Raw genomic sequence first — 72,089 nt, forward strand, 5'->3', positions numbered from 1 at the left:
AAAAGCTCTAGCGAAACGAACTACACGATCTTTGTGCTATGCTTAGGATTGGGTCTTGTCCATCACATCATTCTCCTAATGATGTGATCCCGTTATCAATGACATCCAATGTCCATCGTCAGGAAACCATGAATATCTGTTGATCAACGAGCTAGTCAACTAGAGGCTCACTAGGGACTTGTTGTGGTCTATGTATTCACACTTGTATTACGATTTCCGGATAATACAATTATAGCATGAACAATAGACAATTATCATGAACAAAAAATATAATAATAACCATTTTATTATTGCCTCTAGGGCATATTTCCAACAATTTCAGCCATGTGTGAGCCACCAAGCCTCCTTGTTTGCCCTTCGCTGACCTCCCACGTTCCATGCTCTCCTTCACCCCCGGTACCTGAGTCGTCCATTTCGCTGAGTCAGGCCTCATGTCATCTTCCCATACTTTGCCATGTGTTGTCGCCTCCATCCCTACATTGTTGTATATGCTTTCGAGCCGCCATGCTTGTATGCGCCACTATGTTGCACTGGCCGCCACGTAGCTCCACCCTTCCCTGCCCCGTGATCACGTTGTCGCCTCACTTCTCTCCTCTAAGCCAAGACAGTCGTGTCCCTCCTCTCTCGCCCGCTCCTCCATGCACCTTTGCACTCGCCTCCGGTGTCCGCCACTAGCCGCACCTCCCCATCCCTCATCTACCGCCACCTGTCGGACCTGACCTCCTTCTAGCTTGCTAGCCCAAGGTAAGTTTCTTCCTCCTTTTTTAAAACATATGCTACGATGTATACATGAATTTGTATGTGTTTTTCCATACGAAATCTACAATATCAATTTGTATGCAATGTGACTTTGCAATGTCAATATGCATTGTCAAATTTGTGATGTCAATTTTTATATGGGTACATTTTCAGTGTTTTGTTGGCGGTAAATTTTGAAATGATGATGATGATGTGCTAGATAAGTGGTGGGAGGTACAAGTGCAGTCCAATGATGATGATTGGTACGCTGCGTCTAAGAAATGTTGTGGTTCACTCCTAAGGCGTCGGATAGTTTCAACGGATATGTTTGCTGGTAATTTGTGCCTTTTGGCTGATTACTTCGCATATCTTCTAGCCTACCCTCAGAATTCTTTTAGAAGAACATTTTTGGTTAAAGAAGGAGCTATTCTTGCGCATATCTATATCTATACCTATTTTTTTTATATCTTTACCTAATAATAAAGACAATTGGGTTTCCGTCCGTACGTCATAAAAAATACCCTCAAAGTTGGCAAAAATTACCCACAAATGCCACCCGTAAGTGGCAAAAAAATGGTTCACGCATCGTGATGTTGGTTCTGGTTTATATATGCCGAGATCCCCTTATATGACACGAAGATATGCTGAGCGCAGTGGCCAGCGCTGCACGTCTCCACCACAAAGACCAGGTTCGATCCCCAGCCTGCCCACCTTTTTTCTCTCGCAAGCGCGTCTACTCCTCCCACACACGGTAATGGGCCGGTCCATTTGCAGGTTGCAACGCCCCTGTTTTCTATTTCATTTTTTGCCTTTCACGTTCTCATTTCTGTTTTAGTTATTTCTTCTTTCAGTTTATTCGCGATTTCCAGGAAAACAATATTTCAAAAAAATTCTTGAAAAATTATAAACTGTTTGTGAATTAAAAAAACATTCGGAAAATCATAAAATGATCATGATTTCAAAAAATTGTTCACGTATTATAAAAAACTATCATGATTTCAAATAAATTTTCAGGAAATAAAAATGTTTCATGATTTTCTAAAAATATCCAATATTCGAAACATATTAGGGAATTTTAAAAATGTCCATTAAAGTTTGGAATATGTTCACAAAAATTAAAACAGATCCATAAATAATGAACATAACGAACCGTCGCAGGAGATCTGTAGGGGTCGCTTCATGATTGTATTCAGTCCCTCGATTTGGATAAACTAAGTTTTCCATGTCTTGAAAAATTATAAACTGTTTGTGAATTAAAAAAACATTCGGAAAATCATAAAATGATCATGATTTCAAAAAATTGTTCACGTATTATAAAAAACTATCATGATTTGAAATAAATTTTCAGGAAATAAAAAATGTTCATGATTTTTTAAACATATCCAGTATTCAAAACATATTAGGGAACTTTAAAAATGTCCATTAAAGTTTGGAATATGTTCACAAAAATTAAAACAGATCCATAAATAATGAACATAACGAACCGTCGCAGGAGATCTGTAGGGGTCGCTTCATGATTGTATTCAGTCCCTCGATTTGGATAAAAAAAGTTTTCCATGTCTTGTACAACGCTGAGCCCTCAAAAACTGACACAACTTTCTATGGGTTAATTTTTATAAGCTATATAAAAATGACTAAATTTCTATTTTGCCTTATTTTTTTGGTACCACATTACTGATTATTATAAACACCGCTACGCTAGGTCAAGGCGAGGCACTCACTCATCAGTCTAGCTCATGCAGTGTCCATCAATGCAGTTTGATCACCGACATTTTTTTCATTATGACACGTTAGAAAATCAAGTCGTGATGAGACCATCACATTTTTTTATTTTTAAATGACTTTTTAAAAGTCCCTTATCTCGTCATGACATCACCCAGACATACTTTATGAAATTACATTCTAAAAGTCCTTATCTCATCCTGGCATTTGGTTCAGAATTCTTTTATATCTATCGCACGTGCATCTAATAGCTTTTCTCCCGTTGCAACACACGGGCATATTTGCTAGTAATCTTTTTACCTAATAATAATAAAGCAAATTGGGTTTTGATCGTCCGTCATTATAATTACCCTCTAAATTGGTAAAAATTACCTATCAATGCCATCCGTAAGTGAAAAAACGATTCGATTTTCGGACCACAAATCATCGATCCATTGGTTGCTTAATAGGGCCGCGACGAATAGAAGTCATGGAACGATGGGCAGTAGAGTGGTTGGGCGATCGCATGTCTAGCGACGAGACCGGGGTTTGATCCCCAGCTTTCTCATCTTTTATTTATCATTCTGCGGGCTTCACTTTTTTTTTTCATTTTACTTTTTTGTCTGTTCTTTTCTCATTCTGTTTTCTTTCTTCTTTAAATTAATTTGGGATTTCAATATTCTAAAGTTGCGAATTTCCGAAAAAAAGTTTGAGAAAATCATAAAAAAATATGTGAATTCAAAAAATGTTTAGAAAATCATAAAAAATTACAGATTCAAAAAATGTTGGTGGTTTGGCAAAAATGTGCGCAAAATTGTAAAAAATAACCACAATTTGGAAAAAATTGTCGGGCAATAAAATCATGTTCATGATTTTGAAAAAATTACCTTGTATTGGAAACATATTCGGGAATCCGAAAAAAATGTACATGACATTTTAGAAAATGTTCACAAAAATAAAAATAAATATTTGTTTTTAAAAATTTGTTCCCCAATTTTTTTAAAAAGTTCATCGACTCAAAAATTGTTTGTTGAGTCAAAAAATGTTAATGAATTCGAAACTGGTTCATGCATTTAATTTTTTTTTGTAAACAAAACCAATGTTCATGATTTTTTTGAGAAAATAAAAAATTTCAAAAGAAAATGTTTGTCGATTCGGAAAGCTGTTCACTGATTCAAAAGTATTTTATATCTAGGATTTAATTAGTTTTTCAAAAGTCTTTATATGTCTTGGCGTTGGGAGTAGTTCGTGATCAACGAGATTTGTTTTTAAAGTTGTAAATATTCCCTTGCGCAACATACTGACAAGTGTGGCATGCACTGGCAAACTCATAGTCTTGGGATTTACCACGTCGAATGCATTGTGACCACGTGGACATCAAGACCATCATCTGCTACAGTGAGAAAAAATGGCAACATGATGATCCACTGTGTTGAAATAGAGTATGCTCATATATTAGTATATTGAGTCATACTTATTTGGTTAGCCATAATTTTTTGTCTTCCGTTGCAACGCACGGGCATATTTGCTAGTAAAATAAAGAGGCTATCGCTTCTTATTACCACAGTAATTTGATCAGTTTTTTCGTACATGTACGTTTTCGTCCGTCATCGTTCGTTCGTAAGACTTACCGTTTCTTCCTAGGTTCGTAGGCTGGATGTGTTTTTGCACGTCACTTAGCTGGGCCCTGCATATTGGCCCGACGAAAGAAGCCCATAAATTAAACGTAAAATCTGAAGGCAGCCTATCACTTCGCTGGGCACACGAGGCAAAAGTATAAATGGTCTGAACGAGATCGAACTACGGCGATTCCAATACGGCGCGCAGGTCGCCAGCTATCGACATAGCGCGCACCCCCCATCGAGCGTTGGAATTCCTACGGGCCGGCCCATTAAATTCGGGATTCACCCCCAACCGTTTTTGGGAAGGTTCTACGACCTTCCTTGAACCGGATTTGTTTTCTGGTTTTCTTTTTCATCTTTTGGTTTTTCATTTCATTTCCTTTTTCTGTTTTCCTTTCGTTTTTCCTTTTCTTTTTTTGTTTTTCCTTCCTATTTTCCTTTTCTTTTTTTACGAATTATCTTCTCAAATCCATGAACATTTTTTTGTTTATCGAATTGAAAAAATGTTCACTCAATTTAAATTCTGTTTGTCAAACTCAAAAAATATTCATTGATTTCCAAATATGTTTATCATATTAAAAAAAATCATCAAATTCGAAATTTTTTCATCATTGAAAAAAATGTTCATCAAATTTTTGTTCACTGATTTCAAAAAATGTTAACAAAATTCAAAATTTATTCATCAAATTAAAATTTATTCACCATGTTTTTTCAAAAAAAAAACATCTAACTGAAAAAATGTTCATCATATTCAAAATTTGAATACTCTTTTTTGTGAATTTCCTTTTTCAAATCTACGAACATTTTTTGTTCATCGAATTCAAAAAATGTTCATCAAATTTAATATTTTTTCATCATTTAAAAAGTGTTCTTCAAATTTGAAATTTGTTCACCGATTTCGAAAAATGTTCATCAAATTCAATTTTTGTTCACCATTTTTTCAGAAAAATCAGCTAACTGAAAAATGTTTATCATATGGAAAAATTGTTCACAATAATGTTTAAAATGTTCAGCAAATTAAAAAAATGTTCATCAGTACACAAATTCTGTAGCATTCCTTGAAATAAGGAAAACAAATTGAAATCATGTACATTTTTCAAATTTGTGAAAATTATTCGGATCCACTGACATTTTTTGGCTCCGTGAACTGTTTTCAAATTCACATTTTTTGAATTTTCGATAGTTTTTGAAATTCGGAATTATTCACCTTTTTTTGAGTAACTCGGTATTATTTGCTAAAGAGAAAAAAACGATACAAGAGAAAAAAATGGGCGTGCGGGGGCTTCCCGCTGCCGCTCATAGGCCGGCCCAAAATGCGCGCGGGTACAACAGGGGGTGCGTGTGCGTCCGTACCCTGGCGCATGCTGCGCCGTATAGGCACTCCCTCGAACTACCCCGACCAAGCGGAAAATCCTATTCACCGCTCGCTGCGGCAAACTGTCGAGCGATCGCACAGGGGCAGCGCAGCGAGCGACAGAAATGGGCCGGCCCAGTCCAAACCGGTTTTGGGAACCTTCCAGAAGGTTCCCTAAACCGGGTTTTTTTTCCTGTATCATTTTTTCCTGGTTCTTTTTCGGCTTTCTATCGTTTTTTTATTTCTCTTTTTTTCGTTTCTGTTTCTTTTTCATTTTTTCGTTTTTTGTTTCTTGTTTCACTTTCTTTTTCAAGTTTATTTTTCTTTTTCAGAATATGTTCATAGTTTTTACAAAATTTTTATGATTTTCTTTTTTATTTCCTTTTCTTTTCTTCTCTTCATTTAAAAAAAATAAAAAATTTAAATTTTGTTCGTGTTACCAAAAAATGTTCTCAAAATTCAAAATTTGTTCTCGTTACACAACAAAGTACAAAACTTCTGAAATTCAGAAAATGTACTGAATTTCAATTTTTTGTTCACATATTCAAAAAATGTTCGCGCTTCCAAATTTGTTTGGGATTTTTCAAAATTTCTCTCGGTTTCAAAATATGTTCTCAAGATTCAAAAAATGTTCGTGCTTTAGAAAATTGTTCGGACTTCCAAATTTGTTCGAAATTTTTCAAAATTTCTCTCCGTTTCAAAATATGTTCGTGCTTTAAAAAATTGTTCGTGCTTCAAAATTTGTTCAGGATTTTGTAAAACTGTTCACCATTTCAAAATTTGTTCTCAAGATTCAATTTTTTTGGGAATTAAAAATTGTTCGCCTATTTTTTAAAGAATATTCGCATTTCGCAAACAAGAATTTCATAAAATATTCATAAATTAAAAATGTCAGTGTTTTAGCAATTTTGTTCCTGTTTTTTTAAAAATGTTCGCATTTTGAAAAAGTTGTTCATAATTTTGAAAAATTGTTCACGCTTCCAAATTTGTTCGGGATTTTTCAAAATTGTTCTCTATTTCAAAATTTGTTCTGAAGATTAAAAAAATGTTCGTGATTTAAAAAATTGTTCTCTCTTCCAAATTTGTTCGGTATTTTTCAAAATTGTTCTCTATTTCAAAATTTGGTCTGAAGATTAAAACAATTTGTGCTTTAAAAAATTGTTCTCGCTTCCAAATTTGTTCTCTGTTTCAACATTTGTTCTCAAGATTCAAAAAATATTTTGTGCTTCCAGATTTGTTCTCCGTTTCAAAATTTGTTCTCAAGATTGAAAACATGTTCGACTTTAAAGAAATGTCACAAATTCAAAAAATGTTTGGGAAATTCAAAATTTGTTCGTTTGCAGAAAATTTGTTTGCGTAATCGTACGTTCAAAATGTTTTGGGAAATTCAAAAATGTTTCGGCTTTCTAAATATATATACTTTTATGAAAAAGAAACAACGTTTGAAATTTCAAAAGAACTTCATTTTCTTTTTCCACATATAGTTTATATTAACTGAGCTAGCATTTTTAGACAAGCAAGCAAATGAATAGAGTGGCTACGCGGTTCACTAGGTTCAGGTCGTGTGCTCAATCCGCCAGACGCATGTTTTTGGGAATGTTTTGCAGGCTGTTCTTTTAGTTTTGGCGTACCAGTTCGTTCTTTATATACCACATTGCCAATTTGGCACTCGAGTTAGCATGGCGCACTGGCTAGATGCGCAGTCAACTGTATTGCTGGTCGTTCGTTCGTAAGACTTACCATTTCTTCCTGGCCCAAAGAAAGAAGCCCGTAAATTAACCGTAAAATCTGGAGGCAGCCCACCACTGCTGTGCACACGAGGCAAAAGTATAATGGTCTGAACGAGGGATCAAACTACCCTGACCAAGCCAGGACGAACCTTGCTTCCTCTTGCTCGCATGCATAAGCGCTCCCTTATATCCCTTTTCATCTGTTCATTAACGCGTGTGATGTGAAATCATTAAGCTGCCTCGAGAATCAATACTGACCAGGAAGGGAAAACAGAGATTTATGCTGATAATAAATAATTGAACGGAAAAGGCACACGGGTGAAACAAGGCTAGAAGGAGGATGGACATGAGGGATCGTAAGTGGCACATGTTAGATGATATTGTATAGAGATAGGAGAGGTGTTTTAAACTTGTATCTTTCTATCTCTTCTTCTGTTGTAACCTCCTTGATCTCCTGTACCGATCGATCACGATCTCTCTCGATCCCTTGTAAGCCACGGCACACATGTGATATAAATAGAGATGCGGCCCGAGCAAAGGGTTCAACGCTTCCACCAAAGTTTACATGGTAACAGAGCCTCTTCCTCGATAGATTGGATAGAGACCGCATCTAGCTACCCAGGCGACCACAACCATGTCCACCACCACCGCCGCCATGACGGCTAGCACCATGGTTGCGCTCACCACCGACACCTCCTCCACTTTTGCGTCATCGTCCACCTCCACCTCCACCAACTCCTTCCTCGGATCACCGCCGCAAGAGAAGCTGACGAGGGGAACTTCCTGCTCTGGAAGGCCATCGTCCTACCCCAGATCAAGGGCGCGTAGATGGAACATCATCTCGATGCGAAGAGTCCGGCACCGCCGGCCACCCTCACCATTACCAAGGAAGACAAAGAAGAACATGTACTGAACTTTGCGCGATCCCTTTGATTTGCACAACAGCAACTGAAGGAAATATGCCCTAGAGGCAATAATAAAGTTATTATTTATTTCTTTATTTCATGATAAATGTTTATTATTCATGCTAGAATTGCATTAACCGGAAACATGATACATGTGTGAATACACAGACAAACATATAGTCACTAGTATGCCTCTACTTGACTAGCTCATTAATCAAAGATGGTTATGTTTCCTAACCATAGACATGTGTTGTCATTTGATTAATGGGATCACATCATTAGGAGAATGATGTGATTGACATGACCCATTCCGTTAGCCTAGCATACTATGTTGCTATTGCGTTCTTCATGACTTATACATGTTTCTGTAACTATGAGATTATGCAACTCCCGTTTACCGGAGGAACACTTTGGGTGCTACCAAACGTCACAACGTAACTGGGTGATTATAAAGGAGTACTACAGGTGTCTCCAAAGGTACATGTTGGGTTGGCGTATTTCGAGATTAGGTTTTGTCACTCCGATTGTCGGAGAGGTATCTCTGGGCCCTCTCGGTAATGCACATCACTATAAGCCTTGCAAGCAATGTGATTAATGAGTTAGTTGCGGGATGATGCATTATGTAACGAGTAAAGAGACTTGCCGGCAACGAGATTGAACTAGGTATTGGATACCGACGATCGAATCTCGGGCAAGTAACATGCCGATGACAAAGGGAACAACGTATGTTGTTATGCGGTTTGACCGATAAAGATCTTCGTAGAATATGTAGGAGCCAATATGGGCATCCAGGTTCCGGTATTGGTTATTGACCAAGAATAGTTCTAGGTCATGTCTACATAGTTCTCGAACCCGTAGGGTCCGCACACTTAAGGTTTCGATGACAGTTATATTATGAGTTTATGAGTTTTGATGTACCAAAGGAGTTCGGAGTCCCGGATGAGATCGGGGACATGACGAGGAGTCTCGAAATGGTTGAGACGTAAAGATCGATATATTGGACGACTATATTCGGAGTTCGGAAAGGTTCCGAGTGATTCGGGTATTTTTCAGAGTACCGGAGAGTTACGGGAATTCGCCGGGGAGTATATGGGCCTTATTGAGCCATACGGGAATAGAGGAGAGAGGCCGAAAGGAAGGAGGCGCGCAGCCCCCCTCTGGTCCGAATTGGACAAGGGGTGCGGCCCCCCTTTCCTTCCTCCTCTCCCCCTCTTTCCCCCCTTCTCCTACTCCAACAAGGAAGGAGGGAGTCCTACTCCCGGTGGGAGTAGGACTCCCCTTGGCGCGCCCCTCCTAGGCCGGCCGCCTCCTCCCCCCTTGCTCCTTTATATACAGGGGCAGGGGGGCACCTCTAGGCACGACAACACAAGTTGATCTACGATCGTTCCTTAGCCGTGTGCGGTGCCCCCCCTGTAACGCCCCGAGACCGATGCTTCAGAAGACTTACAGCTATTCCGAGTTTCGCCGTGTGTTTCTTTTTTGCTTGCTCTTTTATTTTTGCATTGCATCATGTCATCATGCCATCATGCCATTTAATTTTCAAAAACTCAACTAAATAAATTGTATGGATTGTTTGATCCATTTAAATCGAGGGATTCACATGGTGATTTCTCTTTAAAACATATTCAAAGTCTCCTCCAATATTAGGGAGCTATATTAAATATTTCTTTATTTCGGAAATCACCAAAACACACTTGCAAAATAATTCCCCATGCCTTTGACCTCAAACGTTGTCCAATAAATTATTTCGTCATTTTCCGGAACTCCCCAAAAATCCAAACATTTTTGGACCTTCCTTTCATCAAGTCCTAGTTCAAACCCATTTGAATTAAATTCAAATGAGTTTGAATTTACATATTTCAATCATGGTCTTTCTATTTTTCTCGAAACAAACTCATTTTTGTGAGTCCGGGAAAATTATCCCCTTGCGCTTTTATCTTTCCCTAACCCTCACTTTCTTTTTCTTCTCTTTAATTGTTTTCTGCTAAAGAAAATATAAGAGAGAGGGAGAAGAGAGCTAAAGCCAGCCACTAGGCCAGCCCATCTAACCTCCTAAAGCCCAACCGGCCTCTCAAGGCCCAGCCCACCTAACTCCCTCCTAACCCTAGCCCAGTCCCCTCTCCATCGATCTCCCCTCGTTCCCCTGTGCGCCGCCACCTTCGTTCAGCGATCCCCATCGCACGCAGCCTCGCATCGCCAGGGAGCGCCGCCAGTGCTCGACCCCACTCCCTCCTCTCGATCCCCATCTCCCTCTCGCCTCTCACCTCGCGACGCCTCCCTTTCTCGAGCGCCCTGCCGGCCTCGGCCTCCCGCGGCTGCCGCTGCTGGCCCCGCTGCTGAGCTCTCCACCGCGCCCGAACCCTCCTCTCGCTCGTCGCCCCGCCTCCAGGGTCCTCCCCTTGCTCCCGCGCTCCGCCCTCGCCGGAGAAGAGAGCCAGGCCGGAGCCCCGTCGGCCTCCTCGCCTCCGTCGCGTCCCGTTCCATCAGCCCCACGCCCGGCCTCCGCAACTCCACCGGGACGGCCAACTCCGGCGGCCCTCCGTCGCCCTCAAGCTCGTTCAGCGGCCCCCTGTCTTCTCCTCGTGCCCGCCGCCATCTTCGTCTGCGCCCGGAGGAGTCCGCAGCCTCCCTGCCTTCTGCTCGACCTCGTCCTCGGCCCCGAGATTCTGCTGCCATGGCGTCCCGAGCTCCGCCACACCTCTGCTCCTGCTTCCCCTTCATGCACCTGCCGACCACCACCGCACCGAGTCTTTTGCCTTGCTTCGTTTTGGTTTGGAGACTGAGACGAGACCGCCAAGATGCACCCTGGTTTCGCCAAGGCCCTCTGTTTGACTCCGTGTACAACTACACGGTGAGACGCCAAGTACCACGACGACCATCGCTTGCCAAGTTCGACTACATGGTGACGCGTCAAGTACCTCTACCGCGTCTACGGGATCGCCAAGAACGCGTACCTCGACGACCCGCCAAGTACCCCTTCGGATCGCCAAGTTCATCTACCACGTGTACCACTACCGTCGACCCTCGAAGACCCCGTGGACCCCGAACATCCACGGGACATGAACAACTACTTCCACTACGATATGTATCACTACCGTCGCCACGTGAACAACTACTTCCCTCGACGACTCGTTCCGTCCGGAAACGCTCACTTCAAAGGTATAACCCGAGACGACCGCGATGAGATGCCCTTGCATGTATGAGATGTACGATATGTTTGCACCGTGTCCGAATTGTCACTCGTTTCCATGCCACTAACCCGTGGGAACCCGGTAGCCGGGATCACCCCACCATCTTGCATGACTCGCTCACGTCACACTTCTCGTTTGCATCGGTATCTCACTCGAGTTATCGGGACCGGAATGTTGCCGTGGCACCATTTTCGTTATCGTTGCCGTGGCACCATTTTCGTTATCGTTGCCGTGGCACCCCTTTTGTTCCGCCATGGTGACCAGATGCTCCCTATCATGCTCATGTCAACATTTTCATAAAAATTGCATAAAACTTGTATATCTCATCTGCATCATGATAACAACATTTAAATGCTTAAAATTGTTGTTTGCTTTAATTGCTAAATGACATATGGGGATTTTCCGGAATTGTTGTTTGTTGTTTCCGGCCTCATTTAAACTTGCCTAAATATGTAGTTCAATTATGCTTCACCCCTTGCCATGTTTAATAACATTTAATATTGTTGGTTAGCCTAAACGAGAGAGAACTAAATAATTGTTGTGGTGTTTCGTCAATATGCAACTCGTTGCATATTGAGCTCCACTTAAATTTGTAGTGTTGTTTGCTTCACCTTGCCATGCCATGCCTCTTTAATCCGGACATGCATCATACTTGGTTGTGCATCATGCCATGACTATGCTTGTGTGTTTACCATGTTGTTTGCTTCTTTCCGGTTGCTTCTCTCGTTAGCTTCGGTTTCGTTCCGGAGTTGTGAGGACTCGTTCGACTACGTCCGTTTGTCTTCTTCATGGACTCGTTCTTCTTCCTATCGGGATCTCAGGCAAGATGACCTTTACCCTCGATATCACTTCTATCTTTGCTTGCTAGTTGCTTCGTTCTATCGCTATGATGCGCTGCCTATCCCTTGTTTACCATGTCTCCCATATTGCCATGTCAGCCTCTAACCTTTTCACCCTTCCTAGCAAACCGTTGCTTGGCTATGTTACCGCTTTGCTCAGCCCTCTTATAGCGTTGCTAGTTGCAGGTGAAGTTGAAGATTGCTCCATGATGGACAGGATTATGATTGGGATATCACAATATCTCTTATTTAATTAATACATCTATATACTTGGTAAAGGGTGGAAGACTCGGCCTTATGCCTGGTGTTTTGTTCCACTCTTGCCGCCCTAGTTTCCGTCATACCGGTGTTATGTTCCCGGATTTTACGTTCCTTACGCGGTTGGGTGATTTATGGGACCCCCTTGACAGTTCGCTTTGAATAAAACTCCTCCAGCAAGGCCCAACCTTGGTTTTACCATTTGCCTACCTAAGCCTTTTTCCCTTGGGTTCTGCAGACTCAAGGGTCATCTTTATTTTACCCCCCCGGGCCAGTGCTCGTTGTGAGTGTTGGTCCAACCTGTCAGCCGCCGGTGGCCACCAGGGGCAACTCTGGGCTGGCCTACCGGAAGTTTGGACAATCCGGTGTGCCCTGAGAACGAGATATGTGCAGCTCCTATCGGAATTTGTCGGCACAGCGGGAGGCTTTGCTGGTCTTGTTTTACCATTGTTGAAATGTCTTGTAAATCGGGATTCCGAGTCTGATTGGGTCTTCCTGGGAGAAGGTCTATTCCTTCGTTGATCGCGAGAGCTTGTCATGGGCTAAGTTGGGACACCCCTGCAGGGTATATAATCTTTCAAAAGCCGTGCCTGCGGTTATAGGCAGATGGGAATTTGTTAATGTCCGGTTGTAGATAACTTGACACCTGATCCGAATTAAAACGCATCAACCGCGTGTGTAGCCGTGATGGTCTCTTTTCGGCGGAGTCCGGGAAGTGAACATGGTTTTGGGTTATGTTTGACGTAAGTAGGAGTTCAGGATCACTTCTTGATCATTGCTAGCTTCATGACCGTTCCATTTGCTCTCTTCTCGCTCTTATTTGCGTATGTTAGCCACCATATATGCTTAGTCGCTGCTGCAGCCTCACCACTTTACCACTTCCTACCTATAAGCTTAAATAGTCTTGATCTCGCGGGTTTTGAGATTGCTGAGTCCTCGTGACTCACCAGATACTATCACAACAGTTGCAGGTGCCGATGAAACCAGTGCAGGTGATGCAACCGAGCTCAGATGAGAGCTCAATGAAGACCTTGGTCGTTGCTATGTTTCGTTTCTTGTTGATCAGTAGTGGAGCCCAGTCGGGACGATCGGGGATCTAGCAGTTGGGTTATCTTCTTTTCTTTTGGCTTCGTCCGTAGTCGGACCATGTGTGTACTCTGAATGATGTATGATTTATTATATGTTCATTGGGTGAATTGGCGATTGTAAGCCAACTCTTTATCCCATTCTTGTTCATTACATGGGATTGTGTGAAGATGACCCTTCTTGTGACAAAACCGCAATGCGGTTATGCCTCTAAGTCATGCTTCGACACGTGGGAGATATAGCCGCATCGTGGGTGTTACAAGTTGGTAATCAGAGCCATCCCCGACTTAGGAGCCCCCTGCTTGATTGTTTGCTGGCGTTGTTGAGTCTAGAACAAAAATGTTTTGAGTCTTAGGATTATATATATCGGAGAGTAGGATTCTTTTTACTCCTCAGTCCCTTCGTCGCTCTGGTGAGGTCTCCTGACGTAGATGTTTTGACTTTCCTCTCCTCAAATTTCACTAAATTTTTTTAGGATCACGCGGGTATCTTGGAATCGTTCCGATGGTTTTGTGACGAGAACATTGTTCTTGGTGCCTCCTGGCTATTATGTGGCATTGACCCGGGGAGTTGAGCTCCGAGGTGTTGTCGTCACAAATTTATCGTTGCAGTTCTGGAATACCTGAGTTTTGCTGACATCGAAAATCTCTTTTATTCAGTTGTTGGTGAGATAACCTCGATAACCCAGTACTGGGGCGAGCTCGAGAGTATTGCCATAGCTTGTATAACGGATGCTTTTCGAAGGTTGAGGTACACGATTTCCGAAGGTTTCTTGGTTATGTGTTGACGGATGGATACAACTGGATGTAGGAATTGTTAGTTTTGGGTGAGATATATATTGCTTCCCCTGTATCCCCAACACCAGATTGCATAACCAGAAAGTTTCGGGAGTTTTATAGGTGGGAATTCAAGTAGCTCCTAGAATATCTTTTCGACAGATGCATGATATGAGATTGGGGTTTGACGTCTAGTGGTCCGCCTTTCCACGGTCATTTTTACAGTGGTCTCGTTGTGTCTTAAAGAACCCTTGGCTATGCTGGTTCGGGGACACTTCGTATGTCATGTGCACTGTCTTGTACATGATGGTGCTGTACACTCGAGCCCGTGTGGGCCCCACCACGAAAACTTCGGACAAAATCTCTATCATATGTTTGTTCCGGCTTATTCTGCAAGCCAAATCCCTGGTTTTGTTTCATTTGTGGTATTCGAGTTGCTTCGAAGTCAAATGTTGAATCCATACCTTTCCTAAACGGTGTTCTCATATTTCTATATGAATGCTAATCCTTCTTAATCATTGATGTTGTCATGTTAATTCTTTTCCTACCGGTGTGCTTCTCTTCGAGATGATCCCATCATTCTCCCATCCGCAAGATCAATTCTAAGTTTTCTCAACGGTGTTTCTTCCATCCATCCCAAGTTGTCTTTGTTTTCCCCACCCTCCCACCCTTTTCTTCAAGGACTCATATATGTTAATCAAGTATCCATTTATTCATGTGAAGCCTCTTCACTCCTTGCAATCAATGTTCTTACCCGGTGATTTTCATGAAGTTGGCCAGGAGTTTCAAGTTCATCATTCTTCATTCTCGTATTCTTCTCCGGTGGATTTACCTCAAGCTTTTGGTGTTGATCATATCCTTATCCTCGTTCAAATGCTATCCCATGCCGGTGTATCCCTTAATCATTCAATTCTCGCTATTCCTTCGTTCTCAAGTGTTGAATATATCTCAGAAGGCCCGTCTGTCCATTCTCAATCCGTCCAAATTATTTCGAGGTTGTTACCTTATTCAAGCCATTTAATTCAACCGGTGCAATCCCCCCTTTTCAATCAATCATTCAACGGTGTTTTCCTTTTGAGTGGGCCCTAACCCACAGGTCTTTTCCCAGGATCTTACCTGACTCTTCTAATTTTCCCGGAGCTATTCCCAAATTCTTTTCGAAGTTTGACGTAAGAATGAATTATCATCAGTCAAATGTCTTTCTCCAAGATCTTTCAAATTCTTTCGTCGTTGGTTCAACCTTTCTAATTTTCATCCCGGAGTATCCCAACAATTCATGGTGGTGTTTCTCGTCGTCATTCTCGAATTTTGAAGACCGAAGAAGGATTTCTCCTAAATCTTGTCCTTTCTCTTGAAGATTCATGGTTCTAGCTTTATACCATCCTCTCATATTTGTTTTCGATTGTGAGAATTATTTTCAACCATCCGACGCATTTCAGGAGTTGCTTCCTTTCTTGATAATCATTTCTGAATATTACTCATTCTCAACCTTCAACCCTTGTTCTCCAAATCTTACCCGTGCATCGTTCAAATACCCTCTAATCAGTTCACGATCTCTTCGTTCTCATGTATCTAAATCCCCTCAAGTATCTTCATTCATTTTCCAATTCTTCCCGGTGAATTGTGCCATTGCTACTTTCATTTTCAATTCTTACGGTGGTTCGTTCAAGATTTCTCTTCCTTCGTTATCGTATCAATTCATTCGTTGTTTCCAAATCCCACCGGTGGTTCCATCAATACCTTCTGAAGTTTGCGCTATATCTCTCTTAATCCTTTCTACGGGAATAAGTAGTATGCCAAATCCATTGCTTGTCATCAATTTAATTTGATGAAGGATAAACATACAATAAATCTTATTCTTATTTCCTCGAGGTGATTCAATTCTTTTCTTTTGGAGATTGTTCATGATGAAGTAATTCTCGACTCTAGTGCTTCATCTTTTCCTTTTCTGGAGTTCCAAGTTTTCTCGGTTATATCATCGCGAAGCTTCATCTAAATCATCGCAAGGCTTCACCTTGTGTTTTCAACTTCCCTTTCTTTTTATCATCCTTTTATTACCGGAGTTCTCCATGGAGGCTTGACATGATGGTTCATCAAGGATTTAATTCCTTCTCGAAGTGTTCTTAGAGATTCTTTTCAGAGGAGTTCAAGCATTCTTCATCTTGCATTCCGAAGTGCAATTCTTTCTACCTTATCTTTTGAGATGGTGTTATATCATTCTTGACAATTTCCATTCTTGTTTCGCGTTTCACATGTTGTCAAGAATGAGGTATTTTAAATCCATTAATCTCTTCGTTGGAGTTATCTTGGTATAGATTTTACCTAAAGCCTTCCCTAAGGAATGTTGCTATTTGTGGTGCTTATCAATGATCCAAGTTTTCTCCTATCCTCTCGGCAAAAGCAGTTTTCATCTCTTCATTGATCTCAAGCAAGCAATTGTTTCCGTTAGTGGCCGGTTGTGACCTCATAATTTTGCGATGTTTGCCATAAGCCCACAACAAGCTTGTGCTTTTCGTTGTTGATTTTCCAACAACTCCGTTCAATTCTTCTTTGCAAGGATGCTTTCCAAGCTCATTTGTGGCAGAAGTTGGCATTTTCTTCTCCATTCTGTTATTCCAATGATCTATCTTCTATTATTTTTTCCGGAGGCATTGTGATGTTGCTCTTTTCACTCATCATCTCGAATTGTGAGGATCGTGTTCTTTTCGTGCTTATCCATTTAACCGGAATGTTGTGTCATCTCTTCAAGTTCTTTTCATCTTATCAAGTCTTGCATCTCTTTTCAATCGGAGTGTTGTCCGAATTTGATCTTCCTTGTTCCTTGTTTATCTTGTTTCAACGAGAGTGGTTTCGAATTCCTTCTTGTCCATTGTACTCGTCATTCATTGCTTTGCATCCTTCAAGGTTCACATGGTGTTCCTTGTTTCTATTTTCTACCGCAGTGCTCTCTATTGTGTTCAACTCCGTTGTGTTCTTTCTTTCAAGTTTTCAACCTCTCAAGGTTCTTTCTTTCAAGTTTTCAACCTCTCAAGGTTCTTTTACCCCCTCTCTTGCTCTTCCGCTTCCCTCCGGTGCCATCCTAGATCTCGGGACGAGATCCTCTTGTAGTGCTGGAGTGTTGTAACGCCCCAAGACCGATGCTTCAGAAGACTTACAGCTATTCCGAGTTTCGCCGTGTGTTTCTTTTTTGCTTGCTCTTTTATTTTTGCATTGCATCATGTCATCATGCCATCATGCCATTTAATTTTTAAAAACTCAACTAAATAAATTGTATGGATTTTTTGATCCATTTAAATCGAGGGATTCACATGGTGATTTCTCTTTAAAACATATTCAAAGTCTCCTCCAATATTAGGGAGCTATATTAAATATTTCTTTATTTCGGAAATCACCAAAACACACTTGCAAAATAATTCCCCATGCCTTTGACCTCAAATGTTGTCCAATAAATTATTTCGTCATTTCCCGGCACTCCCCAAAAATCCGCACATTTTTGGACCTTCCTTTCATCAAGTCCTAGTTCAAACCCATTTGAATTAAATGTTTGAATTTACATCTTTCAATCATGGTCTTTCTATTTTTCTCGGAACAAACTCATTTTTGTGAGTCCGGGAAAATTATCCCCTTGCGCTTTTATCTTTCCCTAACCCTCTCTTTCTTTTTCTTCTCTTTAATTGTTTTCTGCTAAAGAAAATATAAGAGAGAGGGAGAAGAGAGCTGCAGCCAGCCCACTAGGCCAGCCCATCTAACCTCCTAAAGCCCAACCGGCCTCTCAAGGCCCAGCCCACCTAACTCCCTCCTAACCCTAGCCCAGTCCCCTCTCCATCGATCTCCCCTCGTTCCCCTGTGCGCCGCCACCTTCATTCAGCGATCCCCATCGCACGCAGCCCCGCATCGCCAGGGAGCTGCGCCAGCGCTCGACCCCACTCCCTCCTCTCGATCCCCATCTCCCTCTCGCCTCTCACCTCGCGCACGACCCCGCCGCTGAACCATCTCCACCTCGCGACGCCTCCCTTTCTCGAGCGCCCCCGCGCCCTGCCGGCCTCGGCCTCCCGCGGCTGCCGCTGCTGGCCCCGCTGCCGAGCTCTCCACCGCGCCCGAACCCTCCTCTCGCTCGTCGCCCCGCCTCCAGGGTCCTCCCCTTGCTCCCGCGCTCTGCCCTCGCCGGAGAAGAGAGCCAGGCCGGAGCCCCGTCGGCCTCCTCGCCTCCATCGCGTCCCGTTCCATCAGCCCCACGCCCGGCCTCCGCAACTCCACCGGGACGGCCAACTCCGGCGGCCCTCCGTCGCCCTCAAGCTCGTTCAGCGCCCCCCTGCCTTCTCCTCGTGCCCGCCATCGTCTTCGTCTGCGCCCGGAGGAGCCCGCAGCCTCCCTGCCTTCTGCTCGACCTCGTCCTCGGCCCCGAGATTCTGCTGCCATGGTGTCCCGAGCTCCGCCACACCTCTGCTCCTGCTTCCCCTTCATGCACCTGCTGACCACCACCGCTCCGAGTCTTTTGCCTTGCTTCGTTTTGGTTTGGAGACTGAGACGAGACCGCCAAGATGCACCCTGGTTTCGCCAAGGCCCTCTGTTCGACTCCGTGTACAACTACACGGTGAGACGCCAAGTACCACGACGACCATCGCTTGCCAAGTTCGACTACATGGTGACGCGTCAAGTACCTCTACCGCGTCTATGGGATCGCCAAGAACGCGTACCTCGACGACCCGCCAAGTACCCCTTCGGATCGCCAAGTTCATCTACCATGTGTACCACTACCGTCGACCCTCAAAGACCCCGTGGACCCCGAACATCCACGGGACATGAACAACTACTTCCACTACGATATGTACCACTACCGTCGCCACGTGAACAACTACTTCCCTCGATGACTCGTTCCGTCCGGAAACGCTCGCTTCAAAGGTATAACCCGAGACGACCGCGATGAGATGCCCTTGCATGTATGAGATGTACGATATGTTTGCACCGTGTCCGAATTGTCACTCGTTTCCATGCCACTAACCCGTGGGAACCCGGTAGCCGGGATCACCATCTTGCATGACTCGCTCACGTCACACTTCTCGTTTGCATCGGTATCTCACTCGAGTTATCGGGACCGGAATGTTGCCGTGGCACCATTTTCGTTATCGTTGCCGTGGCACCCCTTTTGTTCCGCCATGGTGACCAGATGCTCCCTATCATGCTCATGTCAACATTTTCATAAAAATTGCATAAAACTTGTATATCTCATCTGCATCATGATAACAACATTTAAATGCTTAAAATTGTTGTTTGCTTTAATTGCTAAATGACATATGGGGATTTTCCGGAATTGTTGTTTGTTGTTTCCGGCCTCATTTAAACTTGCCTAAATATGTAGTTCAATTATGCTTCACCCCTTGCCATGTTTAATAACATTTAATATTGTTGGTTAGCCTAAACGAGAGAGAACTAAATAATTGTTGTGGTGTTTCGTCAATATGCAACTCGTTGCATATTGAGCTCCACTTAAATTTGTAGTGTTGTTTGCTTCACCTTGCCATGCCATGCCTCTTTAATCCGGACATGCATCATACTTGGTTGTGCATCATGCCATGACTATGCTTGTGTGTTTACCATGTTGTTTGCTTCTTTCCGGTTGCTTCTCTCGTTAGCTTCGGTTTCGTTCCGGAGTTGTGAGGACTCGTTCGACTACGTTCGTTTGTCTTCTTCATGGACTCGTTCTTCTTCCTATCGGGATCTCAGGCAAGATGACATTTACCCTCGATATCACTTCTATCTTGCTTGCTAGTTGCTTCGTTCTATCGCTATGATGCGCTGCCTATCCCTTGTTTACCATGTCTCCCATATTGCCATGTCAGCCTCTAACCTTTTCACCCTTCCTAGCAAACCGTTGCTTGGCTATGTTACCGCTTTGCTCAGCCCTCTTATAGCGTTGCTAGTTGCAGGTGAAGTTGAAGATTGCTCCATGATGGACAGGATTATGATTGGGATATCACAATATCTCTTATTTAATTAATGCATCTATATACTTGGTAAAGGGTGGAAGACTCGGCCTTATGCCTGGTGTTTTGTTCCACTCTTGCCGCCCTAGTTTCCGTCATACCGGTGTTATGTTCCCGGATTTTATGTTCCTTACGCGGTTGGGTGATTTATGGGACCCCCTTGACAGTTCGCTTTGAATAAAACTCCTCCAGCCCTGAGAACGAGATATGTGCAGCTCCTATCGGAATTTGTCGGCACAGCGGGAGGCTTTGCTGGTCTTGTTTTACCATTGTCGAAATGTCTTGTAAATCGGGATTCCGAGTCTGATTGGGTCTTCCTGGGAGAAGGTCTATTCCTTCGTTGATCGCGAGAGCTTGTCATGGGCTAAGTTGGGACACCCCTGCAGGGTATATAATCTTTCAAAAGCCGTGCCTGCGGTTATAGGCAGATGGGAATTTGTTAATGTCCGGTTGTAGATAACTTGACACCTGATCCGAATTAAAACGCATCAACCGCGTGTGTAGCCGTGATGGTCTCTTTTCGGCGGAGTCCGGGAAGTGAACATGGTTTTGGGTTATGTTTGACGTAAGTAGGAGTTCAGGATCACTTCTTGATCATTGCTAGCTTCATGACCGTTCCATTTGCTCTCTTCTCGCTCTTATTTGCGTATGTTAGCCACCATATATGCTTAGTCGCTGCTGCAGCCTCACCACTTTACCACTTCCTACCTATAAGCTTAAATAGTCTTGATCTCGCGGGTTTTGAGATTGCTGAGTCCTCGTGACTCACCAGATACTATCACAACAGTTGCAGGTGCCGATGAAACCAGTGCAGGTGATGCAACCGAGCTCAGATGAGAGCTCAACGAAGACCTTGGTCGTTGCTATGTTTCATTTCTTGTTGATCAGTAGTGGAGCCCAGTCGGGACGATCGGGGATCTAGCAGTTGGGTTATCTTCTTTTCTTTTGGCTTCGTCCGTAGTCGGACCATGTGTGTACTCTGAATGATGTATGATTTATTATATGTTCATTGGGTGAAGTGGCGATTGTAAGCCAACTCTTTATCCCATTCTTGTTCATTACATGGGATTGTGTGAAGATGACCCTTCTTGCAACAAAACCGCAATGCGGTTATGCCTCTAAGTCGTGCTTCGACACGTGGGAGATATAGCCGCATCGTGGGTGTTACACCCCCCTCCACCATATTCCACCTCAGTCATATCGTCGCGGAGTTTAGGCGAAGCCCTGCGCCGGTAGAACATCATCATCGTCACCACGCCGTCGTGCTGACGGAACTCATCCCTGAAGCTTTGCTGGATCGGAGCCCGGGGATCGTCATCGAGCTGAACGTGTGTTGAACTCGAGGTGCCGTACGTTCGGTGCTTGGATCGGTCGGATCATGAAGACGTACGACTACATCAACCGCGTTGTCATAACGCTTCCGCTTACGGTCTACGAGGGTACGTGGACAACACTCTCCCCTCTCGTTGCTATGTCATCACCATGATCTTGCGTGTACATAGGAAAATTCTTGAAATTACTACGTTCCCCAACGGTGGCATCCGAGCCTAGATTTTATGTGTTGATGTTATATGCACGAGTAGAACACAACTGAGTTGTGGGCGATACAAGTCATACTGCTTACCAGCATGTCATACTTTGGTTCGGCGGTATTGTTGGATGAAGCGGCCCGGACCGACATTACGCGTATGCTTACGCGAGACTGGTTTTACCGCCGTGCTTTGCACACAGGTGACTAGCAGGTGTCAGTTTCTCCAACTTTAGTTGAACCGAGTGTGGCTACGCCCGGTCCTTGAGAAGGTTAAAACAACACCAACTTGACGAACTATCGTTGTGGTTTTGATGCGTAGGTAAGAACGGTTCTTGCTCAGCCCGTAGCAGCCACGTAAAACTTGCAACAACAAAGTAGAGGATGTCTAACTTGTTTTTGCAGGGCATGTTGTGATGTGATATGGTCAAGACGTGATGAGATATAAGTTGTTGTATGAGATGATCATGTTTTGTTGAAGTTATCGGCAACTGGCAGAAGCTCTATGGTTGTCTCTTTGTTGCATAAGATGCAAGTGCCAAATAATTGCTTTACTTTATCGCTATGCGATAGCAATAGTTGCAAGAGCAATAGTTGGCGAGACGACCATGTGACGACACATTGATATAGATCAAGATGATGAAGATCATGGTGTCGTGCCGGTGACGATAGAGATCATGACAGTACTTTGGAGATGGAGATCAAAGGCGCAAGATGATCATGGCCATATCATGTCACATATTTTGATTGCATATGATGTTTACCTGTTATACGTCTTATTCTGTTTTGTTTGATGGTAGCATTATAAGATGATCTCTCACTAATTATCAAGAAGTGTTCTCCCTGAGTATGCACCGTTGCCAAAGTTCGTCGTGCCCAGACACCACGTGATGATCGGGTGTGATAAGCTCTACGTCCATCTACAACGGGTGCAAGCCAGTTTTGCACACGCGGAATACTCAGGTTAAACTTGACGAGCCTAGCATATGCAGATATGGCCTCGGAACACAGAGACCGAAAGGTCGAGCGTGAATCATATAGTAGATATGATCAACATAATGATGTTCACCATTGAAAGCTACTCCATTTCACGTGATGATCGGTTATGGTTTAGTTGATTTGGATCACGTGATCACTTAGAGGATTAGAGGGATGTCTTTCTAAGTGGGAGTTCTTAAGTAATATGATTAATTGGACTTAAATTTATCATGAACTTAGTCCTGGTAGTATTTTGCAAATTATGTTGTAGATCAATAGCTTGCATTGTTGCTTTCATATGTTTATTTTGATATGTTCCTAGAGAAAATTGTGTTGAAAAATGTTAGTAGCAATGATGCGGATTGGATCCGTGATCTAAGGTTTATCCTCATTGCTGCGCAGAAGAATTATGTCCTTGATGCACCGCTAGGTGACAAACCTATTGCAGGAGCAGATGCAGACGTTATGAACGTTTGGCTAGCTCAATATGATGACTACTTGATAGTTTAGAGCACCATGCTTAACGGCTTAGAATCGGGACTTCAAAGACGTTTTGAACGTCATGGACCATATGAGATGTTCCAGGAATTGAAGTTAATATTTCAAGCAAATACCCGAGTTGAGAGATATGAAGTCTCCAACAAGTTCTATGGCTAAAAGATGGAGGAGAATCGCTCAACTAGTGAGCATGTGCTCAGATTGTCTAGGTACTACAATCGCTTGAATCAAGTGGGAGTTAATCTTCCAGATAAGATAGTGATTGATAGAGTTCTCTAGTCACCATCACCAAGTTAGTAAAACTTTTTGATGAACTACAGTATGCAAGGGATGACGAAAACGGTTCCCGAGCTCTTCGTGATGTTGAAATCGACGAAGGTAGAAATCATGAAAGAGCATCAAGTGTTGATAATTGACAAGACCACTAGTTTCAAGAAAAGGGCAAAGGGATAGAAAGGGAACTTCAAGTAGAATGACAAGCAAGTTGTCACTCCCGCGAAGAAGCTCACAGCTGGACCAAAGCCTGAAACTGAGTGCTTACACTGCAAAGGAAATGGTCACTGGAAGCGGAAATGCCCTGAATATTTGGTGGATAAGAAGGATGGCGAAGTGAACAAGGGTATATTTGATATACAGGTTATTGATGTGTGCCTTACTAGTGTTTATAGTAGCCCCTGAGTATTTGATACTTCTTCAGTTGCTAAGATTAGTAACTCGAAACAGGAGTTATATAAACAGAGACTGGTTGAAGTGGGAAGTGACGATGAGTGTTGGAAGTGGTTCCAAGATTGATATGATCATCATCGCACACTCCCTATACTTTTGGGATTAGTGTTGAACCTAAATAAATGTTATTTGGCGTTTGCGTTGAGCATGGTTTGTTGGATCTCGATCGTAGTGATACACATATTCATAATATTGATGCCAAAAGATGCAAAGTTGATAATGATAGTGCAACTTATTTGTGGCACTGCCGTTTGGGTCATATCGGTGTAAAGCGCATGAAGAAACTCCATAAAGATGGATTTTCGGAATCACTTGGTTATGAATCATTTGATGCTTGCGAACCATACCTTTTGGGCAAGATGACTAAAACTCCGTTCTCTGGAACAATGGAACGAGCTACTGACTTATTGGAAACAATACATACCGATGTATGCGGTCCAATGAGTGTTGATGCTCGTGGCGGGTATCGTTATTTTCTGACCTTCACAAGATAAATTGAGCAGATATGAGTATATCTACTTGATGAAACATAAGTCTGAAATAATTGAAAGGTTCAAAGAATTTCAGAGTGAAGTGGAAAAATCATCGTAACAAGAAAATAAAGTTTCTACGATCTGATCGCGGAGACGAATATTTGAGTTACGAGTTTGGTCTTCAATTAAAACAATGTGGAATAGTTTCACAGCTCACGCCACCTGGAACACCACAACGTTATGGTGTGTCCGAACGTCGTAACTGCACTTTATTGGATATGGTGCGATCTATGATGTCTCTTATCGGTTTTACCACTATCGTTTTGGGGTTGTGCATTAGAGATAGCTGCATTCACGTTTAAAAGGGCACCATCTAAATCCGTTGAGACGACACCGTATGAACTATGATTTAGAAGTAAACCTAAGCTGTCGTTTCTTAAAGTTTGGAGTTGCGATGCTTATATGAAAAAGTTTCAACCTGATAAGCTCGAACCCAAATCGGAGAAGTGCGTCTTCATAGAATACCCAAAGGAAACTGTTGGGTACTCCTTCTATCACAAATCCAAAGGCAAAACATTCGTTGCTAAGAATGGATCCTTTCTAGAGAAGGAGTTTCTCTCGAAAGAAGTGAGTGGGAGGAAAGTTGAACTTGATGAGGTAATTGTACCTGCTCCCTTATTTGAAAGTAGTTCATCACAGAAATCTGTTCCTATGACTACTACACCAATTAGTGAGGAAGTTAATGATGATGATCATGAAACTTCAGATTAAGTTACTACAGAACCTCGTAGGTCTTCCAGAGTAAGATCCACACTAGAGTGGTACGGTAATCCTGTTCTGGAAGTTATGTTACTAGACCATGACGAACCTACGAACTATGAAGAAGCGATGGTGAGCCCAGATTCCGCAAAATGGCTTGAGGCCATGAGATCTGAGATAAGATCCATGTATGAAAACAAAGTATGGACTTTGATTGACTTGCCCAATGATCGGCGAGACATTGAGATTAAATGGATCTTCAAGAGGAAGACGGACACTGATAGTAGTGTTACTATCTACTAAGATCGACTTGTTGCGAATGGTTTTCGACAAGTTCAAGGTGTTGAATACGATGAGATTTTCTCACTCGTATCGATACTTAAGTCTGTCTGAATCATGTTAGCAATTGCTACATTTTATGAAATCTGGCAAATGGATGTCAAAACTACATTCCTTAATGGATTTTTTAAAGAAGAGTTGTATATGATGCAACCAGAAGGTTTTGCTAATCCTAAAGGTGCTAACAAAATATGCAAGCTCCAGCGATCCATCAATGGACTGGTGCAAGCATCTCGGAGTTGGAATATACGCTTTGATAAGTTGATCAAAGCATATAGTCAGACTTGTGGTGAAGCCTGTATTTACAAGAAAGTGAGTGGGAGCACTACAACATTTCTGATAAATATATGTGAATGACATATTGTTGATCAGAAATAATGTAGAATTTTTCTAGAAAGCATAAAGGAGTGTTTGAAAGGAGTTTTTCAAAGAAAGACCTTGGTGAAGCTGCTTACACATTGAGCATCAAGATCTATAGAGATAGATCAAGACGCTTGATAAGATTTTTCAAAGAGTACATACCTTGACAAGATTTTGAAATAGTTCAAAATGGAACAGTCAAAGAAGGAGTTCTTGCCTGTGTTACAAGGTGTGAAGTTGAGTAAGACTCAAGACCCGACCTTTGCAGAAAATAGAAAGAGAATGAAAAGTCATTCCCTATGCCTCAGTCGTAGGTTCTATAAAGTATGCTATGCTGTGAACCAGACCTATTGTATACCTTGCTCTGTGTTTGGCAAAGGAATACAATTTTTAGATCACTGGACATGGGTCAAGAATATCCTTAGTGAGGACTAAGGAGATGTTTCTCGATTATGGAGGTGATAAAAGAGCCCGTCGTAAAAGTTACAACGATGCAAGCTTTTACACCAATCCAGATGACTCTAAGTCTCAATCTGGATACATATTGAAAGTGGGAGCAATTAGCTAGAGTAGCTCCGTGTAGAGCATTGTGGACATAGAATATTTGCGAAATACATACGGCTCTGAATATGACAAACCCATTGACTAGGCTTCTCTTACGAGCAAAACATGATCATACCTTAGTACTCTTTTGGGTGTTAATCACATAGCGATGTGAACTAGATTATCGACTCTAGTAAACCCTTTGGGTGTTGATCATATGATGATGTGAACTATGGGTATTAATCACATGCAGATGTGAATATTGGTGTTAAATCACATAGCGATGTGAACTAGATTATTGACTCTAGTGCAATGGGAGACTGAAGGAAATATGCTCTAGAGGCAATAATAGAGTTATTATTTATTTCCTTATTTCATGATAAATGTTTATTATTCATGCTAGAATTGTATTAACCGGAAACATGATACATGTGTGAATACACAGACAAACATATAGTCACTAGTATACCTCTACTTGACTAGCTCATTAATCAAAGATGGTTATGTTTCCTAACCATAGACATGTGTTGTCATTTGATTAATGGAATCACATCATTAGGAGAATGATGTGATTGACATGACCCATTCCGTTAGCCTAGCACTTGATCGTTTAATATGTTGCTATTGCTTTCTTCATGACTTATACATGTTCCTGTAACTATGAGATTATGCAACTCCCGTTTACTGGAGGAACACTTTGGGTGCTACCAAATGTCACAACGTAACTGGGTGATTATAAAGGAGTACTACAGGTGTCTCCAAAGGTACATGTTGGGTTGGCGTATTTCGAGATTAGGTTTTGTCACTCCGATTGTCGGAGAGGTATCTCTGGCCCTCTCGGTAATGCACATCACTATAAGCCTTGCAAGCAATGTGACTAATGAGTTAGTTGCGGGATGATGCATTATGTAATGAGTAAAGAGACTTGCCGGTAACGAGATTGAACTAGGTATTGGATACCGACGATCGAATCTCGGGCAAGTAACATGCCGATGACAAAGGGAACAACGTATGTTGTTATGCGGTTTGACCGATAAAGATCTTCGTAGAATATGTAGGAGCCAATATGGGCATCCAGGTTCCGCTATTGGTTATTGACCAAGAATAGTTCTAGGTCATGTCTACATAGTTCTCGAACCCGTAGGATCCGCACGCTTAAGGTTTCGATGACAGTTATATTATGAGTTTATGAGTTTTGATGTACCGAAGGAGTTCGGAGTCCCGGATGAGATCGGGGACATGACGAGGAGTCTCGAAATGGTCGAGACGTAAAGATCGATATATTGGACGACTATATTCAGAGTTCGGAAAGGTTCCAAGTGATTCGGGTATTTTTCGGAGTACCGAGAGTTACGGGAATTCGCCGGGGAGTATATGGGCCTTATTGGGCCATACGGGAATAGAGGAGAGAGGCCGAAAGGAAGGAGGCGCGCAGCCCCCCTCTGGTCCGAATTGGACAAGGGGTGCGGCCCCCCTTTCCTTCCTCCTCTCCCCCTCTTTCCCCCCTTCTCCTACTCCAACAAGGAAGGAGGGAGTCCTACTCCCGGTGGGAGTAGGACTCCCCTTGGCGCGCCCCTCCTAGGCCGGCCGCCTCCTCCCCCTTGCTCCTTTATATACGGGGGCAGGGGGGCACCTCTAGGCACGACAACACAAGTTGATCTACGGATCGTTCCTTAGCCGTGTGCGGTGCCCCCCTCCACCATATTCCACCTCGGTCATATCGTCGCGGAGTTTAGGCGAAGCCGTGCGCCGGTAGAACATCATCATCGTCACCACACCGTCGTGTTGACGGAACTCATCCCCGAAGCTTTGCTGGATCAGAGCCCGGGGATCGTCATCGAGCTGAACGTGTGCTGAACTCGGAGGTGCCGTACGTTCGGTGCTTGGATCGGTCGGATCGTGAAGACGTACGACTACATCAACCGCGTTGTCATAACGCTTCCGCTTACGGTCTACGAGGGTACGTGGACAACACTCTCCCCTCTCGTTTCTATGTCATCACCATGATCTTGCGTGTACGTAGGAAAATTCTTGAAATTACTACGTTCCCCAACAACAACAGCTCCAAGGCTACCTGATGGGCTCCCTCTCCCGCGACATCCTTGCTCAAGTCGCCACGCTCCAGACGCCGGCTGAAGTCTAGCGCGCCATCCACGACATGTTCGCTGCCCAGAGCCGAGCCCAAGCTATCAATACACGTATTGAGCTCACGAATCTTCAAAAAGGTAACATGACTATGGTCGAATACCTTGGAAAGATTAAAAGCCTTACCGATGAAGTTGCCTGCACTGCTGCCGTGCTCTCCGATCCGGAGATCGTGTCCAAAATCTTGGCCGGACTGGACATGGATTACAATCCAGTCGTCTCGGCCCTTGCTGCCTGGGTTGAGCCCATCACCGTTCAGGAGTTGTACAACCAGCTCCCCAGCTTCGACGCCCGCCTCAGTCTCCTTCATGGCGCCAGCTTTCGCCAGTCCTCTGCCAATGCCGTCTCGCATGGACGCGGCCGTGGGCGCGGTCACCATGCGCAACGTGGCGGTGGGCGCGGGCGTGGCAACGCTCAGGGCGACAGCGGCTACACCAACAACTATAACAACACCGGCAATCGATCAGGGGGTGGTGGCTCCAACAACAACAACAGCCGCCGCCCTCCCTCCTCCCGTGGTCGCCCTCGCTGTCAACTCTGCAAGAAGGCCGGCCATGAGGTGATGGACTGCTGGCACCGTTTTGATGAGAACTATGTGCCCGATGCTCGCCATTGCTGCAGCCATGCGTGAGCAAGGAGGAGATGGCGTCTGGTATGTTGACTCCGGTGCCACCGATCATATCACAAGTGAGCTGGAGCAACTTGCCCTCCGTGAGCAGTACCACGGCCATGATCAGATTCACACCGCAAGCGGTGGAGGTATGGATATTCAACACATTGGTCAAGCTTATATTAATTCCCCTATGCTTAAACGTGATCTAGTCCTAAAAGATGTCCTTCATGTTCCTCAAGCTGATAAAAACCTTGCCTCTATGTCTCGTTTAGCCACCGATAATAACATCTTCTTTGAAACTCACCCTTGTTACTTTTTTATCAAGGATCGGGCAACGAGGGGACTTCTACACCACGGTAGATGCATTGGAGGCCTCTACCCCATCACATCCGGAGCACTTAGTCGCAAGCGTCATCAGGTCTACTCCGTCATCAAGCCCTCTTTGGCAAGGTGGCATCAACGATTAGGACATCCTTCTTCTGTCATAGTTTAGCAAGTAGTCAATAAAGGGAATCTTTCTTTGTCACATAGCCATGTTAGTGATTCGGTTTGTGAAGCTTGTCAATGTGCCAAGAGTCACCAACTTCCCTATCCTAGGTCAGATAGTATATCTCATGCTCCTTTAGAGCTTATTTTTACTGATGTATGGGGCCATGCCCGAGACTCCTTTGGAAGTTCATTGATGATTACAGTAAATTCACTTGGATTTATTTACTCAAGCATAAATCTGAAGTTTTCTCTATATTTCAAGAGTTTCAAAAGCTTGTCGAACGTCACTTTGACAGAAATTTTTTGACAATCCAAAGTGACTGGGGAGGGGAGTATGAGAAGCTCCACTCCTTCTTTCGTAGCATAGGCATTGTACACCATGTGTCCTGTCCTCATGCCCATCAACAGAATGGCTCCGCCGAGCGTAAACATTGCCACATTGTTGAAGTTGGTCTCTCTTTGCTTGCCCATGCTTCCATGCCTCTCAAATACTGGGATAAAGCTTTTATCACTGCCACATATCTTATTAACCGTTTGCCCAGCAAAGTCATTGGCAACTCTACTCCTTTGGAACATCTCTATAATCAAAAACCTGATTATAACTCTCTAAATTTTTTTGGGTGTGCATGCTATCCCAATCTTCGTCCATACAATCGTCATAAACTTGAGCTTCGTTCTACTCAATGTGCTTTTCTTGGCTATAGTAATCTTCATAAAGGCTATAAGTGCCTGGAAATTGCTACTGGACGTATCTATATTTCCAGGGATATTGTTTTTGATGAAACTTTGTGTCCTTTTGCCAAACTTAATCCCAACGCAGGATCCCTTCTTCGTGCTGAAATAGCCTTGCTTCCAGATCACGGGGGTGAATTAAATAAAGCTGATCATGTGGAAAATTCCAAAGAAAACTGTAATTCTGTAGATTGTGGTCGTCATTTTATGTGTGCAGATCCGACCGAAACAGGCGCAAGATCCCATGCTGATTCGATTGGCAGTGGCGCTGGATCCCATGCAGATCCTCATGTTAGCCCGTCTGTCTCTGGTGGCGCGCGATCCCAGGAGGATTTCCCTCCCCTGCATGCGTCCACTGGCGCACGGGTGGCCGACCAGACGGACCCCGCCTGTCTTGCCTCGCAATTGGGTGAGACCGTCCGCCCAGGCGCGGGCGCAGGTGCGGGTGTGGCCGACAGCCGCCACCAGGTGGAGCCCACCAGCCCAGGCGTGGGCCAAGGCACGAGCGCCGGTATGCATGCGGCCGACAACCGCTCTCGGGTGGATCCCGCCAGCCCAGGCGTGGGTGGGGATGATGCGATGATTGGCGCGACTGGCGACAAGGGGACACCTGCGTCTGCAGCGTCAGGATCAGCTACAGGGGCAGAATCTGCCTCAGATCCAGTGCCTGGATCCTCTGTGGAGGTGTCTACTGCTTCTGGGTCTCATGTGGCTACATCAGCAGCACTACCTCAGCCTCCTCGTCGACACACTCGGTCACAGTCAGGTATTATCAAAGAAAAGGAGTATACTGATGGTACGGTACGATATGATAGAGTCAAACGTGCTTTTCTTAGTAGTGTTGGAGAACCAAATAATCTGCACGATGCTCTAGCTCATAAAGAATGGAAGGAGGCTATGGATAATGAATATGATGCCCTCATGAAAAATAGAACTTGGCACTTAGTACCTTCAAAGAAAGGTAGCAATGTTATAGATTGCAAGTGGGTATATAAAATAAAAAGAAAATCTGATGGAAGCATAGACAGATATAAGGCTAGATAAGTTGCCAAGGGTTTTAAGCAGAGATTTGGTATTGATTATGAAGATACATTTAGTCCTATTGTTAAGGCAGCCACTATTCGACTTGTATTGTCTATTGCTATTTCCAGAGGTTGGAGTTTACGTCAGCTAGATGTTCAGAACGCGTTTCTTCATGGTGTTCTTGAGGAAGAAGTGTTCATGCGGCAGTCACCTGGATATGAAAATCAAAACATTCCTCATCATGTCTATAAGTTGGATAAAGCCTTATATGGTTTGAAACAGGCCCCTAGAGCCTGGTACTCAAGGTTGAGCATGCAGTTACAACAACTTGGGTTCACATCATCCAACGCAGATACCTCATTGTTCTTTTATCATAAAGACAATATTACTATATTTGTGCTTGTTTATGTTGATGATATAATTGTTGCAAGCTCAAGTTCAGATGCTACCACTTGTTTGCTTAAAGATTTAAAGTTAGAGTTTGCTCTCAAGGACTTGGGAGATCTTCACTATTTTCTTGGCATAGAAGTGAAGCAGATCAAGGATGGTATACTGCTTACACAGGAAAAATATACAACTGATATACTCAGGAGAGTAGGTTTGTACAATTGTAAACCTGTGAGTACACCAATTTCAACTTCTGAAAAACTTACAATTGAGAGTGGAGAAGCACTTGGACCAGAGGATGCAACTAATTACAGAAGTGTTGTGGGTGCTTTGCAGTATCCGACTCTTACACGTCCTGATATTTCTTACTCTGTGAATAAGGTATGTCAGTATTTACATGCACCTAGAACAACTCATTGGACTGCAGTCAAGAGGATTTTAAGGTATCTAAAATTTTCTGAAGGACTTGGGCTTCAGATTACCAAGTCTTCTTCTCTACTTGTTACTGCCTACTCAAAGATGCAGACTGGGCAGGGTGTGCTAATGATAGAAGGTCTACAGGTGGTTTTGCTGTGTTTCTGGGAACTAATCTTGTGTCATGGAGTGCAAGAAAATATGCTAGTGTCTCAAGGTCAAGTACAGAGGCTGAATATAAAGCTTTGGCTAATGCTACAGCAGAAGTAATGTGGATACAAACATTGCTCTATGAACTTGGAATCAAGGCTCCACAAGCTGCTAGATTATGGTGTGATAATATTGGTGCAACTTATCTTTCAGCTAATCCTGTTTTTCATGCACGTACCAAGCATATTGAGGTTGATTTCCACTTTGTTAGAGAAAGGGTAGCTCAAAGGCTACTTGACATTCGGTTTATACCTACTGAAGATCAACTTGCTGATGGCTTCACAAAACCCCTTATTATGAGGAGGTTGGATGAGTTCAAGTACAATCTTAACCTCGCGAAAGTATCTTGAGGTTTAGATTAGGGAAACGTTTGGGCGCGGTGCGCCGGCCGAAACGTTGCGCCGGTTCGCACGCCACGCTGGCAAACGCGCCCGCGCAGTGGCCCCGCCTCCTTCCCTATGCGCCTCCATCCCCTACCTCCAGCCTAGTGCGCGCATCCTTCCCCTCCCCCGGGCTGCGACTAGGCCACAACAGACTCCATCGCCGGTGGCCAGGCGCTCCCTCGCCGGCCGCCATGGCTGCCTGCTGCCATGGCTAGATCCATCCCCTACCTACAGCCTTCAAGCGCGCGCATCCCCTCCCCCCTCCTCCTCCCGGGTAGCGACTGGGCCACCACAAGCTCCATCGCCGGCGGCCGGGCGCTCCCTCGCCGCCCGCCATGGCTGCCTGCCCGCCATGCCCGGATCCACCCACGTATAGAAGTGTTGCAACCGTCACCAAGAAAAGCTTCAATAGCCATTGAAAAAAGCTTCAACCATAGACATAGGAAAGCTTCAATGGCACTCCACAAAAAGGGGGGAAGCTGCAGCCGTAGTTGATTTTTGCTACTACCGACGAAGCTTTTTGCTACATCCATCAGGCGGAGCTCGGACCTCGCGACGACGACAACGATGTTTTGCTGCAACCGTAGCAGGATTTTGCCACAACTAGCATCTTTTTTGCTACAACCGGCATAATGTTTTGCTACATCCATCATGGCCGAGCTGCGACCCGCCACGACGACGACGGCTTTTTGTTACAACTGTCATATGTATTTGCTACGTCCAGCAAAGGGTTTTGTTACATCCGTTCATTTTTTTAGAATGCAATGTTTGCTACCTGCAACGGCGAGCTACAACCAACGACAATGGCGACCTTTCTTTTTTGTTGCAACCATGTCTCCATTTTGCTACGACCAACAACGAAAAATGCTACAACGGCCAATTATATTTGCTGGAACCAGTCAATCGCCAGCGAGGCAGAGCTGCATCCATGGCGTGCGCAGGCGGGATCCATCCATGGCGTGCGCAGGCGGGATCCATCCATGGCGAGCGCGGACGGCGAAGCTGCATCCATGGCGAGCGCGGCCAGCGGAGCTGCATCCATGGCGAGCGCGGCCAGAGGAGCTACATCCATGGCGAGCGCGGATCTCCGACGAGCGCGGGCGGCGGAGCTACATCCATGGCGACCGCTGTTCTTGGGCAAACGCAGAAGGCCAGCGAGGGCGCCCACCGGCGACGAGGGAACGCCGCGGTGGTGCTTCAAGCTCGGCCGTTTTCTCGCGGGGTATGGCGTGGTCTCGGCGGCGCTCGGGGGAGGAGACAACGTTTCTGCGAGAGGAAGAAGGGAGCTGGGCGAATCGTTTTTTACCTGGATCTGACGGTCTCCGCGATTTGATCTGACGGCTCGCGCGCGACCGGCCGTAATGTTCGGCCGATGCACCGGCGCAGAGTGCTGCCCTTTAGATTAAGGGGGAGTGTTAGATGATATTGTATAGAGATAGGAGAGGTGTTTTAAACTTGTATCTTCTATCTCTTCTTCTGTTGTAACCTTCCTGATCTCCTGTACCGATCGATCACGATCTCTCTCGATCCCTTGTAAGCCACGGCACACATGTGATATAAATAGAGATGCGGCCCGAGCAAAGGGTTCAACGCTTCCACCAAAGTTTACAGCACAGAGATTGAAAAGAGACTACAAGGAGGATGGACATGACGGAGATTATGGGAAAAAAATTAGATATCAACGGAATTGGAAAAAGGAACAAAAGGTAATCGTACGTGGCATAGTGATTGAAACAAAGGGAAAAAGATTGTACGCGGCACAGCATGCATGCGAATCTGGAGTGTGCACCTGTTGAGATCATCATGGAAAAAAAGCATGTTGTTGAGGTCACAGGCTACTAGGCCCCGTCCATCGTGACGCGGTAGCATGGGATTATTATTCTCCAAACTGTATATAATAATAATAGTAATTCGGTAAAGACATGTATTTTTTTCTCTGGCCATTTACAAGCGCAATAATGATTTTGTTTCTTGTTCCAGGCAGTCAAACAGATATCTTCATGATTATTTGAATGAAATGACATTAAAATATATACTAATTGGAGGCGCCTTTCGAGACTCCACGTTAATCCACATTATCAAGATTAATTTAGCCATTAGATTTAAAATTTAGTGGCCAGGATCTATTACTCCCTCTCTCCCAGTTTACAAGGCATGCGCGTACCTCTAGGTCATCAATTTGACCAACCTTATACAAGTAATATATTATAAAAAATATACCAATATAAACTTCAAATATTCTATTTTCAAAAGATATAATTTTTGTGTTATATAGTTTATATTAGGGTGATCAAATTGGCAACCTAGGTATACGCGTAGGACTTGTAAACCGAGACGGAGGGAGTATAAGACCTGCCTTATAAAAAACTGTGCGTACATAAAGATTTAAGTCTATACGAACTAAAAGAGTAGACCTTGCCTTATTAAAAAAATTAATTTGATAAAAGAAGGAGTCCTCACGCTATAAGAAAGGAGAGCCATATTCACCTACGTTCAAGTTCCAATAAATTAGGTGCCTTGACCCTTTAAAAAAATGTACATACAAACCATGTGCCTTTTTCCCGCGCTAAAAAATGAGCGCACACCCCAATTTCCAACTATACAGAAACCACGTTCATGTCCATTTGAAGAGAAAACCATATGCCTCACGTTAAAAAGAAAGCCTATGTCTGATTCATTTTTTATTTGAATCCTTGCATACAAAAAGAAGACCCAGTTAACTAAAAATATAAATCAGACAAACGTACATAAGTCTCTCCCTATTCACTACATATCATAATCCCTGAGTTTATTAATTTATTATATGAAATCACCTAAGTGTAACACAAGAAGGAAAATATGAATAAATTGTCACGGATCAAAAATATGTGAACCTAATCCTGTTAGGAAAATAATTGAATGAATATCATTTGTTTTGAACATGGTTGGAATATCACTGTTTTTATTTACGGTTGGCAAAGGAGATCATCAAGTATTGCAAACAGGGACATCAACCAGATCCATTATGTTTTAAGTTTTTAGAGGGTAAAATATATTTAAGTATTATATGAGATACCCTATCGTTTGATCCACATTGACAAAGAGAAGACCCAGTTAATTAAAATAAAACAAATAAGATAGACATACATAAGTGTCTCCCTATTGACTCCTACCTAGCATCATCGACAAGGTTATTAATTAAATGTATGAAATCACCTAATTGTGACGCAAGAATAAAATGTGAATAAATTATGGCATATAGAAAAATATCAATGAACTTCCACCCTAGTTATTGTACAAATTATTGGGTTTTCTTCACAATGATCATTTTATAAAGTACATAATTTACCATTTAATTTCATGAAAAGAACTTGCGCAAAATGCTTTTCAATATGTATCATCCATGTATTAGAAATGGCTAGCCCGTGTAGGTACACGGGTTGATGACTAGTTCATAACTAGCGCCAATAGTGAGTTCACCTAGATGGTTACATTTTCTTCTTGGAAGAATTTACCATGTCAGAATTAGTATGTGCATTACAATTATAATTACAAATGTCGAAAATACCTCATAAAGTGTTAGATTATTATTTAACAATTGTACATCAACAAGAGTAACGAGACGATCAAAATCTGCATGCACTAAACACTCAATGTAATAAGTGGTTAATACATAGTTTTGTTATCCGTTGCAGCGCATGGCCCCTTTTGCTACTATAGAAAATATAGCTGGCATATATTTGTATACTTGTACATATGTGTTGTTATTTCGTACGTCGGGTGTGTATGACTGACATCTCACATTGCACGTACATGCCTATGACACATGGATGTGCAGAGCATTTCTCCTCTGGTGTCTTGGGCTACCATTATGGATTTATTTTTTTATTCAAGGTAACCCAACCCTAGCTTCTTAATCTAAGGGGAATCCTTAACCCAACACAAGTGTTAAATTATGATCCAAATTATATCATGTTGGACTAGACGTAGTACAACCGGTGTGGGCCTTTGCGTTGACGTCGACGCGTACGAGTACAACTCGTTTACTTGTCCTTCAAGGACTCTCATGTATTGCCCTCTTATATACTTCATGTAGTCGCACCTCAGACGGCCTGTCGTCTCGTGCTTGTAATACTTCTCCATCATAGTGATTGCGCCTTCGTGCGTCTGTGGTTTTCTCCCGCAAGGGTTTCAACGTAAAAATCCGTGTCTGTCTCGTTTATTTCTCTTTATTATCTAACAAGTGGTACACAGAGCCAAGTTTACGGATACGAGATTGAGACGAGAGATTAGGGTTACGTTTGCCGTCGCCGGCGCGTGACCAGGCGATCCAACGCCGGATCGATTTTTCAGCCGAGACCGACAGGATTTCCCACGGGAGTAGTCGTCCGTGGCCAACACAAAGCTTCCGCCGCTCCGCCGCGTCAAATCACCAAGTCGCCAGACCTAGTTTTTCCGCTGCAGCCGTTCTTACCAAGTCGTCGAGAGTTCCGCCGAGTTGTTGCCACGGCTGTTGCACTAGGGGCGCTGTCCACGCTGCCCCGCTACTGCTCTACGTCAAATCAGAAGGCTTCAAGTCCCGAGAGAATCAACCACATCGCTGCTGCTACTTTTGCCTGGCGTGAAGACTAGTACAGTATTGCACAAGTACGTGACCAAGCTAGTGCTAATTGACAAATCAGGTTTTTTGTCTTTTGTTGCTACGTGCACACGAGGAAGCTACCAGGTGCTATTTACTCTATTTCGTTGCTCCGCATTAAATTAATTCTGTCAAGAATTTTTCTACGGGCTTGTACTACTTTGTGTACACAGATTTATCTATTCATGGCATCCATGAAGTACGATCTTCCGCTGCTGGACCGTGACACAAGGTTTACCCTATGGCAAGTCAAGATGCGGGCGTTGTTGGCACAGTCCGACTATGATGAAGCACTGGATAGTTTTGGGAAGAACAGAATTCAGGACTGGACTGATGAGGAGAAAAGAATTGACTGTAAGACTTTGTCACAAATTCAACTCCATTTGTATAATAATATTTTGCAGGAAGTTTTGAGCGAGAAAACTGCCACCGCTCTATGGTTAAAGCTGGAAGGGATTTGCATGACTAAAGATCTCACCAGCAAGATGCATCTGAAGCAAAAATTATTCCTGCACAGGTTATCCGAGGGAGGTAATGTTTTGAATCATATTTCAGAATTTAAAGAGATCATATCCGATCTAGCTGCAATGGAGGTTAAGTATGAAGAGGAAGATACTGCTTTAATGTTACTTTGTTCACTGCCAAGTTCTTATACCAATTTTTGAGACACCATATTATACGGTCGTGATACTCTCACACTTAATGAAGTTTATGAAGCTTTGAACTCTAAGGAGAAGATGAAATTAATGGTGCCTCATGATGGTTCGACTTCATCCCAAGCCGAGGGATTATCTGTTTGTGGCAGGACAAAGAAGAAGAACTCCAATAATGGAAACAAAGGCAATAGTAAGAACGGCCACAGGGTCCGGTCGCAATCCAGAGACAAGAAATATTGCAGATATTGCAAGAGAGACGTGCATGACATCTCTGAGTGTTTCAAGTTGCAGAACAAGGAAAAGAGGAAAGGTAACAAACAAGGTGAAAATTCTGCTAACGTTGCTCGTGATGATAGTTCCGATGATGCTCTTGTCGTTATTGCTGGATGTGCTGAGACCAATGATGAGTGGGTACTTGACACTGCATGCACTTTTCATATGTGTCCACATAGAGATTGGTTTAATACTTTTGATTCCACTACTTCTGTTGGTTCCGTTTTGGGTTTTGATAATTCACCATGCAAGATTGAAGGCGTAGGTTCTATTCGAATCAAGATGTTTGATGGCATAATCAGAACTTTGACAGATGTTCGGTATATTCCAAAGATGAAGAGAAATCTTATTTCTATGAGTGCCCTTGGTGCAAAGGGATACAAGTATTCAGGTGGAGATAGTGTTTTGAAAGTCACCAAAGGTTCCCTTATTGCGATGAAAGGTGATTTAAGTTCGACCAATGGTCTTTATTACCTTCGGGGTTCTACAGTTTCAGGTAACGCTACTCCAGATGTTTTAAAGAATTCTGATTGTGATGCTACTAACCTTTGGCATATGCGTCTTGGACATATGAGTGAACTTGGTTTAGCAGAGTTAAATAAGAGAGGTCTCCTTGATGGATATGAACCTGGTAAATTGAAATTTTGTGAGCATTGTATCTTCGGCAAGCACAAGAGGGTGAAGTTCAATACTTCGACCCATACAACTGAAGGTATTCTTGATTATGTTCATTCTGATTTATGGGGACCATCTCGCGAGAAGTCACTAGGTGGTGCAAGTTACATGCTGACTATTATTGATGATTATTCGAGAAAAGTTTGGCCTTATTTCTTGAAGCATAAATATGAAGCATTCCCAGCATTCAAGGAGTGGAAGATTATGGTTGAAAGACAAACTGAAAGGAAGGTAAAAATACTTCGCACTGATAATGGTATGGAATTCTGTTCTAAGCAATTTAAGAATTATTGCAAGTCTGAAGGCATTGTCAGACATTACACCGTTCCTTATACTCCTCAACAAAACAGTGTTGCTGAGCGTATGAACAGGACCATTATTTCCAGAGCCCGTTGCATGTTGTCCAATGTAGGTTTGCATAGGCGTTTTTGGGCTGAGGCCGCTTCCACTGCTTGTTATCTCATTAACCGTTCACCATCTATTGCTCTTAATAAGAATAAGAAAACTCCAATTGAGGTATGGTCTGGTTCACCTGCTAATTATTCACAATTGAGAGTTTTTGGTTGCACTGCTTATGCTCATGTTGATAATGGAAAGCTGGAGCCTAGGGCTGTTAAGTGCATCTTTCTTGGTTATAAGTCTGGCGTTAAAGGTTTTAAATTGTGGAATCCTGAAACCCAAAAGGTTGTTATTAGCAGAAATGTTATCTTTAATGAATCTGCTATGTTACATGATGTTTCATCTACTAATGTTCCCGTTGAGAGTGAACAGCAGCCTATTGTTCACGAGCCTACTGTTCAGGTGGAGCATGTTATTGATTCAGGTGATACATCTGGTAATGAAATTGTTGCACATGATGAACCCGTTGTTGATGATGAACATGTCACTCCCACTCCAAATCAGTCTATTGTTCCACCCAGTTGGAATCTTGCATGTGACAGAGTTAGACGGGGTATCAATAAACCTGACAGGTTAATTGAAGAGTGCAATATTGTTTCTTTTGCTTTATCTGTTGCAGAAGAAATTGAAGGTAATGCCGAGCCTTCTTCATATTCCGAGGCTATTATTTCTGGTGATAGTAATAAGTGGGTGACCGCTATGCATGATGAGATGGAATCACTTGAAAAGAATGGCACTTGGGATTTAGTAAAATTGCCTAGAGAGAAGAAACCTATTCATTGCAAGTGGGTTTTCAAGAGGAAAGAGGGTGTTTCTCCTAATGATGAGACAAGATATAAAGCAAGGTTAGTTGCTAAAGGTTATAGCCAGATTCCAGGTATTGACTATAACAAAGTCTTTTCTCCTGTTGTGAAGCATAGCTCTATTCGCACTTTACTCAGTATTGTTGCCATGCATGATCTTGAGCTTGAACAATTGGATGTTAAAACTGCATTTTTACATGCAGAATTAGAAGAGGATATTTATATGGAACAACCTGAAGGTTTTGTTATTCCTGGAAAAGAAAAGCTTGTCTGTAAGTTAAAGAAATCTCTTTATGGATTGAAGCAATCCCCTAGACAGTGGTACAAGAGATTTGACACCTTTATGCTCTCTCAAGGTTTCAAAAGGTCTAATTATGATAGTTGTGTTTATTTGAAAATTGTCAATGGTTCAACTATTTATTTGCTCCTTTATGTTGATGATATGCTTATTGCTGCAAAGAGTATGTCAGAGATTAATGAACTAAAGAAGCAATTGAGTAATGAATTTGAGATGAAGGATTTGGGTGCAGCAAAGAAAGTTCTTGGCATGGAAATATCCAGAGATAGACCGTCTGGAAAAGTATATCTAAGTCAGAAGGGATATATTGATAAAGTTCTTCGTCGTTTTAATATACATAATGCCAAGCCGGTGAGTACACCGTTAGCTGCACACTTCAAATTATCATCAGCTTTATGTCCTAAATCAGATGCAGATATTAAGTACATGTCTAGAGTTCCCTATTCGAGTGCAGTTGGTTAACTTATGTATGCCATGGTTTGTTCTCGTCCGGATTTATCATATGCATTGAGTGTTGTCAGTAGATACATGGCTAATCCTGGAAAAGAGCATTGGAAAGTAGTTCAGTGGATTTTCAGATACCTGCGTGGTACTTCTAATGCTTATTTACAGTTTGGGAAAACTGGAGATGGACTTGTTGGTTTTGTTGATTATGATTTTGCTGGTGATTTGGATAAGAGAAGATCACTCACAGGTTATGTTTTCACCATTGGTGGTTGTGCTGTAAGTTGGAGAGCAACTTTGCAGTCTATTGTGGCTTGTTCCACTACTGATGCCGAGTATATGGCTATTTCTGAGGCATGCAAAGAAGCTATCTGGTTGAGAGGTTTGTACGCTGAGCTTTGTGGAGATTCATCTTGCCCTACCATATTTTCTGATAGTCAAAGTGCCATATATCTTACAAAGAATTCAATGTATCATGAGAGGACAAAGCACATTGATGTCAGATTCATTATATTCGAGATGTTGTTGCTGAAGGTGATTTGAAGGTATGCAAGATAAGTACTCATGATAATCCTACTGATACGATGACAAAGCCAGTTCCGACCAATAAGTTTGAGCTTTGCTCAGGCTTAGTTGGTATTTCTCATTAGTCCTATGGACTTTGACGCACAAGGTGTTTATGCTGATTTGGATGGAGTTATTCACTTTCTTCGACTATTGGAGGGAATTTGGATCAAGGTGGAGATTGTTAAATTGTGATCCAAATTATACCATGTTGGACTAGACGTAGTACAACTGGTGTGGGCCTTTGCATTGACGTCGACGCGTACGAGTACAACTCGTTTACTTGTCCTCCAAGGACACTCATGTATTGCCCTCTTATATACCCCATGTAGTCGCACCTTAGACGGCCTGTCGTCTCGTGCTTGTAATACTCCTCCATCATAGTGATTGCGCCTTCGTGCGTCCGTGGTTTTCTCCCGCAAGGGTTTCCACGTAAAAATCCGTGTCTCTTTGTCTCGTTTATTTCTCGTTATTATCTAACAACAAGGGTGTGTTTAGCTTCTAACCATGGTTGACTTAAGTTGGTGGGTGGGGGGTGGGTGGGTAGGGTAGGGTGGAGTACTCTAGAAGACTTCAATGCTATGTAAAGGTGTCTCCGGCGGTCCCCTCGCAATAGGCCTCAAGACAACTTTTTGGGGGATAGGGCCGAAAAATGATGTGCGGTAGACCCCAAAAGTGGGAGGCACACATTTTTGAGCGAAAAGTGGGAGGCACACATTTTTGAGTGAAAAGTGGGACGCACACATGACATGTTCACACATTCCTCCCTCACAGCCCATTCCCATGGGTGCGCTTTGGACCTCCAAAAATTGGCCGAAGAATTTAAGCCGTATGTGAGCCGCCAAGCCTCCTTGTTTGCCCTTCGGTGACCTCCCGCGTTCCGCGCTCTCCTTCACCCTTGGTACCAGAGTCGTCCATTTTGGTGATGTCGGGCTTCGTGTCATCCTCCCCTGCTTTGCCATGTGTTGTCGCCTTCATCCCTACATTGTTGTCTCTGCTTCCGAACTTCCATGCTCACTTGTGCCCCTATGTTGCGTTTGCCGCCACATAGCTCCACCCTTTTCCTTGCCCTGTGATCACGTTGCCGCCTCACTCCTCCCCTCTGAGCCATGACAATGTACATACTCTCTCATCCGCTCCTCCATGCGCCTCCGCACTTGCCTTCGGTGTCTCCCACTACCCGCACCTCCTTGTCCCTTGATTACCACCACCTATTGGACCTGACCTCCTCCCGGCTTGCTAACCCAAGGTAAGTTTCTTCGTCCTTTTTTTAAACACATGCTACGATGTATATGTGAATTTGCATGCGTTTTTGCATACGAAAACTACAATATCAATTTTTATGTAGTGTGAACTTTGCAATGTCTGTATGCATTGTCAAATGTTGCGACGCCAATGTTTAAACGGTACATTTTTAGTGCTTTGATGGCGATAAATCTTGAACATGGTACTTTCTCATGATGATGATGATGATTTGCTATATAAGTGGTGGGTGGTACAAGCGCAGTCTTACATTTCTTTACGGAGGGAATACATTGCATCTGAGTAACGCCATGGTTCACTGCCAAGGCGTCGAATAGTTCCAACAGATATGTTTGATGGTAGTTTGTGCCTTTTGGCTGATAACTTCACATCTCCTCTTGCCTACCCTTGGAATTCTTTTAGAAGAACATTTTAGGATAGAGGAGGAGCTATTCTTCCGCATATGTAGATAATATAGCTGGCATATATTGTACACTTATACATATGTGTTTTTATTTGTGCCTAACAGCTCACTCCAGGTAAATGCCTATGACACGTGTCATCGGCTAACACTCTATGTGTTTTTTGTGCACAAGAATTTCACGAATTGTTATTATACACAGTTGAAATAGCATAAAACTGTTGGGAAACATAGTACAAAAACAAACAAAAAATCGCCCTACGAACTCCCAGGAACAATATGAAGATGCATATTAGGTTTGGATCAACGATCATTACTAACTCCGGAGTGCAGTGGAAGTAGACGAGTCGATGTAGATTGTACTTGGAGTCCCTCGGACGTCGATGACGACCCCGCGAACGATCCCTCAAACTGAAGAACCGAAAGCACTGCCTCTCTACTTGGTTGCAAGCGTACGCTCTTCATGATCCGGCTGGAGCTAATCGTCACCGGAGAATTAGAGGGAAGATATTAGAACCACACAGGGCTTCTAATCTATCTATTATATAATTAAGACAAGAGACAAACAAGCCATCACATTCATCCACACAAATTAAATTATCTGAACCAATAATTTTAGATATTAAGAGCCAAGATTTAAATATATATGCGTTACATAGAAATTCTGTTGTTACATACAAAGGTCAAGCCATCACGTACAAACAAATATTTCACAGGAGCCAATCATGTTGAACAAAAAAAACTGAAGCAGTCCGATTCTCACACCTTTTGTAGGCAAAAGTAGTGGCGTAGTTTTCTATCAAAGGAAAAGAGCGGTGGCGTGGTGGAATCATATTCTTGGAGGTCCTCCTCCACCTGTTGAAACAGATTCTTGTTCAACTACCTATCCTTAAACACAATTTTCCGGTTGAAACTCTTGGAGGTCCTCCTCCACCTAAAGGTGATCATGTGTTTAAATTAAAACAATTTCCTGATACATTGAAATATGCTTATCTTGATGAAAATAATATATATCATGTTATTATTAGTGCTAACCTTTCAAAGCATGAAGAAAAGAGATTAATGAAAACTATGAGGAAGCACTGTGCTACTATTGGATATACTCTTGATGATCATAAGGGCATCAGTTCCACTCTATGTCAACACAAGATTAATATGGAGCCCGATGTTAAACTGGTTGTTGATCACCAATGAGGATTAAATCCTAAGATGAAGGATGTGGTAAGAATTAAAATATTAAAGCTTCTGGAAGCAGGTATAATCTACCTCATAGCTAATAGTAGATGGGTAAGTCCTGTTCATTGTGTTACTAAGAAAGGAGACATTACGATTGTTCCTAACAATAAAAATGAACTTATTCCACAAAGAATAGTAACTGGTTATAGGATGGTAATTATTTTAGAAAATTAAACAAAGCTACCAGAAAAGATCATTACCCCTTGCCTTTTATAAATCAAATGTTAGAAAGACTATCTAAGCACACACACTTTTGCTTTCTTGATGGATATTCTAGTTTCTCTCAAATACCTGTTCACAAGAGGATCAAGAGAAAACTACTTTTACTTGTCCTTTTGGAAATTATGCTTATAGACATATGCTTTTTGGTTTATGCAATGCACCTGCTACCTTTCAAAGATGTATGACTTCTATATTCTCTGATTTTTGTGAAAAGATTGTTGAGGTTTTCATGGATGATTTTTTCTTTTACGGGACTTAGTTTGATGATTGCTTGAGCAATCTTCATCGAGTTTTATAGAGATGTGAACAAACTAATCTTGTCTTGAGTTGGGAGAAGTGCCACTTTATGGTGAATGAAGGTATTGTCTTGGGGCATAAATTTTTTGAACGAGGTATTGAGGTAGATAAAACTAAGGTTGATGCAATTGAGAAAATGTCATGTCCTAAAGATATTAAAGGTATAAGAAGTTTCCTAGGTCATGCTGGTTTCCATAGGAGATTTATTAAAGACTTCTCTAAAATTTCTAGAGCTCTTACTAATATCTTGCGAAAAGATGCTCCATTTGTCCTGGAAGCCTTTGAAACACTTAATAAAGTCTTAACAGCTGCACCTATTATTCAACCACCTGATCGGAACTTACCATTTGAAATTATGTGTAATGCTAGTGACTATGATGTTGGTGTTGTTCTAGGACAGAGTTGATAAAAAAATATCCATTATGCTAGTAAAACTGTAGAGAGTACTCAAAGAAATTATGCTAACTGAAAAGAATTTTTAGAAGTTGTGTTTGCATGTGACAAATTCAGATCTTACATAGTTGATTCTAATGTAATTGTTCACACCGATTATGTTGCTATTAAATATCTTATGAAAAAGAAAGATGCTAAACCTAGACTCATTAGGTGGGTTCTATTAGTACAAGAATTTGACCTAGTTATTACTGATAGGAAGGGAGTTGAGAATCCTGTAGCTGATAACTTTGTCTAGGTTGAAAAATATTCTAGATGACCCACTACCTATTGATGATAGTTTACCTGATGAACACCTGGTTGTTATAAATACTTCTCGTAATACTCCTTGGTATGCAAACTATGCTAATTACGTTGCTAAATTTATACCACCTAGTTTCACATACTAACAAAAGAAAAAGTTCTTCTTTGATTTAAGACATTACTTCTGGGATGACCCACATCTTTATAAAGGAGTAGATGGTATTATTAGATGTTGTATACCTGAGCATGAATAGGAATAAATACAATGGAAGTGTCATTCCGAGGCTTAAGGAGGACACCACGCTGGAGATAGAATCGCACATAAGGTATTACAATCTGGTTTTTATTGGCCTACTCTCTTTAAGGATGCTCGTAAGTTTGTCTTATCTTGTGATGAATGTCAAAGAATTGGTAATATTGGTAGACGCCAGGAAATGCCTATGAATTATTCACTTGTCACTGAACCATTTGATGTTTGGGCATTTGATTATATGGGACCTTTTCCTTCCTCTAATTAATGGGTATACTCATATTCTAGTTGTTGTTGATTACGTTACTAAGTGGGTAGAAGCTATTCCAACTAGTAGTACTGATCATAACACTTCTATTAAAATGCTTAAAGAAGTTAATTTTCCCGGGGTTTGGAGTCCCTAGATATTTAATGGCCGATGGTGGTTCACATTTTATTCATGGCACATTCCGTAAATTGTTTCTAAGTATGATGTCAACCATGCATAGAATTGCATCTCCTTATCATCCTCAATCTAGTGGTCAAGTTGAATTGAGCAATAGAGAAATAAAGTTAATTTTGGAAAAGACCATCAATAGATCTAGAAAGAATTGGTCTAAGAAACTCAATGACGCATTATGGGCTTATAGAACAGCTTATAAGAATCCTATGGGTATGTCTTCGTATAAAATGGTTTATGGAAAAAAGCATATCAGTTACCTCTTGAGTTAGAACATAAAGCATATTGGTCAATCATAGAACTTAGTTATGATTTTAAACTTTCTGGTGAGAAGAGGCTATTTGATATTAGCTCGTTAGATGAATGGAAAACCCAAGCTTATTAAAATGCCAAGTTATTTAAAGAAAAAGCTAAAAGATGGCATGATAAAAGAATTTGAAAATAGGAATTCAAAGTGGGTGAGTATGTTCTATTGTACAATTCTCGTTTCAGATTTTTTGCATGAAAACTTCTCTCTAAATGGGAAGCACCGTATATCATCGAAGAAGTTTTTCGTTCTCGAGCTATTAAGATCAACAACTCCGAAGGCACTAATTGGAAAGTGATAATTGGCCAAATAATTAAGCATTATATCTTAGGTACACCTATTAATGTTGAAACTAGCATTATTCAAACTATGGCACCGGAAGAACACATAAGAGAGACCTTCCAGAACACTCCAGAACCCTAAAAAGCAATAGGTATGTGATACGGTAAGTAAACCGACTTCGAAAACTCCATAAAAATATTTTCCGTCAGTTTTGGAATATTAGAAAAAGAATACAAAAATAAGAAACGACCGAGGGTACCCAAGAGGTGCACACGAGGCACCAGGGTGCGCCCACCCCCTGGGCGCGCCCTGGTGTCTCGTGGGCCTCTCGTGAGCTTTCCCGACTCCCTTTTCTTCTAGAATACTTTTTTCGCAAGATAAAAATTATTTATATATACTCCCAAACGTTTTGACCACTGTATTGCAGAAATATCCTCTGTTCTTGTTTCGTGTTGCTTTGTAACAGATCTAAAAGTATGTCATCCTAAGACTCGGATGGAGAGAGCTTCGTATCACACTATGTTGCAAATCCAAGGTTCTATGGGGATATAGATCCATATGGATGGTCCACGGAGGAAGAGCTAGATGTCAATTTGAAGGGAACGGAGGACATGAGCTCAGGTGAAGATGATGTCCCTCTACCCCAACCGGGGGATATGCATGTGGAGTTCAAGAAGTCGAGCCTCCCAAGCACAATAAAACAAATCTAAGATCCAATTTATCCCTTTTCGTCTTCTACAGGAAAACAAGAACGTATTGTGTGAGAAGATAGTGGAGCTTGAGCAAGAAATTAGCAAGTTGAAGGAAGAAAACTGTTTTCTCAAGCGAAAACTGAAGGACAAGCCCACTGCTTCATCATCACCATCATCACCGAAGAAAGAAACTTGAGTACACGGGTATTGGCACTCCCCTTGGCTTGTGCCAAGCTTGGGGGAGGTGCCCCGTTATCGTAGCTAGATGGCTTCTTCTTCTCTCTCTCTCTCTCTGATCTTCAATACACTGTTCTCCTCAATGTTCTTGGAGTTCTATTCAATGTAATCTTCTTTTGTGGTGTGTTTGTTGGGATCCGATGAATTATGGGATTATGATCAGATTATTCATTGAAAGTAATTAAGTCTTCTCTGAACTTTATTATGCATGATTGTTATAGTTTTGCATTTCTCTCTGATCTATCTGTTTGGTTTGGCAAACTAGATTGATTTATCTTGCAATGGGAGAGATGCTTTGTAATAGGTTCAATTTTGCGGCGCTCTATATCCCATTGACAAAGTAGGGGACAAAACACATATTTGTATTGTTGTCATTAAGGGTAAAATAATAGGGTTTATTCGGCTTACTTTGTCTACATCATGTCATCTTGCTTAAGGTGTTACTCTGTTTTATACTTAATACCCTAGATGCATGCTGGATAGCGGTCGATGGGTGGAGTAATAGTAGTAGATGCATGCAGGAGTCGGTCTACTTGTCTTGGACGTGATGCCTATATACATGATCATTGCCTTGAATATCGTCATAACTATGCGCATTTCTATCAATTGCCCAACAATAATTTGTTCACCCATGGTTTTTTGAGAGAGAAGCCTCTAGTGAAAACTATGGCCCCCGGGTCTATCTTTATCATATATAAAATCCAAAAATACCTTGCTACAATTTCTTTTCTTTTCTTTTCTTTTGCAATTTACTTTATTACCTACCACTACGAGATTTAATCCTTGCAAATAACCGCTAAGGGGATTGACAACCCTCTTGTTTGTGTTGGGTGTAACTATTTGCTTTTGTGTGTGCACGTGATGTTCATGAGGCTTTGCGTGATTCTCCTACTAGATTGATAACCTTGGTTCTTAAATGAGGGAAATACTTATCTGTACCATACTGCATCATCCTCTTCTCTTCGAGAACATCCCAACGCGTCTCACAAGTAGCAGTGGGGTATTTATAGCCATCACCAAATATCTAGCCATTACAAACTTTATGCACAACTCGGTAACACCGAGTGAGAAATCCGGTGAGATCAACTAGTGTGAAAGATTCGAGCATTAGACGTTTCGGTGAGACTGGATGAATCCACTCGATGACTCCGATATGTGATGACCTACAAACTTGCATCGTTTCACTAAATTCCGATCGCTTCACTCGATAATTTTGAAATGAACTCGATTGGGTACAGAAAGTTTGCCATTGCACTTCGGTGGTACCGAATGCCATCTCGGTGGAACCAAGTTTCTAGGGTTTTGGTTTTAGCTTTGTCTTGTGTATCTGAGTGGGTCCGGATGTATCTGGTCCCGTGGGACAGAGAATGACATTAGGGTTTGGACAGATTGGATAGTGAGAATGTGGCTGATGGTTTTGGAGCATTATCTTCAAGCACTTGAGCAAATTACTCATGATTAAAACTTCATCCCCTTTTAATAGTATTGGTTTTCCTATGGACTCAATGTGATCTTTGATCACTCAACCAAAAATGCAGAGTCTTGAAGCTCTTGCCAATGCTTATCCTTTGTAGCTTGAGGGATCCACATCTCCATCCATCTAATAGCCTAGTTTGAACTTTTCCTGAAATATACTTGAGGAAAACATTAGTCCAACAACATGTATGTTGACATGAAGTACCAAAACCACAAAGCGAACAAATGTGTTTTCAATCTACCCTTTTTGGTAATTGATGACAACATACATCAGAGCTTCAAAACAGGAACATAACAAAGAATATGTGAAAGCTTTGAAAGGCATGTAACATACATAAGCTTGCATTCTTTTAAAACGATAAGTGCTTTTGGAATGCAAATGCACAATTGGGTAGGAAACTTGATATGTGACATGCATCTTGGCCATATGCATCATAGTATAGAAAATTTTAATGAAATATATTCATATTCATGAATCTTTCTTGCAAACGGTATGTGCAAGAAGCAAGATATCGTCATGCACATGAGTATGATGCATATACCACTACTAGGGAAAACCCTAGCAGTAGCGCGTGTTTTGTGCCCACTAGTAGCGCGGGTAGCCGCGCTACTAATAAGGCGCTACAACTATTGCTTAGCAGTAACGCGTGCCAGCACGCGCTACTGCTAGGACAAATAGCTGCAGCGTTTGTTTAGTACCACGCTACTGCTAAGGTATCTACTTGCAGCGTGTTTTCTTTCCATTGCTACTAGTATTTTTTTAGTGTATTTATGTGCCATCATACAAATATTGGTACAATACCAGCTATTATGAGGTTTACATCATTATGTCCATAACAGTGTATTAAATGAAGGTGGATTAGGTTCAAGTGGAGGCAATATGTGGTGCTTGTCAAAAGTATACTACTAATCCAAACTTGATCTAGTTTGGACTAGTAGTACTTTCAATGTGCACCACATGTTGCCTCCACTTGAATCTAATCCGCCAGCACAAGCTATTTAATCATCATCATAGTCATTACCACCAACACTATTTATTTAATCAGCACTAACACTAGCTAATAATAATCATCATAGTCATTACCACCAACACTAGATATTTTATCATCATAGTAATAGTGTAGCACATCATCATCCTCAAACTCATTTCTAGCTAGCTAATCACTCCTGCTGCTCTTTCTTAGGTAAAATAACATAAAACATATATAGCTCTCCTCCTCGATCAAACTGGAGCATGCAGATGAACCTGTCTCCTAATCGTGGGTAGCGCATCTGTTTGCTGCCCCCTAGTACTTCTCTGCGCTCCCCCATCACATATTTGGTCCAGTCTTGCACTATTAAGCATCCGTCGCTAATCTTGAATGCACTAAAGTAATCTGTAGGATATCTTGGCCATAAGCTGATAATACTCATGGTACCTTTAGTCTCGATCCCATAAGGCACAACATTCATCGGGAGTCCCTGTTGAAGAACATCGTACGGTAACATACTTAGCAATGAAGTTTAGCTTCAAAAATAATGTATGGAAAAGATGCACCGATGACAAATAGTAAAAATCTTACCATCCTTCCTAAATAGATGTGACCGTAGTTCATTATGAACACTATTGGTCGCACATTTTCAGTACTAACATTTCTAAATGCAGGAAGAAAATTTGTCTTGACAGTATCAAGATCCTCAAGCTATGAAACATAATGACTGAGCTCCTCGCAGTTGAGTTCAGCCCCAGGACAGTATACGGTCCTGTCTACCAAGCGCTGGACATGTTTGCTTGCACGGAAATAAGCTGACAATACAAATTAGTTGTCAACTATTTTTGAATAAACAATATCAAAGACATAAATATGGTTGAGAAACTTACATAATGGTATAACTGGAGGCATTTGCACATCGACTCAGATGTCGGTATTACCTTCAATATCATCTTCCGGACGAATATCAAAGGTGATAACCATATCAGGCTCAAATGCATAAGTCTTGCATAGTGCTCGCCATGTTTTGCATCCAAAATAGGTGTAGTCGTCTGAATTGTATACCTTTGCATGGAAAATATAACCATGCTCGGTCTTCAAGTAAACTTTCTTTTCCTCCATACTATGACTGAAACCTATCTTATCCAATACAAAAACTCTTGCATGGCAGGGGATACGCTAGTAAAATAATAATAAAAAAATAAGTTGAAGCAAATGAAGCAGATGTCATGCTTAATTACGAAAAAAGACTTGTCGTTGTGACTTACTGTATCCACTTTGAAGTTCTTGTCCAGCTTGATGCTGAAGCGCCTATCATCATCTAGGAAGATTCCGTCGCACAGGCCGCTCTCGTCTTCGTAGTATTTGCAAATACCGAAATCCTTCTCGTCGTCAGACATTTCCTATGTTCATAGTTAAAACATTAATTGAAAATCGATCGAAGACAACTACCAAGATACTCAACACACAAATCCGGGGCACTCGATATTTCCTACATATTCTAGCACAAGTCATGCCAAAATTCACGGAAAAATCCGGCATGACCTTTGCTAAAATAGGACATATCGAGCGCCTGAAATTTGCCGGAACGGAAATGAATCAACACTCCGGCAAAACATGGGCCACTCGAAGGTGTAACCTGCAAACATGACCGGCCACTTGGATATTGAGCAACACAAGATATACATTTCAAAATATCTTATAGGACTCAAATTAGCATGCATTCAATAAGCAAAAGTAAATCATCTCATGCGTCAGTACATCGTCGAATATTATCACTAATACATCATGAATAGTGTCATACATATAACATCACTAATACAACTAAAACTCTAGCACACGACAGGTATCGGCGCGGGCGGTGGACACCCACAGAGAAGGCACCATCACGGGATCATAGCTCCAGTGAGATCCCCGGAGAACCTGCCAGGTATTGGAGAACGGCCTGTGCTCCAACGCAAACAAGTAGCGACGGACGTGCGCGTCCTCCTCACTGACACGGTGACGCACCACCTCCGCGGAGTCCTCGAGCCTCTGGATCGTCACTGGCCCACGCGACCGCCACCAAAGAAGGTTCGGGTCAACGACAGGCTGGCTCCTCACCAACCTGCGCCCCCCGGTAGGTAGTGCCTCCCAGTACCACCCCGGCGGAGCCCAGTCCCGGACATGGCCGATCTAGTCAAGCAGGTGTCGTCCTCCGCCGACTCGACGACGAGGATGCGGGATAGGCATCGTCCACGTCGAGGCGGGAAAAATTGCTTTAACTAAAAAATCACCTAATTAGTACCTAGTTCTTACTAACTAAATAGAAGAAGGTCAAATTTTACTCGTTTTATTATGCATTACACTAGTGTTTATTCATCATCTAAGAAAACATCACCTAAGAAAAAATCCCAGCCGCATCTGTATCCAATTCATTTCCACCCATAGATGAACCCTAACTATTTGATGCAACTAAAATTTGAAGAACCCTATCTAGGCAGAGGTAGGGGAGGGGGAGGAGCAGGCGTGCTCACCTCGATCGGGTGCCTGCGGCGAGAGAGGGGCATGCGGCGTCGAGGTCGGGCTTGGGGCAGGGCGGCGTCCGGGGCGGCGTTGAGGTCGGGGGCGGCGTCCGGGGCGGCGTTGAGGTCGGGGGCGGGGGCGGTGTTGAATCCGGGGTCGGGGGCGGCGTAGAGGGTGTGCGGAGAGCGTGCGGCGACCGATGGGCGACGGCGGCGGCGAGAGCGGAGGAGTTCAATTTGGGGGAAGTGGCCATGGGGAAGGACGAACGCGGTTGTTAAGTCAGAAGTAGCAGTAGCTCCTTCTTGAAAGCGCACTGCTGCTACGTTAGCTACAGCGCGTTCTGGGATACGCGCTACTGCTACTACTTTCTCCTTTTTCCCTTTTTCATTTATTTTTCTTCACATTTTATTTTTTTCCTTTCACCTTCTTCTATTTCTTTCATTTTCAATTACCTTTCTATTTGCTTTTCATTTAATTTTATATCCTTTAGTAGTAGCGAGTTTAGAGCAAAACGCGCTGCTACAAAGAAAGTAGCAGTAGCGCGGTTCCATATAGATTGCTACTACTATGTGTACCATATCGGCTAAGCCGTGAGAATTTTAGTAGTAACGTGTATTCACCGAGACGCGCGCTACTGCTACGACACTATCTGCAGCGCGGTTTCGGCAGGCGCGCTGCTGCTATTTAGCACCAGCGTGCTTCTTTGACCCACGCTACTGCTAAAGTTCTGTGTATAAGGTTTTCCCAAGTAGTGTACTTACCTTGAGGTGCTTGAGCAATTTTACCTGAAGAGACAAACTTGAGAAAATAAGGTTAGATAAGATAAGAGAATCTCTTCACAAAGAATGCACGAACATCAAGAGTACCAAGATTGGGATGACATGTAAAGGGATTAGTATCACTAAGTGAATACTTCCTTAGGAGCAGACATGTCCCCAAGAGGTCAAATAAAGATTTTGTCAATCTAATTGAAATGAGTCATTTCTAGTGAAGATGAAAAGGTTGAGAGAGATGACCTTCGAGGACTATTCGCCATCGGAGGAGGAACAAAATGACAATGAGTTCGAAATGATCGTTGACATGAACTTCAATGATGATTTTTTGGGGTCGAGAAGAGGATCACAAATTCACAATATGGCTGCATACACATCTTTTTTTTGTGAGGTCGCATACACATCAACCGAGAGAGAGTGGAGGGCCATGCCAAGATTATGAGAGATTATTTCGGCCCCAATCCAACCTAGAAGTATTTCGCTGGTGATTTCAGATGCACATAAGTCTCTTTCTCAGCATTGCAAAAGTCGTGGTGAAGCATGATGATTGGTTCGAACTCAGGAGGAGTACATCCGAAGAGATAAAAGTGTGAGCCCTTTGATAAAATGTATAGCGGTTGTTCTGAGTGCTCTCCTATGGGTGTACGACCGACGCCTTTGATGACTATGTCCGCGTTGGAGAAGATACAATCTTGGAGAGCGTCAAAAAATACACAAAAGCCGCGATTGATATCTTTGGGCCGGAGTACTTGACGAAACCCAACGATGAAGACGCCGAGAGGTAGTTGGCATTGAGTGAAGAACGCGGGTGGCCTGGGACGCTTGGATCATGACTGCATGCACTGGACATGGAAAGAGCTGTCCTGCTGGGTTGAAAGGTCGGTACAAAGGCCACTACAACAACCTGACAACCATTCTTGGGGCTGTTGCATTGGAGGATCTATGAATTTGCCATTCATTTTTTGGATTGTCTGACTCTCATGATGATTTGAAATGTACTTTCGAGATCACCAGGCTTGTCGCCTCCTCCTTGCAACCATGGCACCATTTTGAATGTGATCGCAACAAAACAAAAACAAAAAAAAGAACATCATTTCTTGTTGACTGGGCACGATGATATGGTGTACTTTCTCCGTCTGATAATATAAGATCGTTTTATATGCTCTTGTTATCTTGAGAAATGAACTTACATTATGGGACGAAGGGAGTGATGTATAATTATTAAGAAGGAAATGAAAAGGAGCTAATATACAATAATCCCCCTTGAAGGAAAGAAAAACAAACGAGCTATGATCGAGCCTCGCTACGTGCGTGCCGATCCAACCAGAACTGGAAAAAATCGAACAGTGAATGCACTATTCACTGTTGGAAATAAAAATAGTGAACTGGCGCCAGGATCGTTTGTGCATCGCTCGCTCGCTTGCCTTCCTTTCGCTTTGCTTAGTCCTTACCTTCTCAGTTGGAAATACAACTCACCCCATGGCTCTTACAAGGACTACACATGCAATGCACCCCAAGGAACCACCATAAGACTAGACCTAAAACAACCATCTTTCAGATGTACATTCGCCCCGCGGCATAACACCAAGGATCATGCAAGATCACAGAATATGAGGCTAGATATAGACAATCGACTTCAAGAGATGAAACGATCGACATGCCGAAAACTACACGCCAGAGAACTGCAAAAGAAAACTCAAGGTAGAACCGATGATCTAAGAAGAAGTTGCGCGGGAAATCAGCCACTGATCGAAGGAGTCGAGGCGTCAAACATGTTGTTATTAGGAATACACGGTAACAAAAACTTGGAAAATAATAATTTTAAGTCGGTTTGGCCTCCTATGTCCGTTGCACGACCCAACCACCAATCCAATCCCCCGATCTCGATCCCCGCCGATCCCATCTCCAAACCCTAGCTAAACCCCGGCCGCCGCCACCGCCGCCCATGGCTCCTCCCGGCGCCGCGCTGCTCGGCCCGCCGCAGGCCATCGTCGACACCGAGATGGCCGACCGCAAGCCGGCCGCCAAGAAGCCGACGCCCACCAAGCAGGCCAAGCCGAAGCGCGCGCCCCGCGGGTACACCTCCGACTCCTCCTCCTCCTCGACATCATCGGACGGCTACAGCGACTCGGACGACGACGAGCCCCATGCCCCGGGCCGCGCGCTGGCGTACGCCTCGTCGGGCGACCCCTGCGTCGACTTCTTCTTCCAGGTCGTGCCCGGCGCGACCGCGCCCGCCGACGTGGCCGCGCTGCTCGGCGTCGCGTGGGCCGCCGACGCGCGCACGGCGCTGCGCCTCGTCTGCCACCTCCGCGGCGTGCGCGGCCTCGGCAAGGCCGACCGCGAGGGCTTCTACGCCGCCGCGCTCTGGATGCACGCCAACCACCCGCGCACCCTCGCCGCCAACCTCGGGGGATTCGCCCGCTTCGGCTGCCTCAAGGACCTCCCCGAGATCCTCTACCGCGTCCTCCACGGCCCCCGCGACGAGCGCAAGGACCAGGACGACGTCGCCGCAGCCGCCATCCAGTACCGCCGCGGCGGGCCCGGGAGCAAGAGCGGCAAGCGGCGCTGCGTCGGCGGCGGCAGGGAGGCCGCCAAGGCCCGGCGCGAGAAGGAGGCGGAGCACGCGCAGGCCGTGCTCGCGCGCTACGACTCCGACGAGGCCTTCCGCAGCCTCTACGACGGCGTCACCGACCTCTTCGCCGGGCTGATCAAGTCGGACCTGGAGCACCTGCGCGCGGGCGACACGGCCAAGATCGGGCTCGCCGCCAAGTGGTGCCCGTCGCTCAGCTCGTCGTACGACCGCGCCACGCTGCTCTGCGAGGCCATCGCGCGCCGCGTCTTCCCGCGCGACTCGAGCCCCGAGTACCTCGCCATCCCCGACAAGCACTATGCCTACCGCGTCCGCAGCCGGCTCCGGCGCGAGGTGCAGGTGCCGCTGCGCAAGGTGCTCGAGCTCCCCGAGGTCTACATGAGCGCCCGCAAGTGGGACGAGCTGCCCTACGCGCGCGTCGCGTCCACGGCCATGCGCCAGTACAAGGAGGCGTTCGAGAAGCACGACAAGGAGGGCGTGGCCGGCTTCTACGACGAGGTGCGCGCCGGGCTCTCCACGATCCCCGCCGACGCGGTGCTCCCGCACGTGATCGTCGCCGCCGCGCTCAAGGGCGAGCACGACGAGTCGGCGGAGCTCCAGTGGCGCCGCATGGTCTCCTCCCTCGCCTCGGAGGGCCGCCTCACCAACTGCATCGCCATGTGCGCGCTGTCCGGCTGCACGTCGGACAAGCCGCCCGCCGCGGCCGCCATCGCGCTGGGGCTGCTCATCTCGGAGCTCAGCCAGGACCCCTGGAAGGGGCGCGTCATCACCTTCGACGCCGCCCACCAGCTGCACAAGGTGCGCGGCGCGTCGCTGGTGGAGAAGCTGCGCCCGCTCGCCGCCGTGACCCCGCGGCGCGGCGCCAACCTGCAGGCGGTGTTCAGCAAGATCCTGAACGTGGCGGTGGCGGGCGCGCTGGCCAAGGACTAGATGGTGCGGCGCGTCTTCGTGCTTGTTAGACTATGTATAGCTTCTGTACCTATGTACGTATATGGTACATATTGTAACACAACCATTATATATAATGAGATAAGCCATCCCTAGAGGGTTGTGCTGGTTCCCCAAAACTTATTGTCTTACATGGTATCACGCTAGGTTACGATCGCTTCCGCTTCTAAACCCTAATACCCGCACCGCCGCCGCAGCCGCCGCCGCCTTCACCGCCGCCGCCGCGCCACCGATCGCGCCGCCGCCATGTCGAGCGCCGCCACCACCGGTTCCACTGCTGCGGGCTTCCTCCCGGCCTCTCTTGCGGCTCTGCTCAACTTCCCGCTCGATGCCGTCTCTGTTCCGGCTCCGATCGGGACAAGGAGCATCGGCTCCGTCTTCTCCACGCCGCCGGCGCCCTCGCTTGGGCGTGACCTCGTGGTCCACACCGCGGCGCCGCCGTCCGCTGCGGACTCCGCAGGCGTCGTCCCGCCGCTCCTGCCGCAAGCGGATCACACTGCCCCGCTGGCGGGGTTGGCGGCGTCCGCCCCGGCCGCGGGCCTTGCGGCGTCCGCACCGGCCGCGAGCTTTGCGGCGCCCGCCCTGGCTGCGGTCCCGCCTCCTCCCGCATCGGCTTCGGTGTCTCCGGCTGCCTCCATGGTGTTTGCACCCCAGGCAGCCTCCTCGATGGGATTGTCTTCGCCGCCGCCGTTTCACTTCGGTCATCTCATCACCATCAAGCTCTTCGCCGACAACTACATCTTCTGGCGTGCGCAGGTTCTCCCGCTCTTGGGGAGTCACTACCTGCTAGGCTACGTCGACTGATCGCTTCCCTGCCCACCCGCGCTGGTAGACAGCGTGCACGGTCCGGTCTACAATCCGGCCCATCGCGTCTGGACGGGGCAGGACCAGGCGAACCTCTCCTCCATCCAGGGGTCGCTCTCGCCGGCAGTTGCCGGCCTTGTTGTCTTCGCGAAGACGTCTCATGAGGCCTGGACCATCCTTGAGCGCACCTTTGCAGCGCAGTCCCAGGCTCGTGTCTCTGCACTCCGTCGTCAGCTTGAAGAGTGTCAGAAGCTTGACTCCACTGCCACTGAGTTCTACAACAAGGTCAAGGGCCTCGCCGACACATTGGCCTCCATTGGACAGCCCCTCACCGACTCCGAGTTCAACTCGTTTATTGTCAATGGTCTTGATGAGGAGTATGATGCCTTAGTCGAGATCATCAACGAGCGGGGCAACTCGACACCCATGCTGGCACACGAGGTTTTCTCTCGGCTCCTTCTCACTGAGCAACGGGTCGAGACTCGCCGCAACAGGGGCACTGGCTCCCTCTCGGCCAACGCCGCCACCAAGGGTGGCCGCTCTTCTTCATCACCCCAGTTTCCCTTGGGGCTGCCACCGTCGCCCGCCTCGGCCCCCCCACCTACTGCGACCTTACCGGGGGCTGGCGGTCCACGTGTGTGTCAGCTTTGTGGCCGCGATGGGCACTGGGCCTCCAAGTGTCCTAAGCGCTTCCAGCGAAGCTTCCTTGGTCTTGGCAATGACGGCAAAGATACACGCAACAATGCCCGTCAGGTCGCCATGGCTGATTGTCCCGCGCCGCAGAAGCAACAGGGACACACTCAGTCCTACTCCATCGATCCACACTGGTACATGGACTCTGGGGCGACAGAGCATCTAACCGGCGAGATGGGGAAGCTTCACACTCGTGAACCCTATCATGGCTCCGACAAGATCCACACCGCCAATGGAGCAGGTATGCACATCTCTCATATTGGTCAAGCATCTCTTCTCACTAGACATGCCAATAGGAGTCTTCAGCTTCGCAATGTTCTTCGAGTTCCATCTGTGACCCGTAATCTTCTTTCAGTTCCTAAACTCACACGTGATAATAATGTGCTTTGTGAATTTCACCCTTTTGATCTTTTTATTAAGGATCGGTGCACGAGGGACATTCTTCTTAGTGGGCGGTTGTGCCAGGGCCTCTACCGTCTGGAGCATCCTGGTGTCGCTCGTGTTTTCAGTGGAGTTCGGGTCTCTCCGTCACAGTGGCCTGCTCGTCTTGGTCACCCGGCCACACCTATTGTCCGTCATATTTTGCGTCATCATGAGCTTCCTAGTTTGTCTAGTCATAAAGATGTAGCAGTGTGTGATGCTTGTCAGCAGGGGAAGAGTCATCAACTTCCTTTTTCGGAGTCCAGTCGTGAGGTGAAACATCCTTTAGAACTTGTGTTTTCAGATGTATGGGGTCCTGCTCAGACTTCTGTCAGTGGTCATAATTACTATATCAGTTTCGTTGATGCTTATAGTCGCTTTACCTGGCTTTACCTTATTAAACGCAAATCTGATGTGTTTGATATTTTTGTTCAGTTTCAAAAACATGTTGAACGTCTTCTCAAGCACAAAATTGTTCATGTCCAGTCAGACTGGGGGGGCGAGTATCGCAACCTCAACTCTTTCTTTCAGTCGCTTGGGATAGCTCATCGTTTAGCATGTCCACATACACATCAGCAGAATGGTTCAGTCGAACGTAAGCATCGTCATATTGTTGAAGCTGGTCTTACTCTTTTGGCCCATGCATCTGTTCCGTTTCGGTTTTGGAGTGATGCTTTCATCACTGCATGCTTTCTCATCAACCGTACTCCTACTCGTGTTTTAAACATGAAGACTCCCATTGAGGTTCTCCTTAATGAACAACCTGATTATACCTTTCTCAAGGTATTTGGGTGTGCTTGCTGGCCGCATCTTCGTCCATATAACAAGCGCAAGCTTGAGTTTCGTTCTAAGAAGTGTGTTTTTCTTGGCTATAGCTCTCTTCATAAAGGTTACAAATGTCTTCATGTTCCCACTAATCGTGTCTATATATCTCGGGACATCGTGTTTGATGAGCATGTTTTTCCCTTTGCCAACCTTCCTGTGTCCACTGTCGAACCACCATCCCTGCATTCATCCTCTGTTGCTTCTGACCAATTTGATGATGTTGCATACTCTCCTTTGCTGTTACCTAACCATGGTGCAGGAACCGGACATGGAGCTCGTTTGGAGCTGTTGGAGGATTCACCATCATCATCGTCATCTTCTGGTGGGCACGTCGATCGCCCTATGTTGCATGGCATCGATTCGCGTGCCCATGCATGGTCACCCGACGAGCCCGTCGCGCCGAGCATCTCCACTGCTCGGTCCGTTTCGCCAGCGGCCGCCGAGTCGCCCGCGGCTCGGCCCGTCACGCCGTCTTCGCCTGCGGCTCAGCCCGTCACGCCGTCTTCGCCCGCGGCTCGGGTCCTCACGTCGCCTTCATCAGCGGATCGGCCCGCGACACCGGCCGCGCCACGGCCCACTATGCCGAGCTCGCCATCGGCCCGGTCTGTGATGCCGGAGTCGCCAGCTGCTTCGTCTGCTCTGCCGGTTTCGCCGGTGGGTCGGCCTTCTTCGCCAACCGAGTCCGAGGCTACCGTGACTGGCTCCTCGTCACCGGCTGACTCGTCAACGTCGCCGTCCTCCAGCCCGTTGCAGGCTGCTCCGTCGACCTCGGTGGTTCCTGTGTCCCGACCACATACACGCAGTCGCAGTGGCATTTTCAAACCTAAGGAACGTAAGGATGGTACAGTTGCTTGGTTGGCTGCTTGTTTGGCTGCTGCTGTTGCGGATCCATCTTCTGAGCCTCGCTCATATCAGGCTGCCCTGCGCATTCCACATTGGCGAGAGGCTATGGAGCAGGAGTTTCATGCTCTTCTTCGTAACAAGACATGGACTCTCGTTCCTCCACCACCACGGGTAAATGTTATTGACTCAAAATGGGTATTCAAAGTGAAGAAGCATTCGGATGGATCTATTGAGCGTTACAAAGCGCGACTTGTTGCTCGCGGTTTTCGGCAGCGTCATGGTCTTGACTATGAGGACACCTTCAGTCCTGTCGTCAAGCCTACCACTATTCGGCTTCTTCTCTCCATTGTTGTTTCTCGTGGTTGGTCACTTCGTCAACTTGATGTGCAGAATGCTTTTCTACATGGATTTTTGGAGGAAGAGGTTTATATGAAACAGCCGCCTGGTTTCTCTGATCCTGATCGTCCTGACTATATCTGTCGTCTTTCCAAAGCACTATATGGTTTGAAGCAAGCTCCTCATGCCTGGCATGCCCGCCTTGCCTCTGCCCTTCGTGCTCATGGGTTTGTGCCGTCTACTGCCGACACTTCGTTATTTCTTCTACAGAAGCCAGAAGTCACTATGTATCTTTTGGTATATGTCGATGATATTATCCTTGTCAGCTCTTCTCAGTATGCTGCTGATGCTCTTGTCTGCTCTCTTGGTGCTGATTTTGCGGTCAAAGATCTTGGGAAGCTTCACTACTTTCTTGGAGTTGAGGTCACTTCTCGTGCTACTGGTCTTGTCCTTACGCAGAAGAAGTACTCCCTGGAGTTGTTACAGAGAGCTGGCATGCTGAAGTGCAAACCGACCACCACACCCATGTCGTCTATCGACAAGATAACAGCTGTTGATGGTGAGCTTTTGTCTCCTGCGGATGCCACAGAGTACAGGAGCATTGTTGGTGGACTTCAGTACTTGACGATCACGAGACCAGATATCTCTTATGCTGTTAACAGGGTTTGTCAGTATCTTCAGGCTCCCAGAGATACTCATTGGGCTGCTGTTAAACGCATTCTTCGTTATGTTCAGTTCACCCTGACATTTGGTATGCATATTCGGCCGACTTCCTCTCGGGTCCTTTCGGCCTTCTCTGATGCAGATTGGGCTGGTAGCCCAGATGACAGGCGATCCACGGGGGGTTATGCAGTATTCTTTGGCTCTAATTTGATCGCCTGGAGTGCTCGGAAACAGGCTACTGTGTCACGTAGCCGTACTGAAGCTGAGTACAAGGCTGTGGCTAATGCTACTGCAGAGATTATTTGGGTGCAGTCTTTGCTTCAGGAGTTGGGTTTGTCTCAACCACAGCCTCCTATTCTTTGGTGTGATAACAACGGTGCTACATACCTTTCTGCAAATCCAGTATTTCATGCCCGAATGAAACACATTGAAGTTGACTATCACTTTGTACGGGAACGTGTATCACAGAAGCAACTCCAGATCAAGTTTATCTCATCTAAGGATCAACTTGCAGACATCTTCACTAAGCCTTTACCGCTGCCACAGTTTGAGGCTTGTAGGCGCAATCTTACCCTTCTCAGTTCTTTAGAAAGTGGCTAAGATTGAGGGAGGGTGTTAGACTATGTATAGCTTCTGTACCTATGTACGTATATGGTACATATTGTAACACAACCATTATATATAATGAGATAAGTCACCCCTAGAGGGTTGTGCTGGTTCCCCAAAACTTATTGTCTTACAGTGCTGAGCGACATGGAGTTCGACGGGTGGACGGGCGGCGAGGTGTGGGTGTCGGAGCACGAGGCCATCCGCAAGCGCTTCGCCGCCGAGGGCTTCGCCGCGCCCGAGGTGGTGTTCTGGAACGTGGGGAGCACGTCCAAGGCGGCGGCGTCGCCGGTGGTGGCCGCGCAGGCCGGCGTGGCGCTGGTCAGCGGCTACTCCAAGAACCTGGTGCGCCTCTTCCTGGAGGCCGACGGCGTGCTCACCCCCTCCGCCATCATGGCCGACGCCATCTCCGGCCCCGACTACGACGCCCTCCACGTGCTCGACTGATTACCCTTCTTGGATCCCCAGCCCAGCCAGCCAGCCATGATCGTCAGTCCATCCATCGATTTAGTTTGCTTTTTCGTCCCGCCCATCGATTTAGGTGAAATCTACTACTACTATCTGAAGCTGTCAACCTTAGGAAGAAAATACTTGGAGTTGTGAATCAAGTGCATGCATGCAGTGCCAGTTTATCTGAATGATGATGAATTTGCTGATGAGTGTATAGAGAATGTTAAAATTTACAAATAAAATTTTAGAACATGTTAAATAAACATTTGAAAAATGTTAAATGTGTATAGAGAAAATATTTACAATGTGTATGAAAAAAGTTGGTCATGTATTTTAAAAAAATTAGTCAAGGATTAAAAAATAAGAAATAAATTTTAGAAATCCTCACGAAGAATTAGAAAACTGTAAATTGTGTGAGAAAAATGGTTGTCATGTATACAAAAATATATATAAAAAATACAATGTGTATGAAAAAATGTTGATCTTGTATTTTTCTAAACGTGTATAAAGAATTGTTCCTGGTGTATAAAATAATGTACATTGTGTGTGAAAAATGTTTATTTCATTTTGAAAAATATTCGCCGTGTATTGAAAATTGTTAACCATGTATTAAAAAATTAATCTTGTATTTTAAATATATTAACCTGTATATAAAAAATGTACTACATGTATACCAGAAATGTACAACAAAATAAAAATAGTTTTTAAAAAACGTTAATCATGTATTTAAAAAATATTAAATGTGTATGTAAAATATGTGTATGATGTATACAACGAATGTAGAATGTGTAATTTTGGGTAGCTAGATCCCGAGGGCATGTACAATTGTCGATAAGGTAGTCTTATCTTAAATTTTGCATGTAATTTAGAGATGGCAAAAAAACATGTCTACAATAGGTCATCTCTTAGCTTTATCTTCAAAAAAACATGACAAAAAAACATGTCTACAATTTATCTACATAAGAGAACGTTAATCTTGCATGTAATTAAAAGAAGGCAAGAGATGATCTCTTAGCAAAATTTTAAAACATGTTAAATAAACATTTGAAAAATGTTAAATGTGTATAGAGAAAATATTTACAATGTGTATGAAAAAAGTTGGTCATGTATTTTTTAAAAAATTAATCAAGGATTAAAAAATAAGAAATAAATTTTAGAAATCCTCACGAAGAATTAGAAAACTGTTAATTGTGTGAGACATATTGTGCTAAGAGATCATCTCTTGCCTTCTTTTAATTAAGAGAAGACAAGCCTTCTCTTATGATTTTTCTCTCCTTCACCTCATCATTTATCCTATGTGGCATTGCTAAGATAGAATCATTGTACATGCCCTGAGTCTACGTGCACTGCGACGGTTCCTGTAGTAATTTTAGAGATACAAGGGCGACTGATGGGGCGAGATATTAGAACTTGGTTGTGCACCTCCCGCTCACCTTCGGGCCCAGTCTTGTAAGCACAACACATGGCAACAATGGTTAGTAAACTCGTACATGAAAACGTAGTACTATTTTGACGTAACCTAGAATTAACGACTTCGAATCGTTCATAGGGAGTAGCGATAGACTGCAGGTATAGTAGGAGATATCGATTCACTTTAATTGGTATAGATAATGATTTTCAAATCCTTTTACTTAATTTGGAGAGGGAATAATATTTTCCCTCCTCATGATGGATATGAAATGTTTTCATATGGTCAGGTCACAACCATTTATTACTGCGTATCTTTTTTATAAAAAGATAACTTGGGGTTAGTGCACCTTGGGGTGTCACCGTCTGTATTGATCGAGGCTAAATAGCCGGTGTTACAACAGAGCGCGTCGTGTGCAAGTGGAGAAGAACGTGGGGTTATTAGTGCATGAGCAGGTGCATGCATACGTGGGAGAAGAGAAGTTACAGTCAACAGTAACCTATGGAGCAGTGATAAAGTGCAGATACGGTAGGAGAAATCTATTCATTATAATACGTATATATTTTGATTTACAAATCCTTTTATTTAACTTATGCAGAAATAATATTTGCGCTCCTCGTGAAGGATATGAAATATTTTCAAGTGGTTAGGTCACAACCATTTATTACTGCATATCTTTTCACAAAAATATTGACTTTCAAATCCATTTATGACTGCGTATCTTTCCACAACCGTGTGTGACTTGAGGACACTGATCTCAGAAGATTCTCCTTTATGTAGGGGCATACTGTGTATATAAATACTTCTGAATCATATGGTAGAACACAACACAATCAAGCACAAAATAAGAGCAAACCTCTCTGTCAATAGAAATGGCCCTGTTAGCTAGTTCCACCCTCATAGCCATTACCCTCCTCGTTGTCATTCCCTCCACTCTCGCCGATGCCAAATTCATCTCCGAAGTATGCGACGACATTAGTGACCGTCCCGACTGCGTGGAGGTGCTCAGCTCCGACCCACGGAGCGTGAATGCGACCACCAGGGAAGAGCTCCAAAGCATCTCACTGGACATCTGCACTGCTGCCGCCAGGGAAGGCGAAAAGACCTGCGAGGAAGAGAAGGCCAAGCACGAGCACGAGCGCGATGAGAAACTGGGGTTGGCACTGAACATGTGCAGCAGCGAATACAACCAAGCCGGCCATACCCTCGAGAACGCACGCACGGACTTCGGCAACCATGCTTACAACGAAGCGGCACGAAAGATTGGCGAGGCTAGCTTAGCCGCAGATAATTGCGAGAAGGCGTTTTATAATCAGGAGGCGAACAACGTCATGAAACAAATGAACAAGAAAATGTATGATCGGTGCGACATCTGCTGGCAGCTTATATTTTGATGTTGATAACAACACGACATATAGGGGACTAATCATGTTTGTTAAGTATATCATAGATTTTTAGTCCATTTGGAAACATACATGTGTGTGGATCATGGACCCACTTTATCTGATATTGCTCAAGAACGGATAAACAAAGATATAAAGCGTATTGTTTTGTTCTTGCATATATGGATCCTGTTAGGAATAGCAACTTGGTATTATGGAGGCCAAAACTATCATATACTTCCTTCATTCCAACATAGATAACTCAAGTTAGTACAAAGTTGAGTCATCTATTTTAAAACGAAGGGAGTGCAAAATACATACCACTAATAGAAAACCCTTTTATAGGATTTTCTCTACATGCCGCGTTTCGAAACAACTGAACGCGGCAACTATTTTTCCTAACTATCAACTGCGTTCAGGCCCAGGTTGAACGTCGTTGATATCCTAGTACTCCCTCCTTCCCCAAATCTTGGGCGCGCAAGTCTTTGCTTGCGCTCCCATAATCTAAGGCGCAGATGCCTTTTTCTCTCCCACTCGGTTACAACCTCCACTGACGATCGCTATTTTCCTGCAAAGGGAAAAAAACTCTGGCTGGACCTCTTGTGGATGCCTATCTCTCTACAGCACGTACAATAGGTCAGGTAAGGATCAAGACGCGCTAATTTTCGTGCTAAGAACCAACACGCCTAAGAACCAAACGCCGCAAGTACTTAGCACTCTGCAGCCTTGCCGGCCAGTGAGCCATGCACTAACCCACTAGCTCAACTAACTACCATGCACTAACTAATCACTAGCTATATGCACGGCCATGCCCACCACTTGTATGGATCCGGCTTACCTGCTCCCTCCCCATGCTCCCATCCGTGCTCCCACTTCATCCTACGGTTGTCCTTTTTTCTTTTTTCTTTTTTCTTTCTAATCTAATCATCCCCCCCTGATTTTAAGGGGGTGGGGTCGGGCCTTATTTTGTTCCAATCAAATCAAGCCACGTACGCGGGAGCACGGATGGGCACACGAGCGGGGAGCAGACAAGTCTCGTCCCACTTGTATAGCCTATTCTCAATGGCCAAACACTACCCAGCAACAACTTTGACTTCATCCTCTCCTAGAATGGCTCGAGCCACCACGACCTGACCAAAACCAACTGCTGGACTCACTCCAGTACACAACTGACTCAATCACCCGGCCATCTCTAGACCACTAACATGCAATGCACACACACATGTTAAGATAAACTTTAACATTTTTCCTCCTACTTTTGACGTGGTGGTTCACCAAAATTTTCATGGATGACGCCTTCCTAGCGCCGAGCTCACTCCATCATGCCGTCCACGCCGTCCCAGTGCCAAACACACACACACCTTGCCACAACATCGCATTACAACATTTGTTGGCTTCACACCAACTCTCCATGATGACGATGACATCGCACCAACCCAAGTGAGAGCATCGCACCGCCATATCTCTTCTTAACGGCATCTCACCGCCTCTCCTAGTAACGGCATTTCACTGTCATTGTGGCAGCATTACACCGCCGTCTCTTCATGTGGCATCGCACCGCAGCCACATATTCGTGCGGCATCACACCGCCAAACACTTCTGTGTCATGGACGACGCCGTCGCAGCACCGATCACCACGGTGTCGTGCCGCATGCAACGTCCACCTCTTGATGTGGATGATGCCTTCATGACACCGATCGCCACGCCATCTCATCGTAACGGCCTCACGCCGTAAGAGCCGCCAGCGGCCTCACACCGCCACCGACCTCCTCCTTGCGCCGCCGGCCTCCATCTCGCAAGGAGTCCATCGCGCCACCGCTGCCGCCTCGGATCGATAGTGCTCTGATATCAATTGTTGGTGTCGCCTCCTCGCAATGCCTCTTCTTCTTCCTCACGATCTCTCCCTCTCATGTTTTCACACAGCACAAGAACACACCGTGGTGAGGAACTCTACACACACACACACACACACACACACCTTACAATAGAGAAACTAGCTTTGCCTCTACCTCCAGGTGAGACACACATACGCCACATCTTTTTTCCAGCCCTCACGACCTCTTTCTCATTGCTCATTGTAGCATACTAGCCTAACCCGCGCGGCGGCACGCCGCGCACAATTGATACTTAATGTTGGGGTTCCATATATGATAAACGAAAGACTCATGTTTGTTAGTTTTTGACGGTTTGATTAGTTGGTAGTTTGGTCACCATCTTTTTGGCACGGGCATTTGAGAACCGTTGATGTGTAATTGGATAGGTCGGTTATATGGAAGCCTAACAATGTTGCGCCTCGCTGATTGCTTTGTAGTCTTCTATGTTTTTTATTTTGTGTAATATTCTATATGTATTCGATCTTATTTTATTTGGGCTATTTTATTGGTTTTTTGTATCATTGCCTTCTTTCACATAATCCCCCACTAATCCCGTCCGCAAAGATGTAACAAATATCCAAATGCTAAAATTTTGATTTGGAGTACTACTTGATACAAATTCAAGCCACTCTATGATCATCTTATTTCTCCCCATTTCTGTACATGCGTAGCAAACAGAGTACTTTGCTTGACCCCCTTCCACGAACAATCTGCTTAATGCCCTTGCGAATGTTGGCCTGGCAGCATAAACTCTTTTTTGCATTACTGGACTCGTGCATCTGACGTGAAACCCATTAAGCAAAAAGGCACACTCTAGTGGTTCTAATGCTGTTGCTGTGAAACTTCAGTGCTATAAGAAGAAACATGAGATAACTTCCTTCCATTTGTTTAACGTGAGTTCATATATGGGGCAAATAATGTGCATGAACATGTGCCCGAATCCATAATTTATGACCATATAGACTTCAGCTATACAATCAAAATAATGTTTGTGTATAAAAATGGAAGTACCAACTTTTATGTATAGAAAAAAAATAACAGTAACCATCCGTTGCAGTTTCTTTTGTCTGGTGACTAACTTGCATCCATGGCATAGCAATTGGAAAACATTTTCTCAGACAGAAACCACACAAAAGTATAACACATTTCACTGAGCTTTTAGACTATTCATTATCTTACAATGTTCAGAGGGAAAACAAAATACAACAGAGACATAGCTAGCGCGATGGAAACACACACAAAGAAAATGTACAGTGATCGCAGTATAAACCCAGTAGATTGCGCATACAAAGCTTGACTCATGAACTAAGTTTGCTTCTGTCCAACATATGCACCGGCAGAGAAAGGTAAGCTTTCCAAAACATACACTCAGAGAAAAATGTAAGCCGTCTCTATAGAGTTGGTTTGCTCAGAAAATAATGAATACTGAAAATGACTACTCACAACAACACCTTGGAATGTCTTGTTGACATGGTAAGCATTTTAACACAGCTAGAACATGATAGTACAAACTTCAGATTTTTCATATGAATAAAATCTGGCCGAACCTGAATCTAAAATAAGTAGCAGGTCAAGAGAGCCATTAAATTGCACCGTGTTGTTCAGCTTCAGTAAGCAACATGAGACAAATAGAGTGCTAATTCTTTGCCATTGCTTGCGTTTTTTTTTACCATTAAGGATCTTATTATGTAAGTTAGTAGTGTGCCATCAAAATTCAACACAACATAATCAGAAGGTAGTGGTATATATATGCACTGTATTGAAATCAAACCCAAAGTCACTATCAAAACATAAATCTTCACAGAACCACCATGGTATGCAAATATATCTAATTAGGATAGAATCATCAATTGAACCAATTGGAAAGCCTATGGAGGCCATCTACCTTTCCTCAGATCTTTCATTATAATGCATGCATGCCCAAAGTTCTCATATATGAAAAAAAAACATTATCACCTGAGACACAGCAGTAGGGTGTGTGTGTCAGGATCTACGGGGCTGCCGATCGAGTTCCCAAAGGCAACATACTTGCAAACTGATATTGCCTAAAAAAACTTGCAAACTGATAAACATGAGTTTACAGGGGAAATGAAGAAACTGAACTACATTCCGTTTCAAAAAAAAAAAAGAAACTGAACTACAGTAAAGTAAATGATGAACTTGGTGTTTCACAGTCGGAGCCGTCGGCAAGCTGGGCGAGCTCGAGGTCAGAAGCATCATGACCGCATGCACCCACGACGCCGTCTATGACACTGAAGAAGACGAAGGCGCATCACCGTGGATTGCGTTCCGCCATTGCCTGCTCTTCTCGGTCACTCCTCGCCATCGCCCATCGAAGTGATTCCGAAAGTTGGGTTGTAATAAAGCTGAGGCGAGGAAAGAAAGCGCCGGCGTTGCAAACAGAGTGGTCCGCTCTGCCGTGGCCGTCAATTCCTGCTGCCCAAAAGAAAGAGTAAAATTGCAGCAAAAAAGAAACTAAACAGGGGGAAGAGGGACGCCGGACATACGGGCGAACGACCTCGCCTGGGCCACGGATGGGATCTAGGCATCTAGCAGACGACGGCGCGTGCATGCGTCTTATTCCTCTCGCTGGAGTGACAACTGACGACCCACCACGCTGGCAGGGATAGAACAGCGCCGACGGGCGTTGAGGCCACCGCTGGAGCTTGGGAAGGCCGACTTTGCAGAACGGGACCTCGACGCCGCCGAGCTACACGCATAAGTCGGTTTCACGCTGGAGCTGGTATTATTGATATATACTAATACCTGCTTGCATCCGTAGGCCGGCCTCCCGGTGCCTAAGCCGTGGTGAGCCGTGAGCGACGGCGGCGGCCATCTACAGTCAGGCGCACGTAGAGAGGATTAATCGGGACCAACCATCGGCGGAGCAAGAGACGGCAGCATTGATTAGGAAAGAAAGAGGACAGGCGGAGGCACAAAAGTAGCACTATTTATAGAGAGCAGCAGAAGAGAAGAAATCAATTTGAAAACGGGCAGAAAGCCCCAGAAAATTGTGCGGAAGCGGCAACCGCCAGCGGGAGAAATCGAGAAGCCCCAGACGGCAGCCGACCCCAGGCTAGCATATGGTAGGTAGCAGGAAAAACAAGATGAACAACGGCGCATGCACAACCGACCAGAGCGGAACGTAGCCAAATTGATCTACCCAGGCTAGCATACGGGCAGGCAACAAAGAGAAGAAAAAAAAAGACAACTGACTTTCACGTCGTCTCATGGTCACTGTGCATCGGCTTGTGCAGCAAATTTTGTCTCTAGTGTACTACTGTCATATGAGGCATACATTCCCATTGTGACATGCAACTTATTAGTCTTCACCTGCCCAATACACAACTCACCCCGATAAAAATATACTTTCTCTGTTTTTATTTAGTTTGCTTATTAAATTTGATTGAAGTCAAACTTTGCAAAGTTTACCAAGTTTATAGAAATAACATAAACATTTAACATAACAAATCTATATAATGTGAAAGTACATTCAATAATGAGTCTAATGGTATTTGCTTTGTTATTGTATATGTTAATATTTTTGTCTCTAAACTTTATCAAAGTTTACAAAATTTGACTTTGACCAAAGATAATACGCGGAGTAACTACAAACATGTTGAGTAGTGCCAAGTTGTTTTGTGTTGCATAGAAAGGTCAGAGATAGAGAGAGAAAGAGCAGGTTATGAGAGAGAACTGTGTCTTGCATGCAAAAGCTGGGAGAGAGGAGAGAGTACCTGACGTTACATGCAAAAGCTAGGAGAGAGAGAGAGAGAGAGAGAGAGAGAGAGTGCTGCGTTGAATTTATTTGACCTGAGCCAAAGGGGAAGTGTGCGTTGCCTGTGGCGAAGTATCAGGTGATACCAACCCATAAATGTTTTCATGCTACCAACTTAAAAATTTCAAATTTAGATGTTTCAAAAACTTCTGAAAATAAACATGGATGTTCATGACATATATGTGGACATCCCTAAAAAAATTCAGATCCAAATTCAAAATATACAGGGAGAAACAGAAAAGATAATCTTTCATGAATAGTGTCAAAAGAAGACAAAAGCAAAAATGACACTATTCACGTCTGAATTTGTCATTTTTCTTTCTCAATGTGTATTTTCAATTTTGATCTGAATTTTTTAGCGGTTGTCGCATATTTGTTGTGAACTTCGATGACTTTTTTCCAGAATTTTTTTGAAATGTTTAAATTTGAAATTTTTAAGTTGTTACCATGGGAGCATACGTGTCCTTCACTTACCGACTACAACCTACGGACTGCTCTTACGGGCATACGTGTCCTTCTCGCGCTAGACTCTCCCCTCTCATTTCCAGCGGGAGCCCCAACATGACCCAATAGGAGGTCACGGTCAACCCGTAACTATAATCCGTAACTTTCATCTCGTAAGTGTACCAAAGCTCTGCCTGTAGTCATGTGTGACACGACATAGCGGTGTGGCAACATTTCTCCTCCATCGTTGAATAGTGAGCTGTGCAGCCCACTATAGCTGAAATATTTTAAGTGGCTTTCAAAATTAGTAGGTTAATGGTTCTGCCACACTCTGAGTGACGTAAGTCCTACCATGAATCCCCATGGAACAAAGATGACAACCTAAGGTCCAGAGAGAAGGTGATGTGGAGCTCGCCCTCTAAAACCCACACTCAGGGGCCATGAAGGTTCGCGATCGGCAGC

The sequence above is a fragment of the Triticum dicoccoides genome, chromosome 3A (genome assembly GCF_002162155.2).
Source record: "Triticum dicoccoides isolate Atlit2015 ecotype Zavitan chromosome 3A, WEW_v2.0, whole genome shotgun sequence".
NCBI classification, from domain to species: domain Eukaryota; kingdom Viridiplantae; phylum Streptophyta; class Magnoliopsida; order Poales; family Poaceae; genus Triticum; species Triticum dicoccoides.